Consider the following 65,118-nt stretch of genomic DNA (forward strand, 5'->3'; position numbering starts at 1 on the left):
ATGCATTTTGGTATATTATAAAATGTGTAATTTTAACGTTTCCCATCGTCTGCGGTCACGACATTAAAACAAAAAAATCATTTATTATTATTATCATTATTATTATTATTATTATTAAAACAACTCATTTATTTTGTAATTTTTAATTACGTTTTATTATTATTACCTGAAGATTATAATTACTTATGAATAAATTTAAACAATTTTTTTCTTTTTTTGTTAAAGAAAATTTTTGGCGGGAAAATTTAAAAAAAACTTTTCCTATCTCTCTCTTTCTTTCTCTCATTCGTTAGTTTTTGTTTTTTGTTGCACGCCTACGCACGCACCCGCATCGTTTTATTTTATTTTCCTTCTCTCTTTCTCTTTTTCTCTGTTTTTTTTTGAAGGGGGGGGGGCTGGGGGAAAGGAAAGGAAGGAGAAGGGGTTATAAAAAAAAAGTAAAAAACAAAGTCGGTAAATTATTTAGAGGTAATATTTTTTTACATTTATTTTTAGTCGTCGTGGTTTTAAAAAAAAAAAAAAAAAATTTTTTTTGTTTTTGTCGCGGGTAAAAAGAAAATTTTGCGGTTCCAAAGTAATCTACAACAACAACAAAGTTGATTACTTAGTTTAGGTTTTAACAAATATTGCCAACTGTATAAACTGTCTGGTTTTAAGTTAAATTTATTTTATATAAAAAAATATATATTTGTTTTAATTATTTATAAAGGTTACAAAAAAAGAGAGAGAAGGAGAGAGAGAGAGAGAGAGATAATAACGACGTGAAAAATTTATATATAAATGTTGCCGAGGTGTAAAATTTTTAAATAAATTTTTCCGTTTATTTACTCTATGATATTCTTTTAACTTTTCTAATTAAAATAAAACAAATGATATCATTGTTGTTCGAAACGTGTGAAAATTTAATATTTTATTATAAATCTAAAAAAAATTTTTTTTTTTTTTTTGAATAATAGATTTCAAAAAAAATAAGAGAAACTGGAAAAAAACTGGAGAAATTTTTTTTTTTATTATAAACTGGAGAAAAAAAAATTAAAATAAAATCGGACGAAATTTTTTTTTTTTTAATTTATTAAAAAGAAATTATTTTAAAAAAAAAAACCCGAACGTGTCTGTCACGTTTGAGAAGAGAGGAATGGAGAGATGGGGAGGGGGAGACAGGGAGAGAAAATAAAAGAAAAAAAAAAATTTTTCTTTTTTTTTTAATTTTTGAATTAGAGAGATGGTATAAATGTAAATTTTTAAAATCGAAAAAAAAAAAAAGAAAAAGTTTTTAAAAATGTTAAAAAGAGCGGAAGGAAATAAAAAAAAAAGGAAAAGGAAGAGGGGGAAGAAGGAAAAAAAGATAAAAAAAAATAAGAAGCAGAAGAAAAAAAAACGTCTGGTTGAAGTTAATTCGAATCGTTGATTTCAAAAAAACTTTTAAATAAAAAAATAAAAAAAAAAACCTGAAAACCTTTTTTTTCGGTGCGTATATAATAATAATAATAATAATAATAATAATAAAACTCGAAAGTTTTTTTTTTTTTTTTTTGTAATATTTTTCTCACTTATCAAATTAATTTTATTTCATACCCCCCATCGCCCCCACCGCCACACTTCCCCCTTCGAATTTTTTTTTCTTTTACAACAACTCGTATATCAAAAACATAATTTATGTTTTAAATAAAATAATAATAATAATAATAATAATAATAATAGTAATTTTAAGACTTTTTTTATTTTATTGTGAGGGGAAGGAAACAATAAAGGGGTGGGTGAGGGTGAAAAGGCGATGGGGAGAAGTTATAAAAATTTCTGCGGTATTTTAAAAAAAAAATTTCGAATTTTAAAACTGTGTGCACCACCGGAAGGATAATAAAAATAAAAAAAAGAAATTTTTTTTTTAAAGAAAGTAAAAAGGAAGGATAAGGATAATATTAAGGGATGAATTTTAAGGGATGAGATGGGAAAATGAAAGGGTAGAATGGAAGAAAAGTTTTTGAGAAAAAAGGAAACAAATAATGTGATGTGGATGTCAGATAATGATAAAATTTTAAATTTATTAGATTTAAATAAAAAAAATAAATAAATTTAAATAACCGGAAATGATTTTTTTTTTTTTTTTGTAAAAAATCTTCGAACTTGGAATCTGGAAGATGTTATAGAAAAGAAAAAAAAAGGAAAAAGAAAGAAGGAAAAGACTTGGAGAAAAAGTCAATGAAAGGAAGAAAAAAAAATAAAAGAAAGTGTAAGAAAAACGAACGGGGGAAGGAGGTGGAAAGGAGAGGGATGAGGGAAGGAAGGGGAGGGGAAAAGGGATACCTGGAGGGAGGGTTAAGGATTTATGAAATTTTTTTTTTTTTTTGTAAAAATTCATCATTTGTAGAAAAAAAAAAAAAATTGTTTAATCAGGAAAGGAAATCTTCCAAGTCTTTTAAATAATTGCGCTAACGAGAAATCGGCTAATAAATCAATGACAAAAGTTTTGTGTGTTAAAATTAAAATAAAAACGTGGAAGAAGAAGAAGAGAAAAAATAGATTTTCTCCAGGTTTTTTTTTCTTTTCTTTTTTATTCCAGCGGCGGATGAATATTTTTCTTTTTCTTCCAGTTTTTAATTTGAGTTGTCTCTTTTGTCATTTAAAAAAAAAAAAAAAAAGTTAAAATTAACAAAAATGAAAAATTGTTCCCATGTTTCCTTTTCTTTCTTCCTTTTTCCCTTTCCCCCCCCGCATCCTCCCCTTTAAAATTTATAATATTTTAAAATGTTTTTTTTTCGTTTCTCTCTTTATTCTTTTTTTTTCGAATGATAATAATATTTTGACGTGGAATAAGACAAAAAAAAAATTATTTAATAAGCACAAAATGAAATCTTACGTTCCGCAAATCTCATCGAATAATCGAGTCCATATTTTTTTTCCTTTTTTTCTTTTTTTCCTTCCTTTTTTTGTTCTCTAACCCACGTGTGCGTGTGCAAGTGCACGTGTATTTAAGCAAAATAACTTCCGGTTTTGATTTGTTTCAAAGTAATTCGTGAAAAAAAAATTAAAAAATATTTCAAATTTTTATTTTCCTTTTTTATTTCTTCCATTTTCCTCCTCTCTCTCTATATCTCTCTCTCTCCCACGTGTACGCGTATGTGTGCGTGTGCGTGTGCTTGTGCGTGGGTGCGCGTACGTATTTAAAAAAAATAACTTCCGGTTTTAATTTGTTTGAAAATAATTCGTGAAAAAAAAAAAAATTATTTCATATTATTTTTTATTATTTCCTACATTTTCCTCCATTTTTCCTTCCCCCTACTCTCTCTCTCTCTCTCTCTCTCTCTCTCTCTCTTTCTCTCTTTAACATTTTTTTTCTAGGAAGAAATAGTAATAATAATAATAATAAAACTATTAGAAATTAAATTTAACAACAAATTTGAACAAAGAGATTGAAAGTTTGAATTGAAAGCATTGAACAAAAGCATTTATTTACGTTAGACGTAAGTAAAATCAAAAGTTGATGATGAAAAGGATACGAAACGAATAAGAAAGGAGGGGGGAAGGGGAGGGAAAAATTCCTTTGCCACGACGATTCATTTTTATTTACATTTGTAAACAAATTTTATCAAAGGAAAAAAAAATTGCGGGAAAAAACGAGGATGGAAAGGAAAAGGAAAAATTATATTTTATTAAATTTCTTACAATTAAATTAATAAATAAATAAAATTACGTGGAAGGCGGCGCGGGGGCCGGGGAGTAAGAATAAATAAAAAAATAAATATTTATCGTTATCACGAGCGAAATTAACGACGTTTATTATCGTGACATAATAATAATAATAATGATTTTTTATCGATAATCTTTTAAACAAGAAAAAAAAAAATTTTTTTTTTTTTTCATTCCCTCCCTCTAAATAAAAGTTTTCTGTTCTTCATTACTCAATAAAAATTTATAAAGAAAGAAGAAAAAAAAAGTGGAAGAAGAAGAAGAAGAAAAAAAGAGAAGGGGAAGAAGAAAGAATGAAAAAAAAAAAAAAAGGTTATCTAGTGAATAAAAGGTTAAAAACCACTGATCTGTGCAATATAAAGTTGTAAAACTTTATTACGTATAACATCACAGACAAACTATAAAAGGTTTGGCTTTAGGGAATTCAAATCATTTTGTGCTGTAAAAAAAAAACTTTTTTTTTTTTTTTGATTTTAATTCTTTTTTTTTGCTGTTGTTGTTGTTGTTCCTGTTGTCGCATTTGTATGGAAAAAAATTTTTTCTCTTCCTTTCTACCTCTCTCTCTCTCTCTGTCTGTCTTGTCGTTAACTTAAATGAAATATTTATTTATGGAAAATTTTGTTGTAATTTTTTTTTTGAATTGATTGTTTTTTAATTTTGTACTATATGTCTTCGTTTCACTCTCTCTCTCTCTCTCTCTCTCTCTCTCTCTCTCTCTTATTCATGTTCTTTCCCTTGTTTATGAATCATTGCATGCTTATTCATTTTTTTCTCTTTTATTTTTTAATCGTACTGTCCATTTCTCTTTCTCTCTCTCACTCTTTTTCTGCTCTCATTCACTTTCTCTCTCTTGTTTATGAATCATTGTATGCCTATTCCTTTTTTCCCCTCTCTCTCTCTCTCTCTCTCTACTTTTCTTGCAGAATTTTATCGTTCTACCTCCTTCTTATCATTACCTCTCTCTCTTTTTTGCTTATTTATTATTCTATTTCTTTCTCCCTCTCTCTTTCTCTCTCTTTTGTTTATTTATTATTCTATTCTTTTCTCCTTCTCTCTCTCTCTCTCTGTCTTTCTCTTTCAAATTTTTTTTTTATTTTGCTATATCCGCACTTTTTTCCGTCTTGCTTTTTTCTTGCTTCTTCATCGTTTCCTCTCTCTCTCCCATCTTTTTTTCTTTTTTATCATTCTGTTTTTTTCTCTCTGTTCTCTTTTTCTATTTTTCTCATAATTTCATACTTTTTTCTCTCTCGCCCTTTCTTTTTCTTTCATTTATTTTTAATTATAGTATGTATTTGTTCAGTCAATTTTTTCCTCCTTCACTCTCTCTCTTTTTTTTTTATTTTATCATTCGGTCTTACTTTTTCTCTTTCTGCGTTTTTGTCTTTCTTTTTCTTCTTCTTTCTCTCTCTATTTCTTTGTTTTTCGTATTATTTTTTTCTTTTTTTTGTTTGTCTATAATTTTATCTCATATTCTCTCTTTTTTTTAACAATTTCTCTCTTTCTTTCTTTTGATTTTTCCACGTTTTTCCTTTTTATTATACATGTATTACAATAAGAAAAAAAAAAAAATTTTTTTTTGAGTCATAAAACGAAAACCGTCAAAGTTGAAAAAAAAAATATTCTATCTTGTTTTAATTTCAATGGATGAGAAAAAAAAGGAAAAAAAAATTTTTTTTTTTTTATTTTCCTTTGACATTTTCGACTTCCTTTTATTTACTTAAAATTTTTTTTCTTCCTTTTTTTCTCATTCCAATCGGTTTTTTTTTTCGTTCTGCTCTCGTTAATAGCGGGAAAATTATTTTAAATTAAAAAAAATTCAAACACGCAAATTTTTTTACGTTTGGTCGCCCCAAAAAATAAATCAATAAAAAAATGGTGAGGGAAGAGAGAGGGGGGAGGAGAGAGAACAAAAAAAAAACTAAAATTTGAACTTTCAGGTTTTCCGTTAAAAAAAAAAAAGATTTAACTTTTTGCCGATTTTTTATGAAAAAAATCCTCTTAACGTTTTTTTTAATTGCCCTCTGAACGTTTAAGGTTCGAACGCGTCGAAATAATTTTTTTTCCATTTAAAACCTAATAAAAATTCACGCGAACGTATTTTGTTGTAATTATCTACATATATACAACCCTCGCAAACTACCCTTTTTATTTTGATTCCGATTTAAAAAAAAAAAAAAACGTTTGAGTTGAAATTTTTTTAACGGTTTTTTTTTTTGGATGTTGGCAATTATTTTAATAAAGGAAAAAACGTTTATAACGTAATTGACAAAAAAATAAGAAGAATCAAAACGGATTTTTTTTTGTTTTCAGTTCCGCCAGACATATTAAATGGAGAAACGAGTCCGGATTTATCAGTTCAAGAAGGAGATAATTCAACGTTATTATGTCGAGCTACTGGACATCCTCCCCCACGTGTCACATGGAGAAGAGAAGATGGAGAACCTATTATTTTAAGAACGGGTCCGAGAAATTCAACCAAAGGTTTGTTTTTCTTTTTCTTTTCCTCTTTTTTATTATTATTAATTTTTTTTTACTGCGCGCACGCTTCCCCCACCCATACCTCCTTCTCCTTCCGGGACGACAAACCGACGCTATTTTGAAAAAAAAAAAAAGATTTTTTAAATTTAAGAAAAATTTTAAAAGGCAAATTAAACGCGCGTGTATGTGCGTAACGTTTAAAATATATTAAGGCGTAAACTCTCATCCTCTCTCTCTTTCTCGATAATGTTTATCTCTCTCTCTCTCTCTTGTGCTCCGTTATTTGTCGTTTTTCGGTTGTTTTATTCCGGTGTATTTTCACCTAAACAAAAGGTTACTATTTAGTAAGACTAATGTCATTCAAAACTCGTGCAATATCGAAACCCTTGTAACCGGTCGCAGGTGGTGCAAGGAAAAGCGAGAAAATCAATGATGTCAAACTTGAAAACAAATAAGCGAGTAGGAAGAGATGAATAGAGGAAAAGGGAGGGGGGAAGGAGGAAGGGAGAGGAAGAAGGAGGAGAAAATCTTCGAGGAAAATAAATGATTTTAATCATTTGACTAAAATAAAACTTTTCATCGAGCTCATTAAAATTTACGATCGCAGTAGTAGTAGTAGGTAGGTAGGTAGGTAAATTAGGTTTTATTAATAAATAAATAAATAAAAAATAATAATTTTTATTAATTAAAATATAAGAAAAGTATAAAATTTTATGTATATAATTAATTTTAATAAATACATAATATTTTTCCATAGAGTAATAATAAGATAAAGATGTAAAAGAAAATCAAAACGAGAAAATTTATTAAAAAAAAAAAAAAAAAAAAAAAGTTTTACGTTATTAATTACGTCATTGAACGATGACGTTTTTTTTTCATTTCAAAAAAAAAAAAAAATATTTCCCGCACGTGTAGTCATTAATTAAGATTTTCAAATTGAAAAATTTTGAAGAAGTTCAAAGGTCAATTTAAAAGAAAAACGGAAACGTAAATGAAAAATTATGAAATTTTCTTTTTTGAAACGTAAAGAACCGCCGCCATTTTTTCTGCCACCCCGCCGATTTATATTTTTGAGGTAAAAATTGAATTTTTTTTCTTTTTCCTCAATCTTCCCCCTCACCCTTCTTCCCCCCTTTATTTCCCCACCTTGTGTTTATCAGCGTGATAATATAAAATTTTTTAGTAAACTTTTTTTTTATTTTTTTGAGATTTGTTTTTATATATTTATATTTATACTTTCAAACCTTTTTTGGTTTTTTTTATATTCATCATTATCAGTAGAAAAAAAAGGTTTTAAAAAAGGATTCGATGAAATTAAAATTCAAAATTTTATTATTAAACTAATGTTAAGTTAAAAAGATTTAAAAACTTTTAAAAATTTGAATCCTTTTATAATTTTTCCACCTAATTAAAAACTCGGAGTAGAAAATTTTTACTTTTTATTTTTTTTTCGAATTCGTTTATTTCGCTTTTTTTAATTTTTTTCTCTCTCTTTCTTTTCCTATCTTTATCATTCTCATCTTCCTCTCTCTCTTTTTCTTTGCCTTCATCATTTGCATCTCTGCCTCTCTTTCTCTCTGTCTGTCTTTCCTTTCAACATCACAATTCGCACCTTCCTTTCTCTTTTTCTCTCTCCACCATCACCATTCGTACCTCTATCTCTTTTTCTCTCCTCACTATTACCATTTACACCTCTTCCTTGCTCTTTCTTCTCACCATTATTACTCGCATATTCCTTCCTTTCTCTTCCTTCTCACCAATTTGCATCTCTGTTTCTTTTTCTCTCCTTCCACTATCCATATTTCTCTATTTTTTTCTCCTCCCACTATCCACATTTCTCTCTTTTTCTCTCTTTCTTTCTTTCTTCTCCATCACCATCTATCTTTCTTTTTCTCTCTCATCGCAAATTCCCCGATTCAAATTCTCATCTTTCTCTAACCGTTTTTTTTTTTTTTTTTTTTATTAACATTAAAAAAAAAGTTAGAAAAAAAATTATTATTATTTTTATCATCATCATCATCATCCTCATCATCATTATCATCATTTTTTTTACCGTCTCGAAATGTCTACTAATTATTTTAGCACGTGAAAAAAATTTAAAAAAAAAAAAAAAAGAGAGAGAGAGATGTAAGATTCAATTTAAAATTAAACTAAGGATGATGTTATCATGGACTCTCTCATTTTTTATAATCTCACGAGAGACGATTGCCAATAGTGTGAAATCTCATCTCAAAGGAGTTGTAAAAATTTAAAAAAAAACGCGTTTTTTATCTCTCTTCATCTATCTTTCTCTCCCCCATCTCTCTCTCTCTCTTTCCTATCATCTCCTTCTCGCTTTCTCTCTTTTTTTCGTTCCTATTTTATTCTTTTTTACTTTTGTGTGAGAAAAAAATTTTTCTTTTTTTTCCGTTTTAAAAATTACCGTTTTTAGAAAAAAAAGAGATGATGAAAGAAGGAGAGAAAGAGAGAAAGAGAGAGAGAGAGAGAGAGAAAAGTAAGTAAGAAAAAAAATTTTCAGGTGAATGTTCTTTTAAATAAAAAAAAAAAATACATAATTCAAAAAAAAAAAGAAAAAAAAGAAATTTGGCTAAGAGATGTTTTATTTAATGTTTTATAACACGATATGTAAATTTCTAGAATAAATTTAAACCGATAATAATAATAATAATAATAATAATAATAATAATAATAATAATAATAATTGTTTAAAAACGACTGGAATTTTTTTTTAAATGTTACGAAAGGAAAGTAAATAAATTAACAACAAATAATCACGTGTGTGTGTTTGTTTCGATGTGGAAAAAAATTTTTTTTATCGTGTAAGCAGAATGTTAAAAAATTTTTTTTTTTTTTTTTTTTGATTAATTTGATTAAAATGGCTGCTGACAAGTTTAAGTTTAGAAAAAATTTTTATGCCTTAGAATGAATGAATGAATAAAAAAAAAAATGAAAAAAATGAAATTCAATGTTCTGGAAAAGGGTTTTCGGAAAAGAGGATATTAAAATCACTCGTGTGACTTTATATCAAAAAAATTCCCTCTCCCCCCAAAAAAAATGAAAAAAAATCCCCCCCCCCAAAAAAATGAAATAGGTTTTTAAATCAATTTTGTAAAAAAAAAAAAAAAAGAAGAAAGAGAATATTCCAGAAAGAAGAAAAAAAATATAAATTTCGGTTGGTAAAAAATTAACGCGCGAATTTTTTAAAAATATTTACAGTAGTAGTCACGTGTTATGACGTCAGAAAATTATAAAAATGGCGGACCGATACGTACATACGCGTTTGTGAAATTCGTTTATTTTATTTTAAATTAAATTATTTAGGTAATTAAAAATTTTTTAAATTTATCGCTGCGTTTTTTTTGTTTGTTGTTATCATTAAACGCCGCGTATCGTTAAAAAAAAAACCGTTAAAATTTTCCGGAAAAAAAAAAAAATTTTCTTCGCACTTTCCTTCTGAGTTTTTTAAACAACAACAATTTCAATAAAATTAAATTACCTATCCTTCTTTTTTCCTAAAAAAAAAAAAAAAAAAAGTCTTTTCAATAAAATTTGCACCTGAGGTTTGAGTAAAAAATTTATTATAACCCGGAAGGGTTTTCCTGTTAGAATTTTTCAGCAAAAGTTTGACGACCGCAAAAGCTTCACGTCCGGACCCCCAACGGTTGTTTCTGTTTTTTTTTTTAATATTAACTTATCGTATATTATTAAATATTTTCATAAAAACTTGATTCGATAAAATGAAAGAATTTAATTTTTTCTTTCTTATTCCACGTTTAATTTAATTTAATATATTGACAACGTGACCCGATAACGGATAAAATAAACAAACGAACAAACACATCATCGGGTAATTTCGGTTTTTTTATATTCGTCATCCGATAATTTATTTTTTAAAATAAATTTGTCTGTTTGTTTTTCCAGTTGATGTTTATAACGGTAACGCTTTACATTTTTGGAGAGTCGAAAGAAGACAAATGGGAGCTTATTTATGTATCGCATCCAATGATGTTCCTCCAGCTGTGAGCAAAAGAGTCATTTTCAACGTTAACTGTAAGTATTTCTCCCCTGCCCCTCCCCTCGTTGTTTGTTACCAACAAACAAACCCGAAGATTCTTAAAAAAAATAATTTTTTTTTATTAAATTTATACGTGAGGGAATTTAATACAAATTTTTTTTAAAATAAATAATTAATCGACTGACCCCCTCCCCCTCCCCCTCCCTATTTTTTTGCGCCGTTCACCTCCCCATATGACCCCCTTACCTCAAAAAAAAAACATTTTGAATGGGTTGATAACCTCATAATAAATTTTTTAAAGTTAAAAATATTACACCGAACTGAATGACCACTCCCCCCCCCGCCTCCATTTCAGTTCAGAATTTTTTTTGCGTCTGGACATCCTTATCAGTTATCATTTTAAAACTACGTAGAACAATTTAGGGGATGACGGGGTAAAAAAAAAATAAATAAATAAATTAAACAAATCGGTTTAATTAATTTATAGTTTAAAAACATATTTAATTTTCCGACCCCTGTAATTTAGGGTTGTTTTAGTGTTTTTTATTATGAAATACTATCATCAAAAGTAGAGAGAGCAAAAGGTTAAAGGGAAATTTTACAGACGTAGACACACACACACACACACATACACAGAGAGAGAGGAAACCGTTGAGATTTGTAACAGCTGATAAAGGAAAGCTTTTACTTTAAAAAAGTGAGAGAAAGAGCGAGAACATTAAATAAAATGGTAGGAGACAAACAGAAAGAGAGAGAAAGAAAGAAAGCGGGGGAGAATGGGGGTAAGGGGAGGAGGGGGTATGAAAATAATTTCAAATAATTTTATGGTTCTTTTAAAGAGGAAACCGGTCTCGGTATTAACCTTTTTAAAGTTTTAAAAGGTTTTAACATTTTACACTTACGTAGAAAATTTTTAAACAAATTTCCAAGAGAATTTATTTTTTTTTTTTTCGAAAAAAATTTAATTATAAATCAAAGACTATAATAAATTATTTTAAATTTAAACAAAAAAATAATAATAATAATAATTATAATATAATAATAATGATGATAATGACGATGAAAACCTTTTACCTTTTTTTGGATTTATTTTTTAATAAAGCTTTATTTATACCCTCCCCCCCAAAAAAAAAAATTTTCATTTATAAAGTTTTTTAAATTATAATATAAAACTATCGAAAAATCGAAAAATAATCGATTTATCGATTTTTTTTTCGAGAAGTAACGAAAGATTTTTTTTTTAATGTTTCGAAATCGAAAAAAACGCGGAAACGTGTATTATAAAAAAAAATTAAATTTTTTTATCGTCGCATCCTTTACTATTATCATCATCATCATTATTATTATTATCATTATCATCATCATCATTTTGTTTTTCCAGCTCGATAATTGGACCCACATTTTATTTTATTTTTTTTTGTTATCCAGGTACCCACGTTGTCGTATGAAAATGTTTATATATATAAATATCAAAAGAATTAAAAAACGAACAAAAAAAAAAAAAAAATTTTTTTTTTTTTTGTTTACACTCCGCCGATCCGCCGTACCGCCTTTTTTCTCCTGGAAAAAATTAATCGCCATTATTAATTTTATTTGCATTCTTTTTTTTTTTTTTAAACTGGGTATTTATATGATGTTTTAACCTTTTTACTAAATCAGAAACGGAGACAGGTAAATAAAGAAAATACACCGCCTTCTCTCATTCCCCGACGCTCCTCCCCCTTTCTTACTCCCTCCTCCTCCTCCTACTCCTCCTTGGAAATCATTTTCCTTGGAAATTTGCAACATGAACAGGAGCACGTTTCCAAAAAAAAATTAATTTATTTTAATTTTTTTTTTTTTTGTTTTTTTAATTACCTTTTTTTTTTTTAATCGATATCGTCTGCATTTATTCTCGTGCCACGACATGCAAACAATGTCTTTTTCATTATTATTATTATTTTTTTTATTTTAAAAATCGATTTTTCTCTCTCTCTCTCTCTCTCTTTCTAAAAAAAAATTTATTACATGTATATATATTTATTTAAACATAATTCCGGAGTCGATTTTGGAACTTAACTGGATTATTTGCAATTTCATTAATTGTTTTTTTTTCCTGATATTTAAACATTTTAAATAAGTTTTTTAACCCCCTCCCCCTTTGCCCCCCGCCTCCCTTCATCTCCCTCATCCAACTTCTTTCCAGTTTATTTCGATTACCTTTTTTTTTTTTTTTTTTTTTTTTTTAAATTAACACCTTTTTATTTTTTCAAGATTTTTATTATTTTATTTTATTTTTTTTTTAAAGTTCGATTTTAAATTTATTCTTAATTAACAAGAAAACAAAGAAAAAGATAAAGAAAATGAAAAAAGGAACTAATGATAATTAAAAATTCATTAATAAGAGAATGAGAGAGTGAAAGAAAGAGAGAAAGAGAGAGAAGTGAAATTTTCAAAAAAAAAAAAAAGTTAAAATCAATATATATTTTCTATAAAGTTTTTTCAGTTTTTTTCAATTTTTTTTTTTTTTTTGGAAATTTTTATTATTATTATTATTATTATTATTATTATTATTATTATTATTATTATTATTATTATTATTATTATTATTATTATTATTATTATTATTATTATTATTATTATTATTATTATTATTATTATTATTATTATTATTATTATTATTATTATTATTATTATTATTATTATTATTATTATTATTATTATTATTATTATTATTATTATTATTATTATTATTATTATTATTATTATTATTATTATTATTATTATTATTATTATTATTATTATTATTATTATTATTATTATTATTATTATTATTATTATTATTATTATTATTATTATTATTATTATTATTATTATTATTATTATTATTATTATTATTATTATTATTATTATTATTATTATTATTATTATTATTATTATTATTATTATTATTATTATTATTATTATTATTATTATTATTATTATTATTATTATTATTATTATTATTATTACTGGAATTGTTAAAAAAAATTATCGTGGAATTTTCTTTTTTTTTTTTTTTATTTCACCGAAGTTAAGTTTAAGAAAGAATATCATCAATTTTTTATTTTACAGTTGAATAACAAAATCAAAAACTAATCGAGCCTTTTTTTTCGTGTCTTTCCCCCCTCCCTCCGCCCCATTGTATCCCATCATTCGAACGGGAACAAAAAAGAAAAAAAAATTTTTTTTTTTCTTCCCGTTTTTTTTTTTTTGCTTTCGCGACAGATTTTGGAGAAATCCAAATAATAATAAAGTAAAAGTGCGTGAAAATAAAATAATTTTTTACGCGGAGTGACGTCATAATCAAAATGGCGGCGTCGACGACAACGATAGCGACGACGACGAAAAAAAAAAAATTTTTTGTTTTTAAATTTTTCGTAATTTCAAAATTTTTAATGAAAAAAACCCGTTTCGTTATTACAAACATACGTACGGGTATATTTTTCTTACGTTAAAAAAAACCCGTTTCGTTATTATAAACATACGTATTGGTATATTTTTCTTACGTTAAAAAAACCCGTTTCGTTATTATAAACATACGTACGGGTATATTTTTCTTACGTTAAAAAAAACCCGTTTCGTTATTATAAACATACGTATTGGTGTATTTTTCTTACGTTAAAAAAACCCGTTTCGTTATTATAAACATACGTACGGGTATATTTTTCTTAAGTTAAAAAAAACTCGTAAAAATTGTTTGGAAATGTCACATTTGAAAATATTTTTCAACTTTAACCTTTTTAATTGGCCATTTAACTATTAGGAAAAAAAAAAAATTTTTCATTCTGCTTTTCTTTTGACGATTTCGTTTTAAATTTAACGCAACAGCAGAAAAAAAAAGACGGTGATACGCCCTCCCCCGCCCAAAAAATCGGAGTTAAATATGAACTAAAAACGGATTTTTTTTTGCAAAAAAACGTTTATTTATTTATTTATTTTTTCACATAAATTTTTATTATTTTATTACTATTATTATTATTACTACTATTTTTACAACAAAACCTAAAAATTCATTAAAAAAAAAAAAGCAATAAAAATTTTCTTTAGGTGGCAAATAAAAAAAAAATTTTTTTTTTTTAACTGACTTTTTTATGTGAAACCATTTTTTTTTTAATAAACTATAAAAAGTAAAAAAAAAAAAAAAATTCAATGGGTTCCCTGGAGGAAAAAAAAAAAACAAAAATATCCAAAAGGCCGCTGGAAAAAAACGCGCGTAAAACGTGAAAAATTTAAACGTTTTAATTTTTCCACTTTTCCGTCCTTCCCATTTTTTACCTTTGATAAAAAAAAAAGTAGGTCCCCCCTTCCAAAAAAAAAAAAAATTAAAATTAACGTAAGGCCGTAATAATTAATTCATCATTTTACAACCGTCAAATTCCGCGTAATTTTATTTAATAATAATAATCTATTAAGGAAAAACGCGCGTTTCAATTATTTATCAATTACGTTTTAATTGTTCTTTTTTCTTTTCTTTTTTTCTTTTCCTTTTTTTTTTTTAATATTTAAATATTAGTAAGTTTCGAGTAATGGAAAATGAATAATTTAATGTAATACAAAAAAAAAGAAATGTAAAATCGTGTCATTAGATTATTTAAACTCGAAAATGATAATAATAATAATAAAATAAATTCACGTGAAATTAATAATTAAAACCGTAAACGAAAAAAAAAAAAAATTTTTTTTATTAATATTTTTATTATTATTATTATTTAAATAAATTTATTATTTATTAATAAACAAAAGAGAAAAAGGGCAATTCGGGTTAAGCCCTCTCGTCATATTTTCCCTCTCTCTCTCTCTCTCTCTGGCTTTATTTTATATATAACGATGTCTTTCTCTTTTTTCTCAAATCTCTTTTCGTCTTTTTATTAATATTTCTCTTTCTCTCTCTCTCTTTTACCTACCCCCCCCTCTTTCCGTCTGCTCTCAGTTATTACCAACCAAATTTAACCTATTTTCTACGTATGCATAATACAAAATTTTAATTTTTTAGCCCCCTCCCTCAATCCCCCAAATGTAACCCGTAATAATAATATAATTAATAATTTTCCGTCGCCATTGTATTTTCATTTCCAAAAAAAAAAAAAAAAATTAATATCATATTATTATAGTACATAGGAATTAAATTAAAAATGATTGGTAGGGGTAAAAAATGGGAGAAGCTAATGAGAGTGGGAGACAAATAAGAAAAGAATGCGTAAGAGTGGGAGAAAGAAAAAAATAAAAAGAAACCAATAAGGAGTGGGGCGGAAAAAAAGAAGCGTATTAAATTGGAGGGGAGAAAAAGGGGCGGAGCAAATATAAGTAGCGTAGGGGAAATGGTAAAATTAGGAGATTGAAACGAAATTGCGAGTGTATTATTAATAATTTTTTTATTCATTTATTAAATATGAAAAAATTTAAATTAATGATAATAATAATTATAATAATGGTTTTACATTTAACGATGTATTTAAAATTTCCGCCATGTTTTCAATTTCATTTTTGTTAAATAATTATATATTATATACGGTGACGGTTTTGAATCTTTAAGCCAAAAAAAGACTCTCACGAAATACCCGACCGGTAATTTATGAGAATTTATTAAAAAGCACGAGGGAGTAGTAAGTGTAAAACGCATTTTATTACTTAAGCTTACTTTGTTTATAGGAGTGACTTTTTTTTTTTTTTCTAGAAGAAAAAAGATTTTCTTTTCTTGTTACTCTCGCGGATGTTTTTTTTTTTAAAAAAAAATAAAAAAATTTTTTTTTTTTTATATTTTCAAATCACTCTTGTTTTTCCTTTGTAAGATTAAATGATATAAAAGGAGTGTTTTTTCAAAGGAAACACACAAACGGAATATAAAAACGAAAGGAAAATTTTTTTTTTTTTTTAATTCTTTTAACAGAAAAATTTATCGCTAAACTTTTTTTTTTTTTTTTTTTTAACAAACATCTTTTTTTTTCTTTTATGATAAATGGCAAAAACATTTTGAAAAAAAGGAAAAAAGGAAAAAAAAAAAAGAAAAAAAAAAATTTTTCTTCTTTGGTTTTTGTTCATAACCAGACGGTTATAGTAATAATTAAAACGAATTTTAATTTATTATTATTATTATTTTATAACTATTGTAATAATTAATGAATCTCTCATGTGAATTAAATTCAAAAATGTTATGAAAGTAAAAAAAAGAAAAAAAACATTTTGCGGTTTTGATAAATTGAAAGCGGTGACTATTTCCGGTTTTTTAAGTGAATGTATTTACAATTCGTTAAAAAAAATATGTGGAAAAAAATATTTTTTTCACACTTCCGCACTAATAATAATAATAATAATAATTTCCGAGAGTGAAAAACCGATTCACGGAGTTTTCACATCGAAACATATACTATGTCATCCTTTTCGAAATATTTACACTTTCTTTCTACGTTTCCGAAAAAAGGTTACGTAACCTTTTGCACCTTTTCGTGATTTTTTCGTTTTTTTTACTTATATCGTGATTTATTATCATCATTCTTTTCTTTTTTTTGTGTATGTTCCTTTCACGGTAAAATATATTTAAGATCGACTTTTGACGGTTACATCCTTAAACTTTTTACATTCACGTAAAAAAAAAAATTTTTTTTTTTTTTCATTAAAAAAAAAATAAAAAAAAACTTTTTTAATTGCGTGTCGGTTCAATTATAAAAAAAAAAAAAAATTCATTTCTCAACCTCCTACTTCTCGCTCCTCCTCCTTTTGTCCTCCTACTTTTGCTCCTCCCACCCCCCTCCAAAAAAAAAAAATTTTTTTATCCGAAAAAATTTTTTTAAAAATCCGAAATAAAAAAAAAAATTTTTTTTAAAGAATCAAATAATTAGTACTTCAATAAAACCAAGCCAACTTTTTTTTTTGGGGGAGGGCAGGAAGGAAAGGGAGAAAGTGGGGGAAAGAAGGGGAGGGGAAAGAGAAATGAAAAACGTGCGTAAATTTTTTTTTTTTTCCTTTTCATATTTTCAGTCGATTTCGAAAGAAATTTTTTTTCTTTCTTCTCATCTCTCCCTCCCTTCCTCCACGTTTTCTTTTTTTTAAAAACGTGTAATTAACGTTTATGAAAGGCGGTGGGAGGTCGTAAGTTGTGGTGATGGCGGCGGTGAGGTGAAAGGTCACGAAATAAATAAATAAAACGAGGAAAATTTTTTTTTTTTTTTTAAACCGGGATTATTTAATAATAAATTAATTAAATTAAATTTTTTTTTCTCTCTTCCCCCCCCACCCCGTTTTCGAATTTTAATTTAATTTTAATTTAATTTTTTTTTGTTACAGTTGCTCCCGTTATTAAAGTACCCAATCAATTATTGGGTGCTCCATTGGGTACAAACGTACAATTGGAATGTTACGTCGAAGCTTTTCCAAACACAATCAATTACTGGTTAAAAAATCAAGGAGAAATGCTTTTAGACGGGTAAGTTAAACATGATAAATATTAATGGCGGTCTTACCTACTACCTTTTTGATTATTTTCACAAATGGAGACGGTAGAGAGAGAGGGGGCGGGGGGCGGAGGGAAACAAAAACTACCCCCTTTAAATTTTTTTTTTTTGGTATATATATATATATATATATATTTTATTTTTTTTCCTTGAAAAGAATTTAATAGAAGAAAAAAAAAGTAAGAAAGAAAAAGTTTTTTTTTTGTTTTCTTAAGCCAAAACACAGAAAGCTCGAATTTTCTTTTTTTTTTTTACTTTTTCTTTCTTTTTTTTCTTTTTTTTTCTTAAGTGAAAATACGACTTGCTGTTATTAAAAAAATTAGAGTAAAAAACTTTTTCGGTCCCATTTATCAACCTGAAGCTTATCCAAATAAAAAAAAAAAAAGGAAAAAAGAAAAAAAGAAAAAGAAAAGTTGAGAGTAAACTTTTTATTTTACTTTTTTTTTTACTTTTTTTTTTTTGTTTGTGGAAAATTAGCAGAACCACAATTTAAAGTTTTTCTTTTTTTTTTAAAAACAATGTCTTAATTTTTATTTGGTTTTATTGAACGTCGGATTACATATAATAATAATAATAAATTTTTATTGTCACTTGTCTGATAATAACAATTCACGATTAAAAAAAAAAAAACTTTTAAAATGACGTCACATAAATAGAAAATTTTTTAAAAATTCGGGAAAGATCTGCAATATTTTTTATAAAACGAGAACGAGTTACGATTTTCTTTTTAAAAACAAAACTAAAACGACGACGACGATTACAACACCAGCAGCAAAAGAAAAAAAATCGCGTGTTTAAATAATATATATATATTTTTTTCAAATCGTGTAAACAATTTAAAACCGGGTTCCTTATTTATTTATTACTTTTTTTTCACGTTGCGAACCTTTTTTTTTCAAAAAAACAAAAAGGTCACCCCTGGCTTTTCTTGTATTTTCCCATCCCCCGCCTTTAACCCCGAATTAAAATAAAATAAAAATAATTTTAATAATAATAATAATAATAATAGTGTAGTAAATTAAACAATCAGATTATTTATTAAAACTAAACAACAAAAACAAAATGGCCGATAATTAAAATAATCGCGCGTTTATTTCCAAAAAAAAAATTACAAATGGATTTTTGAATTTCCACCATTTTCTCCAAAGTTGATTTTTTTTTTAATTATTAAATTAGTAAAATTTAACGGTTTTTTTTTCAAAAGAAAATTTAGAGGGTCCTTAAATTTTTATTTATTTATAATAAACAAATAATTTTTTTTTTGCAATAAGTTTTCGTTAAACAAATATAAAATGAAACCCAAGATTCAAGTTTGAATAATAATAAATAGTTGTATGGAATGTTCACGTGTGACGTCACAACGGATATCGCGATTTTTGTGACGTTCGAAGGCGTTTTATAGCGGAATTTTTCGATTGTGAAAAACGCGAAAAAACGTTTCGAAACGATTTAATTATGTTTTCACGTACGTCGTTAAGGATGAGGAAAATGAGGTGTTGGGTTGATATCGAAATGGAAGGAGAAAAAGGGGAGAAGTTTATGTCGTGATGATGGGTGGGGATAAAGAGGGAAAGAGAGAGAGAGCGAGGAGGGGAAACAAATAGAAAATTTGTAAGAAATTAATCAATCCATCCATCGTGTTATACACACACATTTTTTAAAGTGTATCAATAATAAGAAGTTCCCCCCCCCCGTTTTTCCGTTTTCCGTTTTTTTTTTTTTTTGTAAATTTAATTTCAACAGAATGAAAAATTGATTTTTATTTTATTTTTTTTTTAATGAAAAGAGAAGAAGAGAAGAAAGAAAGAAAGGAAAAAAAACGAGAATGAAATTCCGTACAAAGTGATTTAAAACTTTTTTTTTTTTCGAAAGATTTTCTTTTTTTTTTTTGCTTCTTTTTTCTATTTCCGTTTCTTTTTTGTCCTCATTTAAGTCAAATGAATTTTTTTTTTTTTTTTTTTATTTCGATGAAATAAAATGCAAAAGTTTCGTTTTTTTTTTTTTTGTTTAAATAAAAAGTTGTAGGAATTCTTTTTTTTTATAAAAAAAAAAAAATTTATTATTTAATTCATTCGTTTTTTTATTTGTTTGTTTGTTTGTTTTTTAATAAGTAAAAAGGAATGAAGAAACTATTATAATAAATAAATTTAAACAACATTTGTATTCTATTATTATTATTATTATTATTATTATTATTAAATTTTATTTATTTATTTTTTTGAATCGCGACAAATTTTTTTTTTTTTTTCGAACTTTTGGCGGTTTTTTTTTTTGTTAGTAATTTAAAATTTCGTTTGTTTCCTCTATGTTGATAATTTGTAATTATCTTTTTGTTTTGTGTTTGTCTTTTCCTTTTCATATGTTAAACAAACACATTATGTTTGTTCATTCGTGTAACCTTTATCGAACTGTCACCTTTCTTAGCAGCCTAGCAGGCCTAAACTCTTCTACCACGTCAAAATTCACGTGAGATGAAGAAATCGAATGGAAAAACTATTAACCGACGATTGCGTTTGTTTTTCCTTTTTTATTCGAATGTGTTTAACGTTCCTTATACGCATTATCATTATTATTATTATTATTACTACATAACACTCTGAACAAAATTTCATCATCGTAAAACAAGTTAGATGGTGATAATATAAAAAGTTTTGAGAAAATGTTTAAGGTTGTTGTCTTATTAAGGAAAAACACACACACACTGTATAGGTTAAAATAACTACCGGAAATGAATGTTTTTATATTTATATTTTCATAACAAAGGAAACTAATAATAATGATAATAATAAATGGAGGGTTATTTTCATTAACAGGTACGACACAAAGGACAAAAAGGAAAGAACTTTTCTTATATTTATTAAAAAAATACGTTTAAGTTAATAAATAGTTTAAAAGGGTAACAACATTTATAAATAAATTGTTTTAAATTCGAAAAACGGTTTTAATTGAAACACCCGGACTTCCGGTTTTTCGCTTGTTTTAAAGTATTCGAGTATTTTAAAAGTTACACACCAAAGGGTTATTATTAAAATTTTCAAGGGATGAAAAACTTTTTTTAGAAAAAAAAAAAAAAAGGGTTTGCTGAATTTAATGTACCGTTTGTGTTTGGGTTTGTTTTCCTTTTGTTGTGATTTTATTTCTTATTATTTAACACTTGTGATGGATTCTTCTTTCACGTCTCCCTTCCCCTCCCTCCCCCCGTTGTACTGATAATGACACGTTATATATCACACACACACACACACGCACACGCACACGCCAAAAACGCGAGAGAATTTTTAAAAAAAAATTTATTTCCTACGCGTTTGTTTAATTATTAACAAACTTTTAGAAAAAATTTGTTTGTTGAATGACGTCACAAATCAACCCCTGATAACGAATAAGAATTGATAAAAAATCAAAACATGTCTACCATTTTTGTATTAATTAATAAACATTCGAAAATCCGACCTTAAACCAAGCGAACCCGAATCATCTTCGACACATTTATTATTATTATTATTATTATTACTATTAATATTATTTGATTTTTATCAATTTTACGTGTGACTGATAACAATGTCGAACGTTCAATTTATAAAAAAATCAATAAATAAATTAACCGTTTGTCTTTAATTTTTTTTTTTTTTTAAATAAATCCAAATATTTTAAAAAAATTATTAATAAAAACAGAAAATTAATATTATTATTATTATTATTATTACTAAGGTTTATAATTTAAAATTATTACGCGGCGTAAAAAAAAAAAAGTTTTCGCATTAACTCGTATCATTTTTTTTTTAAATAAAATTTATTATATTGTTTTCGCGGCGATGACACACAAAACCAAAAACAACAAAAAAAAAATAATAATTTCGCTGGAGTCTCATCTATCATTTTATTATTATTATTATTATTATTATTATTATTATTATTATTATTATTATTATTATTATTATTATCATCATCTCCTTTTTTATTATCTTATCCAGGTGTGATATAATAATAATAATTTATCTCTTTTTATTTTATATTTATATTAATTAAAATTAATTTTCTTTTCTTTTCTTTTTTCGCTTTTTCGATTCAGTTTATTTCACGCCGTTTAAAAAAATTATCATTATTATTATTATTATTATTATTTTATTATTTTAAAACTCGAACGGATTCGATACGTTAATAATACATAAAAAAAAGACTTTTTTTTTTTTTAAATATATTTTCTTGTATTTACTACAAAATAAAAATACAACCCTTCAATTTTCTCTCTCTCTCGCGTTCACCCACGCACGCATAAACGCACACACGCACGCACAACAACAACAACAACAACAATCTCTTTCATTATTTTTATTTTGAAATGGAAAAAAGTCATCACATTAAACGAAAATAAAATTTACACTTTTCGTGTTTAATTACGTGTTTTATCTTGTTTCCACCGAGTTGAAAAACAGAAATTTAAATAAAGTCGGACACATAAATTTAAAACAAAGTCATTTCTGATGAATTCACAAAAAAGTAATAAAAAAAAAAAAAAAACTTTTTAGGTTTTTCCAAGACAACCAAGACGAGAAAAAACTTTTTTTTATTTCCTCTCGACATACAACAAACACACAAACAAACAAACAAACAACATATATAGAATGAATGAAGGAAGGATTTGTTTACCACGTTAATTTTTTCTGTTGTTGTTGGTAGTATTGGTGTGTGTGTTGGTGTCATCAATACATGTTTTTAAATAATGTTTACAAAACAAACAAACAATGTTTTGTTTGTTTTTAAACAATAAACAAATCGAAATTTTCTTATTCGTAATTGCCATGGAATCCGCAATTTGAAAAAAAAAAAAAAAAAAACTTAATAAAAAATTAAATTTTTTTTTTATACAACAAAGACCGCGCTGCCACGCCTGCCAACGTAAAGAAAAAAAAAGCAATAAAAATAATTTTCCCTCGAAAGGAAATTTTCTTTTGAAAAATTTCACACACTAAAAAAGAGTTTTCTTTTTTTTTTATAAAAATATTTTCACGAAGGATGAAATGATTTCACGCTTGCGATGATTAAAAAAAAATTTCCGCGCGCTTTTTATTATTATTATTAACGTCTATTCGTTATTATTATTATTATTAAATAAAAAAAAATTTCAACGACGCCATGTTTCTTTTTCTTTTTCGTGATAATGATATAAAGAAAAATCAGTTGTAAGTAAAAAAAAAAAAAAAAAAGATACATAAAATAATCATGGCGGCGGGAGGAATAGGGAAACGGAAGTAAGAAAATCTAACTTACGGTCACGAGGTCATTTCATATTAACGGTTGAAAAATTTTTCCCCTAACGTGCGCAGGTTTAATAATCCTTTTTTTTATTTCCTTCCTCTCTTCTGTTTATTTATTCTATTTCATAGAGTAATAACAGAAGAAAAAAAATTTTTTTTTTTTGTAAATTTAATAAAAATCAGGAGTGACACTCTTGGAAAAAAAAAAAGTTATAAGTTTTCGATAAAATCGAGAAATTCAGTCGAAAACCAAAACAAACATGTTTCAAACATGTTTTTATTTTTTTAAATAAAAGAAAAATTCATTTTGAAAAAAACGACAAACAGAAAAATTTTCGCTTTTCAAATATTACTTTATACACGAAAATAAAAAAATGTTTTCCGCTTATTCTTCTTCTTCCCCTTCTTCTCATCCTTCTTCCATTTCCCCCTTTTTTTTTAACTCTTTCCTTCCTTCCCCTTCCTTCCCCCCAAAGTATCTAAAAAACATTCTTTCCCCGTTTAAAAAGGAGTAAACAAAAAAAACGATGATTGTGACGACACAGACAGAAATTCTGATGACGATGATGACGTGTACACGTACTACGTTGATGAAAAAAAAAACTTTAAAAAAAATATTTTTCGCGCTCAATTTTTTTTTTTTTAAATTCGTAAAAAAAAAAAATGGCGGAAACGTTTTGCAAAAAAACAATTTTTTGTTCGTACGCCCGAATTCGTTTAACGGTTTTTTTTTTAAATTTACGTTCCGGAATATTTTTTTTTTCCGAAATATAAAAAACTTAATCGATTTTTTTTTTTTGGTAAGTTCGACTACGTAAATCGTTTGAGTGTTTTTTTAGGTAAAATTTTTAATCGATATTAAAGCGGTCACGTGGAATTCATTTAATCAACGTAAACAATTTTTCCAGCACGCATAACCCGAATAAACGGTCACGTTTTTATTTTGTTTTCTGGATTTTTTTTTTTTTTACTGCTCCAGGATGATTGTTTAGGTCAGTTATTTTATTATCTTCACCCCATTTTGTTATCGTCGAATTTTATTATTATTATTATTTCATTTTTAAAATACAATTCAACGATAATTTTTTGACGTGATCTTCATTACCCTTCGATGAGGAAAAAAAAAATTTTTTTTACCTCCTTTTATTTTCTATCCCATTTTTTCCGGTTTATTTTTCTTCCCTTTTTCTCCCTCCCTCCCCCGATTTTTTTTTTGTAAAATTTCTTTTAATTATAACGAATCGTGTGATTATACACAAAACATGCGATCCCTAACCGGATGATACGCCATTTAATTTTTTTAAGTTGGCAATCGTTAAAAAAAAGAAAAGAATTTATTTATTTTTTACCCTTGAACCAACAAATCTACCCTTAAATATTATTAATTACTTCCTAAATAAATAAATAATTTTTTTTTTCTTTTTTTTTTATAATTGTTCAATTTCAAGACAGGGGTTGAAAAAAAAGCTACAACAACAACAGCAAAAACTATGATAATAATAATAATAATAATAATTTTATTTGAGTTTACATCCCATTGTTTAAATGCAAACATTATTTATAATGGTTGTATTTATTTGTTTGTTTATATAATTCAATTACGGGGTTTTGTTATTATTATTATTATTATTATTATTTTGAAAAACAACAGGGAAAAAAAATTTACAATTATCATCATTATCATTATTTAAATGGGATTTTAAATATCCCCGTGAAAAAAAAAAAAAAATTAATAAGAATTCGAATTTTTTTTTTCGACGGAGAATAAAGTGGGGGGCGGAAGCGTTGTAATACAAACGAGAAATTTTAAATTTCCGGAAACGAACGAACGGACGAATACGCAAAAAAAAAAGAATTTCAAAATGAAAATTAGGAGGGGGGAGAGAAAAGGAAAAAAAAAGAAAGAAAGAAAGTTAATTAAAACCAGAGTCTAAATTAGAATCTTTTGAGAAGACATGAAAATAATAATTATTTTTTGGAGAAAACTTTTTTTTTATTCTCCCCCTACCACCACCACCACCAACTCCCCCCCGCAAAAGGTTTTTCTAAAAAAAAAAAAAATCAAATGAAAAGAACTTGGGAAGAAATGAAAAAAAAAATTTAAATTTCGTGGAGAAAAATTTATTTAACCGGATTTCATTTTTTCATTTATACTTTTTTCTCAACCGTGTTGTCCGCCATTTTGATGATGATGATGATGATGACAGAAAAACGAGATTTTTTTTTAGACTAAACGTTACATTTAAATAGGTAAATAACTTTTCTTTTTTTTTGTTTGTTTAAATTCTCGGCTCCAGCGCTAAAGTTCCAGAGAGGAGGGTCATTCCAGAAAGGAGAGAAATAAAAAAAGTAAAATTAAAAATGGTTAATGGGAAAAAAAGGTTTTTTTAGATTTTCTTATACGGTTTTCCGACAGGGGAGAGAGAGAGAGAGAGAGACAAAACTAGGAGGGGCAAAAAAAAGTAAAAAAGCGAAAGCGAAAAAGAAAAAAAAATTTTCGTATTAAATGTTCATTAAAGAGAAGAAATTCAACTCGGATTCCCTCAGGTCAAAGGTTAATTAGCATAACTCGGTAACAAATTCTTTTTTACCTCTCCCTCCTCCTTCTCCTTCTCCTTATTCTTCTTATTCTTCTTCTCTTTTTATTTGTTAAGATTAATTGTTGCCGAAAGTTATTTTATACCGGTATAAAATAAGTGAGTTGTCGTGCCTAATTATCCGTAGAAAACTTCATACCGACAGCATTCAAAAAAATTTTAAATTTTCTTTCCGGAATGGGGGGGTGGCGGAAATAGGGAGGAAGTGGGAGAGGGAAGGAAAAGAAGTTTAAAAATTTTACTAATAAATTAATATATATGTATATATATTACTAATAAATTTTTTATTAAATCAAATTTTTTTATCCTTATCACTTTACCATTATTATTATTATTATCACGGAAAAAAAAACATATAAATTCGATAAGTTAAACATAAAAGACTTTCAGTTAATAAATGGATATAATTATTATTATTATTATTATTATTATCATGACGTATGCGGGAAAATATACGTCATGAAGTGAAATTTAAATTTCTTGAGCTGGAATTACACTCTACGCAAAAAAAAAAAAAAGAAGAAAGAAAAATAATAATAATTTTTTTTAACGCGACGGTAATAGTTTTCGTGTTGTCGCGTTTAATAATAATAATAATAATAATAATAATAATAATAAATTTCGTTTTAGGCAAATAATGATAATGATAATAATGATATCAAAAGTTTATAAAGTTTAAATTATGATTTAGTTGCCTTAAAAAAATAAAAAAAAAATTATTTTCATTGATTAAATTAAAATTATTATCATTATCATTATTATCATTATTATTATTATTATTACTATTATTATTTTTTTTTTTTTTAAAAAAGTTTCGGCATTAAAAAAAAAATTTCTCGGAGCGTTTTGTCATTTTTTTTTTTTGGAAAATTTAAAAACTTTTACTTTTTACTTTCCCTCTCCCCCTTAAAAAAGAAAAAATAAAAAAAACAAACTTTTTGATATGTTTTTAATGTGGTGATGGTGGAGGGGAGAAGAAATGATAATAATGATAATGAAAAATCAAATTTTTGTTTTAATTCACGTTTGTTAACATTGAATAAATAAATGAATGAATCAATCAATCAATCAATTAAAATCATCGAAATCGTTCTCTTTGACGAATCGTTCGTATAGAAATTTTTTTTTTTTGTTTTCTCCTCTTCCCCTCCACCCTCCTTTAGAAAATATTGAAAAAATTCGTGGAGCGGTAAAAAAAAAAGAGGAAGGAGGTGGAGGAGGAGGGAATGAGTGGAAATGAGGAAGGAAAAAAAAAAAAAGGTAAAGTTTTTTTTTAACCGAAAATTAAACGGAGTAATCGATGCGAATTTTATTTTTTCTCTCCCCCCCTTTCTCTCTCTCTCTCTCTTCTTTCTCTCTCTCTCTCTCTTTGTACCAACCGAATAAAAAAAAAAAAAGTTAAACTTTTACTTAATTAACCGGCCGAATCATTTTACAACAAAAAAAAAGAATTTTTTTTTTTTTATTTAAGTTATGACGTTTTCCATCAGCCTCCCCTATCTCCTCCTTCTCCACTCTTCTCCACATTTTATTTATTCAAAAAAAAAAATTTTTTTTTTACAAAAATGGCAACGGACCCTCGTAAAAATCAAAAGTGTGTGTGTGCGTTCGTGCGCACCACGTGCCCCCTCTCTTCAAAAGTAAAAAAAAATTTGCCTGTCATTAAATTTTAATTAATAAATTAATTAAGATTTTTATTTACAAAACAATAATAATAATAACAGTAATAATGAAATCTTTCCACCGTAAATTTTTCTTTTTTTTCTCCTTTTTATTTTATTTATATTATTATTATTATTATTATTATTATTATTAACGAAATAAATAAATAACATTTAAAAAGAAAATTATTAACGTCGGATTAAGTTAATAAATTTATTATTAATCCTTTTAAAATGAATAAAAATAAATAAAAATTTATTTAAAACGAAACAAAAAAAAAACGTAGAAATCGTCGTGATTTTTATTATTATTATTATCGTCATCATCATCATCATCATTATTTTTTTTTTACCTGAAAATTTTTTTTTATTTATATATTCGTATTTTTATTTATTTAATTATTTAAAAATATTTTTCTTAACAAAATCGTTATTATTAATATTTTTTAAATAACAATAATGCTTATTTATTTATTAATTCTTATTAATCCTTTTTTTCCTTATCAATAAAAAAAATAAATAATAAATAAATAAAATTTTATTAAATTCGTTAAGTTGAATAACGGAAAAAGTAATAACTTTCTTTCTTCTTTTTTTTTTTTTTATTAATAATAAAATGTATGAATTGTTATTATTATTATTATCATTGTCGTCGTCGTTATTGATTTTTTTTTTTATATGATGATAAGATTATTTACCGATTCGTAGAGTAAATAAATTTATGTATTATGTAAGTCAATTTTATTAACTTATTTATTTATTAATTTTTTTTTTTTTTTTAAAATGCAAAAATTTTATTGGTTACACATTTTATTATTATTATTATTACTTACGAGTGATGACGTGATAATTAACTTTTTCTATTTTTATTTTTAAATAAATTAAATTTTAATAATAACAATAATAATAATGATATTAATAATATTTTATTTATTTACTAATAATTAGCAGTAACGGTAAGTTAATCATTAAAGAAAAAATAGACGTTAAATATTGTTATTGTTATTATTATTTCCGTTTAAATAAACGCGCGTTTTTTTTTCATCCGTTTTAAAAACGCGCGCGACGCGTATGATAAAAATTAACCATTTATAAAAAATGCGTAAAAAACGCACGCGCGTAAATTTTATTTAAATAAAAAAATTATAACAATAATAATTTTTCCGCGTCTTGACTTTTTTGAATTTTTTTTTTCTTTTTTTTTTGAATTTAATAACGTTGGCAATACTAAAAAAAAATCGAATAACAATAACCAACTTTGAAAAAAAAAAAAACTATAATAATAATAATAATTTATGTTCGTGCGTATAAATTTCAAAAAGAAAAAGAAAAAAAAAACAGAAATTACTTATTTACATTTTTTTGGAAAGAATCAAGGGGGTTGATGTGTATGTGGAAAAAGAGTAGAAAGTGGGGGGCGGAAGAAAAAATGAATAAAGGAGAGGAAAAGTGGTGTGAGGAGGAGGGAGAGGGGAGAGATAGGGTGTGTAAGTAAAAAAAAAAACGTTTAAAAACCTTCACCGTAATCTTTTATTTAAAAAAAAAAAAAAATTCTTCATTATACTTATTTTATTTTTTCAAATTAATAATAATAATAATTGCTATTAATTAATAATAATACTATTCGTGTTTTTTTCATTTTATGACGTCATTAATTTTTCTTATTTCATAAGTATATATATATATATATATATTTTTTTTTTTTTTTAACCGTCGTTATATTCCATCGAATATTTTTCCAAGACAAGATTTATGTAACAATAAATCTTAAAAAACAATTCAAACTTCATTTTTTATCATCATCATCATCATCATTATCATTATTATCATCATTATTATTATTATGACGTCGCGGTTAAAATAAGTACGATTTTTATTGACTATATATTTTGTCATTAAGCTTTTTAAGTATGTATACACGTTTATAAATTAAAAAAAAAAAAAAATTTTTTTTTTTTATTGTTTTTCCTTTTTTTTCGAAATGGGAAAATTCGAATTTCTTTTTAACGACTTTTTAAACCGTCGTAATAATATTTTTTATAAAAAAAAAAAATTTTTTTTTCCTTTTTTTTTTTCCAAAATGGCCGCCGTCAAATTTTTTAATTTAAAAAAAAAAAGAAACGAAAAAGTAAATAAACATTTCTCTTACTTAACTTAATTTTAGTATTTAAAATTTAATTATTTTAATAAAAAAAATTTTAAAATTTCAAATATTTAACAGACGATACAGTTTTAATGACGTCACACTTCATTTATACGTTTCGCGAGAAAGAAAAAGCGCGCGAAATTTAAATAATTATTTTTAAAAAAAATTTTCTTTTTTATTTTTATTACGAGAAAATTAAATTTTTTGGAGAACGAGTTAATAAAGCAAATGTGATTTTTTTTTATAAAAGGAACATTCTAGAATTATTACGTAAATTTTTATTTCTCTCATTATTATTATTATTATTATTCAAAAAAAAATTTTTTTCCCTTTGAAAAATTTCCATCTCCCACGCGTGGTGGTTTTATAATTAATCAAATGACGTCACGTTTTTACGTGGAAAAATAAATTAAATTAAATTATTTCTATTATTTTTAAATTTTTAATTGTTTGTTTTGTTTGTTTGTTTGTTTGTTTGCAGTCCGAAATATACGATTAAAGAAAATAGATCAAATTTTAAAATAGTCATGTGGTTATTAATACAAAATTTTGCAAGTTCCGACGTTGGCACATATAATTGCGTATCGACAAATTCATTGGGTAAAGCAGAAGGAACTTTACGATTATACGGTAAGAAAATTTTTTTTTTTTTTTAATTTATAATGGTTATCATTATTATATATACAACATCCGGTTTTTCGATTCAATTAATCATTTCCGGTTTTTTTTTTCCATTTAAATTCTAATAAAATTTATACGATTTGATGTAGTAATTTTCTTTAACTCGGACCCCCGAATATTATAAATTTTATTTTTATTACTTGTTTTTGTTTATTATTATTATTATTATTAAATCGTGACGTGGCTCTAGTAGTAGTAGTAGTAGTAGTGGTAGCAGTATATGAATTTTATCTTTTGACAATTTTAATTTCATTTTTCGGATGATTAATGAATTACTTTATTTTTTTTTTTAATAAATTTTCGGTGCTCCTTTAAGGAAAATTTAAAATTTTTTCTGGAACATTCTTTTCGTATAAATTCAATATGGCGGTTACGTTTTTGTTTTTATATTCTCCAGCATGGTATTCGTTAACGATACGTCATTTTTAAAAAATTTTTCCGTCGGCTTTTTCACTCCAGACATGAGATTTTTATCATATTGTCCACATCCGTAACGAATTTTCCAGTCGAAATTTTCTTTTCTCCATGTTGAACCCAACCACTCACCCACCCATCAAAATCAATAATCGTTAATTTTATTATTATCATTATTAAAAAATTATTTGCCACCCGAAATTATTGAAATCGTTAATAAATACTGGAATTTATTTTGATAAAATTCCAAAATTCTTTTTTTTTGTACGAAACGAAATAAAATGTTGCGATTAATAAAATTATTTATTAAAATTTTCCAAAATTGCATTCGTTGCACACTTTTGTCCAAAAAAACATTTCTCTCCAGTTTAGACAACAACAGGAAAAAAAAACATGGAGAGTAATAAATCGTTTTTTTCCAGACTCCGCAACAACAAATACGTGAACAATTCAAAACGCGATAGAAATAATTTTTAATAATAATAATAATAATTAAAATAGATATGATAAGAAGAAAAAACATGGGGGGAGGGACGAAGAGGGGGGGGTAATAAATACTAATTTCATTATATTTACATCAAACTATAAATAATAATAATAATGATGATGATGATGATTATAAAATATTCGTCTGGAATTTTTTTTTTTTTTGATTTTATATATTTTTAATTAAAAATTATTATTATTAATATCGAAATCGTTTTCTTTTGTAAATGGACGTTGAATAAAGGAAAAAAATTTTTTTTTTTTTGGAGAGGGAGTGGAGTGGAGGACCCGGAGGAGGGACGCAAAAAAAAAAAAGGGAAAGAAAATAAAAAATTGGAAGAATTTTTTTTTCACACACGCACGAATAAGAGTTAAATAATTTTTCTTTTTTTTACCGGGGCGGGAAGGGGAGAGTAGGGGAGAGACTTCGGTGCTGACAAGGTGGGGAGACGAGGGAGTTAATGGCAATCGAAAAAAACTTTTTTTTTTTTTTCTTTCTTTTCCTTTTTCCATTCATTCATTCGTTCATTCATTTTCTTTTTATTATTTAAATTCTTGAAACAGACTTTTCTGACTTAGTGAAAGAGCAATTGTCATTTTTCATTTTATTTTTCCTTCCGCCTCTTCTGAGTTTTTTTTTTTTTTTTTTTTTTTTTAAAAAAAAAACTTTTCTTTTTTTTTCTTTTTAAATTTTATTTCATACCTTTTCCTTCCTCTTTTCTTTTACCCCCTCCCACCCCTCGCTTTCCCCCACTCCCCGACATTCTTTTTTTTCTTTCGTTACATTAAAATTTTTTTTTTGAAATGTTTAATAAGAACCGTACCTACACACAAACACCCCCTCCCTCCCCCAACACGCACATGCACTCACCTACACATAAATCACGTAATTTTTAACCTTTGACCTTTTTTTCTTTTTTTGTAAAAGTTTTCTCATCGTCGAAAAGCTTTTTTTTTTTTTCTTATTCAAAACCTCTTAATTACCGTAAATATATTATTATTTTCAAAAAAAAAAAGTGGGAACCTTTTCTTCCTCCTTCTTCCTCCTCCCCCTCCCCTCAACAAACCCTTCCCCTTTTTTTTTTATATTAAATTAATTAAAAAGCGATTTTTTATTTATTTATTTAAAGTTTAATAAATTAAATAAAATAAAATTCAAATAAAAAAAAAATAAAAAAAATGTAATTAAGATAATAACTTAAAACTTGTTGTTGTTGTTGTTTGTTGTTAGTTTCTATTGAGTTACACGATGTGAATTTTAATAACTTTTAATAATTATAAGTGGTTGTTTGTTTGTTTGTTTTTTTTTTTTTTCGAGAAGAGGAGAGCGTGAGGGTGGCGAGGGGAAGGGGGATGGGGTGGGGTGGGTGTAAATCCAGAATTTTTTTTTCCGGCCTTAATTAATTAGTGATGAAAAAAAAAAATTTTTTTTTTTTTTTTCAAACCTAATTAAAGAGGATTATTTTACATTTTAAATGTTATCATAATAATAATAGAAATTTTTTAACGGATTACGCGCGTTTTTACGCAACGCTCTTCGATGGGTTAAATAATAATAATAATTATAATAAGGAGAATAATATAAAGGGAAATTTAATATTTTTTTTTTTTGACATCGATGATTTAATTTTTTTTTTTAAAGGAAGTTAGTTATATTTAAATCGTCTGCTTTCTGTTTTTTCACGAAGTGAATAGTAATAATAATAATAACAGGCGTATCTACTGCCACGACGGAAAACAATTTAAACATAAGTAGAAAATTAACTTTAATTAAAAAAATATTTTTTGTTTCGAAAAAGAAAATTTTTTTGTTTTGTTTCGTGCGATGCACATTTAAGAAGGGATACGAGTTTGTCGTTTGTCTTTTTACAAAAACAAAAAATTCTAACTATACGTCTTGATGTTATTATTATTATTATTATTTTTAAATTTTTTTTGCGAATTTCGTTTTTGTATTCTTTCTAGCGATGGAAAACAAAATTAAAAAAATTTTTTTTTCTTTTTTTTTTTCTCGACATTTTCTTTTTTTTGTTTTTTCCGAGAGAGAGGCTATTAAATTTCGGCATCAGAAATTTTCTTTTTTTTTTTTTTCGAAACGTTGTAAAAACTTTTTTTTTTAGAAAAAAAAAAATTTTCTAAATACGTTTCGAAAAAAAAAAAATTAAAATAGAGTTTAAAAGTTTAGAATAAAAAAAAATTCTGCAGCAGATTTTTTTACAACAACAACAGCAAAAGATTTTCTAAGGGGTTAATATTAAAAAAAAAAGTGGAGGGGAGAGAGGAGGGGAGTAGGGGAAAGGGGGTATGGTAGGGGAGAAAAAAAATAAAAAGAAAATTATGTTTATGTATAAATTAATTTTTTATTAACGGATTTTTATGAGAAAAAAAAATGGCGGTAAAAGTTTTTTTTAATTTTTTTTTTAAGCAGCCAAAAATAAAATGAAAAACAACAAACGTGCAATTTTTTTTTTTGAACGTTTCTAGTTAAAACAAATTTAAAAAAAATTAAGATGACTTAATAATAATAATAATAATAATAATAATAATAATAATAATAATACTTTGAAATCGTGCAATAAAGTAAAAAAATTTTTAAATATGGAAAAACTAGAATGAAAATATTTTTTAAAAGGAAACAAAGAAAAAAATTTTTTGTTTAAACAAACGACAAAAAAAAAAAATTGTTTCACAAAACGGAAATTTATAAAAGGACTAAAAAAAAAACAAACAAACAAACAAACAAACAAACATAGACGAGTAACAATCGTAAGCGTAATAATTTAAAAAAAAAAAAAGAAAAAAATTCCAATAAAAAATTTTGTTTTTTTTTTTTTCTATTTTTTTTCCTTTTTTTTTTTTTTCTTTTTTTTCCAGAAATAAAGCTGTACGGGGGAGAAATATCAAAAACCGGAAAGAGCAACAACAGAGTCACAATTATCGGTGGCAAGTACTTTTTTCTTAAAAATATATATTTACAACAAAAAAAATGAAAATAATTTTTATAAATGCACTCACTTTTTACAAAAATTTTTTTTTTTTGGGCTGCATAACATTTCGTTTGTTTAACCCCTTCTCCCCCTCCCTCCCACTCTCCCCCCTCGAAAAAAAAACGCCATTTTCTTTTTTAAAAAAATTCCTCAGCTTCGTATGCACCGAAAATTTTTTGTTTTTTTTTTTTCAAAAAATATCACGTGGATGAACAAAATTTTTAAAAAAATCGAAAATGTTTTTTAAAATAAAATCATCATCATCATCGTCATCATCATTGTTATTATTATTATCATTATGTACTTTTTAACACGGTTTTCCTTTTTTTTCGTGTTTTTTCAGGTTTGGCGGAAGCCGCACACGGAAGTACATCTAAGGAAAATTCTCATTCGAAATCAAACAAACAAACATTCATGAGTTTAACTCAATTATTTTTAATACACATAATCGGACTAACGATAAGATGACCAAACAACTAATCGATTAATAATCAATCAATATCTCGAACTTGTTTTTTATCTCTCTCTCTCTCTCTTTTTATTTAAATACGTGCTCGGAACTGTGATCGATATAACTTTCAGCCAAAAAACTATCAAATTTTTTTTTTACTATGACGTATAAAGTGAATAATATAAAATAATCGAAAGTGATATGCAATTTAAGTTAATTTAAATAAATTTATTATTATTATTATTATCATTATCATTATTATTATGTTAAAACAATTAAAAACTTTAAATAAAATTTTTATTTATTATTATTATCATTATTATTTAACTTTTTTGTTTTGTATAAATTTTTTGTTATTTAAAATTTTGTATAAATGAAATAATAATTTATCGTTTTTTTTCCTTTTTCTTCTTCTTCTTCTGCTTTTCCTGTTCTTTCACTTTTTCACTTTTGTTTCCCTTTACATTCTTTTCTTCTTCTCGAACATTCTAGAAAGATGACAAATCAAAAAGTCTTCCTTGTAAACAATTTCAAAAAGAAATGAATGTACTTCCGGTACGTCACGTTCAATTTTTTTTTTATTAAATGATTAATTCCGTATGCGATCAACTTCCGGTTACGCACATTTATTTCCTTCGCTTCTTTACTCTTCGGAGAGTAAACGTTCAAGTAACGTCTGCGACCTTTTGACCTTCGAGTTTAACGATTTTACCATTTTTTATTGTGTAAAAACTTTGCGGTTTGCATCCGTATTCCTTTTTCTTTTCGCACCATTTTTTCATGTCTTTGACGTCCCAAAGCGAGGGTCTCCCGGAGGAAACCTCTTTTCCCTGTGAATCAATAATCTTTTTCGAATTTTCCCCCGGAGAAAGGATTTCGGAAAATTTTTTCGTCCTTTTATCTCCGTCGTCGTTGTTAACACCTCGTTTCCTTTTTCTCTTCCTGTGTTTTTTCTTATTCTTACTGCTCTTTGAACCTTCTGCATTTTTTCCATCGTTCCTCGATTCCTCCCGATCATCTTCCAAATTTTCTTTTTTTTTCACGGCACCGATTTTCAAATGACCAAAATATTCTTGTTCGATTTTCGACAGATTATTCATCGGATGATTCGGAATTTGTTCTTCCAACGACTCCATTTTCTTTTTGCTTTTCGCATTTTCCATCGCAAACTTGTACAATTTTGATATTTGACTGTTGGGTTTCTCGCACAAACTGAGTTCAAGTTCGTGACGGGTCATAAATTCTTTTTCATCCCCACGCTTATCGATATCGGATAACATCCTCTTTTCGTTTTCTTCTTCCATTCGTTTTTTAACATCTTCGACGGATGTGAGTCCTCGATGGTAGTCCGGATTTAAATTATGTCCCGTTTGAAAATTTTGCGCCATATTTAATTGTTCTTTCAATGAAACATTCGTATTCAATTGTTTTTTAACCAAATCTTTGACCAAAACGTCTCCGGCAGATTCTAAATATTGGGGGGCCAATGATTCTTCTCTCACTGATTGTTTTTGGCTGTAGAAAGAACTTTTTCGATCTTGAACGTGAGCCATTTTCCCTGTTTTTTTTTTTTCCTCTTCAAAATTCTAGAACAAAATAATGATAACCAATAGTATGGGGAAAGTAAACTTTTTTTTTTTGACATTTTTCGCGCCAAATTTGATTTTTACATGTGAAAAAATAAAAAAAAAAAACAAAATTATTTATTTAAAATTATTTTTATTAAATAAAAAAAAACTTATTCTCCATTTTACAATTTACTAAAAACACGACACATTTTTTTCATATACGACTCGTTATGAATGAAACAAAGATAAAAAAAAATTTTTTTTATTTTTTCATGCCAATAGAATATGGATTTTGTATGATTTCTTTCATCGCAAATTGGTAAAGTTGTTTGTTAGCTTCTTTTAATTTACTTATTTCGTTTTTCAACGAAACAAATTCATCGTTGAAAGTCTTCAATTGATTGTCGGTTTGAGGTTCACTTTTTCTTTTATCACTCAATTCCAGTCTGTTGCTCAAAGGTTTTAGGTCTTGATGAACCCAAACGTTAGCTACAAGACTTTTATCACTTTGAGTGCTAGTTTTTTCAAATTTATTAATAACCAACTGGGGTTTAAATGAATCTGTGAATATATTACTCGAAGCAAAATGAAAAAATAAATTTGTTATTGGTCCTTTCATTTCGAATGATCTTATCAATTGTTTGCTCGGTATGTTCCACAAGAAAACTTTTTCATCCTCAGAACCAGATGCTAGGGTCACGCCATCTAATGACGATGATAAACAGGTAACTGTTTTCGTGTGTCCAATAAGAGTTTCTTCTAAATTTGTTTCATTTGAAGTATGACACTCTAATCCCCTCGGATATGGTTCAAGGTGGAAAACTTCTATTTTTCCATTGTAAGTCCCCACAAATAATTCAGTTTCTAATTCGTTTACAGTGACAGCTGTTAATACATATGAGAAAACGATTGAAAGTAATAATTCACCAGTTCCTAAACAATATATTTTACATGTTTGATCAGATGATACTGTAAAAAGTCTAGATTTTAAATTTCCAGACCCCACAAAAATATCTGTGATGGGTAAAGAATGATGAGAAAAAGTATAGACAGGAGATGCTTGAGACAAGTTTTGCTTAAATATATCACCAGATTGTTTGACGATAACATCTCCTAATTTCCACATACAAACTAACCCATCATCTCCTGCTGTTAAAAAATGAGATGAATCATCTGTGAAAACTATTTTGTTTACTTTTTGATAATGTTTGGAAAGGGTATTTAACAAAGCCCCACATGAAATTTGCCATATATATATTTTTTCATCGATTCCAGCAATGCAATAATAACCATCCAAAGAAACAGTAAGGCAAGATGGTTTCCCAGAAATAACCATTCTCAAATTGTGTGAACATTCTTGACTGTTCAGAGACCACACATTTAGGATGGGTTTATTAAGATCTGCAGAGATCAGATAATCATTTCCGATAACTGAAAGAGTTCTCTTGGCACCTCCACTTCCATTATATGTCATCAATGTAGTTCCAACATTAGGATTGAAGCAATTTGCTGTTTGCCTACCATTGCCATCGCTGACAAACAAAACTTCCATACAATCACTCATTTTGTAATAAAACCTGTAATAAATAAGTTTTCTTTTTTTTTTTTTTTTTTAAACTTCACATTTTATTTAACACAAAATAATTTTTTAACTCATTGTAAAATGAATATTGAAATAAAACACTTATGAAAGTTTATTATTATTGTTACACTTAAAAGTTAAATTTTTTTAAAAGTTATGTTATAATTTAAAAAATCAGCTTTTTTTTAATTTTAATGCTTACAATTACAGTTATTAAAAACGTGCTAATATAAATAAAAATTAATGCTTTAAAAAGATTTTACGGATGTTGTACGATTGGGATAGCAAATGTTGACTTTCAAAGATTTTAATTTCGAAAGAAGAAATTGTTGTAATTATTTATAAGATGACTTACCACTGAAAAAATGTTTTAAATTAAAAAAATGCGTTACAGTTTCTGGTACCCCATTTGATGGTTTTTACCACAAGACGAATCATACATAATATCAACATAAATACATATACATTTCTTGAGTCTAGTAAAGTGTTACTCTATGACATAAGTAAAAGGCTGTGATATAAAATAATTGGCAAGTTAACTGAATGTGTAAATGCTATATTATTTTATTTTTAATATCTTTGAAAGTTGGTATCCGAAAAAATAAAACTATAAAAACGAAACTACTGGTAGTTTAATCAAAGAAGAGATATTTGCTTTAGGTTTTTAAAAAATGGTGAGTGATTTAATTTAAAAAAACCGGTATTTTACATTTGGTTATTCAAAACCGTTTATTTCAAAATGGCGTTTACAATAGCTAAAATACAATACAACAATGTGAACGACAAGATTTTGAAAAAATAAATACAAATAAATGTTTAATTTTGTAATATTTATTACAAAAAGAGTTTAAGTTTGTAGTTTTATTAATAGTTTAGTTCATATTCGCCAAAAGTTTAAAGTTGTCTGCCATAAAAAATCTAAACGTTTGACTAACCAAAAAGAATTTTTTTTAAAAACAAAATAAGAATCAATCAAATTTTTTTTTCTAGTCACACACAATACTTTTAGTGCAACCTGGCGTCCGCCCTGAAACCAGGACGTATTCAGATTATGAGACTGTCAATGATTGTATGGAAGGAGTATGTAAAATTTACGAAGAGCATTTGAAACGACTAAACCCAAACACTCCCTCGATAACATATGATGTTAGTCAATTATTTGACTTTATCGATCAGTTGACAGATTTGTCTTGTCTAGTGTAAGTAAAATTAATAGTTAACAATTTCTTATGATTGTTTCTGTTTTTGACAAATCATGAAATTAATTCTCATTGTTTTTATCATTCATGTAAAAAATTTAAATTTCAGATATCAAAAAAGTACAAACACTTATGCGCCATACAATAAAGATTGGATAAAAGAAAAAATATATGTTTTATTAAGAAGGCAAGCAGAAATATTTAAAGGGACAAAAGATACAGTTTAAGGTAGAAACCTTATTTTCAATGTTCCAAATATGTAAAACTATGGTATTTGCAATATTATGAAAAATAGTATAAAGTACTACTTGACAGTAATGATTCTAAAACTTTTATTCAAAAAAAATGTAAATATGTTTACAATAAGTGTTTTAATTTAAAAAAAAAAAAAAACAAAAACAAACAATTTATATTGTGTCATAAATAATTTTATTTTAATTTAACAGAAGAAGAAAAAAGAGCAATTTTTTTTTTGTTTAATTTTTATACATTTATCAACATAATAATAATAATTTTTTTTTTTTGTTTTTTAAATTTTTAAGAAACAATTTAACAGATATTTATATATATATATATATATATATCGTATGTTTTTTTTTTTTTTTTATTAATTTTTTGCTTCGAAGCAAAAATGAAATAATATTATTATGATAATGTTAAGTTTTCATCACTTAACAAAAATGATTTCCTACTAGTCTTTTGGTCTAAGACATAAAATGAAATCAATTTATTCGACTGATGTAATTTCATCATGGGTATTTAAATTTTTCCAGGTGTCCCTCCCGGAATACCTACCCTTTTGTAGTAGAATAAATGATAAATCAACACCAAATATCTACAAATCTATTAAACTTCAATGGTTTTTCGATGGAGCGTTGTTTGAATTCGTTGAATTTTTGTAACGTTCTTGTTCGACGCGTATTGCTTTGGCCAGCCTCTCCATTCCTACTTCGATTTGCTCAGGTGTAGCTAAACTGAAACAGGCTCTTAAGTAAGACGAAGGTTTGTCCTTGTACACGCTGTACGCGTGACCCATGACCAACATGACACCGTGTTTAATACATTCGTTACCGACTAAATTAAAAGTATCTGGTAGTCCTTTAACTTTTATCCATAAAAACATACCCGCTGTCGGATTGTTCCATTCGGCTAAACCTAAAGCGTAGATTTTTTTAAGATAAATCGTTATGCGGTTAAAACTTTTAATTTTTTTTGTGCAACTATCCTACCTACCTGTTAAATGTTTTTCCGCTGCAGCAATCATCATTTCTTTTTTACGCTTGTAATATTTTCTAACGGATTCTAAGTGTTCGAAAAATCCATCGAATCCCCATTTTTCTAAAAAGCTGTCGATAATTACCTTAAAACAATAAATTTAAATGTTATTTATTTATTTTTCAATCGTGACGAATCTCATGAGGTGTTGAGGCTAACCTGAGATAAAGAACAAGCATGTAAAGCACCAGCTTGAACGTGAAGTTCTATTCTACTTATTAATTGTTTGGGACCCGTAACGAAACCCAAACGTATTCCAGGACTCATTATTTTGGAAAAGGAATCGAATCTGAGTACTCTTCCTTCCGTATCCAATGATAAAAAGCTCACCGGTCGTGTCTGGAACAATTGAATTAATTATTAAACTTTTAGCTCTCAAGACTAAAATATAATTTTTTTTTTTTCAAAAAATAGAATCTTACATCGTCAAAGTGTAAATAATAGTATGGATCATCTTCCAAAATAATAAGATTATATTTACAAGCTAATTTATATATTTCTTTTTTTCTTTCCGTGCTTAGTATAACTCCTGTAGGATTAGCTCCAGTTGGATTCACGTACAAAAGCTAAAACATACACGATATCGGTAAAAAAACAATAATAATAATATTTTTACATTAAAAAAAAAAAAAAATTTCATATTGCAGATACTCATACGACGACGTAAATCAATGAATATTAATAATAATAATAATAATAATAATAATAATAATGAAATATTACAGTACGGTTATCGAATATCATTGATATCGTTTTATAAAGCCAATGAACCATTCCTATCTTGAAAAAAAAAAGATAATTTTTCGCTAAAAATTTTTTATTCTAGAAAAATCATTGAAACGTCGTCGATCTTGACAATGACATCATCTAGTCAAAAAAAAAAAACTTTAATTTAAAAAAAATCACCTTCGGAATTCCTTTTTTCATAGTAAACGAATCACTTGAATTTTTTATTCTTTTTTCCAGTTCTTCTTTTAAAAGTTCCGGTATGATTCCATTACCGTCTTGTTCAACGGGTATGAGGTCCGAACAATATGGTTTCAACTGAAAGGAATAAATATTTATTTTAAAAAAACGTGGATGTAGATAAGTAATTTTTAAAGTTTTTTTTTTTTTCTATTATTATTATTTTATCTTACGATGCTGTCCGTTCCGGTATATAACGGATGTTGTACGATAAAGGGTTCTCCAGGTGATAATGACATTTCTATAGCTTTACAAAGTCCATCTTGACTTCCTGGAGTTATTAATACTTCCGAATTGTCCCAACACGGTGGACGATGATTTTTCAATTGAAGGGTACGAAGTTTTTCTAACAATGGAGGATATCTTTAAAAAAAAGTTAACGCACATTATTAAAATTTTTTTTTTTTTTTATGATCCATGAACTTATGATCGCGAGACTTTACACCTCGTTACATAATTTGGTTTTACGAAACGATATGTTTTTTTTGTTGTTGTTGTTGTTAACGTAATAATAATAATACTAAACAAACCCTTGAGTGGGAATATATTGTAGTGCATCGTATAATGATTTCTCTTTTAACGATATCGTCGAATCGTCACTCAATGTAATTTGAATTTCTTTAAATGGAAATGTCGTTACGTTAGGCAAACCTCCAGCTAGTGATACCATATCAGATGTTTTTTGAGAATATAATTTGTCTGGGGGAAAAAAATTAAGAATTTTATTAATTTTTATGGAAGTTATTATTATTATTATTATTATTATTATGATTAAATGTAAACTTACTTAACTCCCTGATGACGGACGGTTGTCTCAATTTCGAAAAATCATTTATGAAATGATCGTAATCAATGGATATCGGTTGTTCGATAACATTTTGTGCAGATTCTTCTGGTTTGTTTGGCGCCATTGTCGAATTATCTATCGAGAAAATTTTACTAATTCTTCTATTTAAATAAATAATTCTAGAAAAAAAAGAGAAATTTTATTTTATTTTAAAATCGCGACAACGAACGGGGTTAAAGACAAACGAACGAACAAACAAACAAACGTAAACAAAATTATTACGATTTATGACGATTTAATTTAAATAAAAAATTTTTCTTTCCCATTTTTCCGTTTTTAATTTAAAAAAAAAAAAAAAAAAAAAAAATTACACACAAAAATTTATTTCACTTAAAAATAATTTTTAACACTCGTTCCACGTCAGAAAAAACAATAATAATAATAATTTTTTTTTAAGAAGGAAGAACTAAATAAACGTAAACAATAAAATCCAAGGGCGTCACGTTTTTTTTTTTTTTTCACTTGTTTGTCTACGCGATCGGATTTTCGTGAATTTTTTTTTTTTTTTTAAACGTAAAACGAACAAACAAACAAACAAACAAACCGTTCAGATTTCTTTTAAAAAAAAATACAAACGTATCGTTACAATTTAATAGAGAGAAAGAGAGAGAAAGAAAAATCGCGTTAAAAACGTCGCGTTACTCTCAACAAACGATTCGTAACTTAAAAAAAAAAAAATATATAAAATCCATTCAGGTACACATTTAAAATTAATCGAAAAAGAAACCTTGAAGGCATAATTTAAAGACGAGTTAAAAGAATTTGCGGCGAACCTACAAAATTAAAAGTGCAAGTTTTTTTTTTTTTTATATCGTGACTTATTACGACAGTTGGTTAGTGATGGTAGTAGTAGTAGTAGTAGTGGTTGTTGTTGTTGTTGTTGTCGTGGTTGTTGTTGCGGTTGCGATAGTAGCCTCGAGAAATTTTTTTTTTTTATTACCAAAAAAAATCAAAAAAAAAAAAAAATTATAACGAATAATAAAAACCTTTTTTTTTTTTTTTGTTTTTCATTAAATTAAAATTTTGTAAATCAAGTAACAAACAAATCGTGTTTGGTTTACACATGCAAACAAACAAACTAAACGAAACAAATTCGCGTTGTCGTTGATTTTTTTTTTTTTTCTTTCTTATTTATTCACGTTTACAAATATTATTTTACCTTTTATTAAAGATCGTCTTTCGCCACGAATAAAAAAATTTGCGTAATTAATCGTTTGATTTATTATTATTATTATTATTATTATTACGACTACTCCGTTTGTTATTTATTACTTTTCACGTGCGTACGAAATGGAAAAATCAAGAAAAAAAAACGGTGACGATGACATGACGATGACGATTCGTATCGAAACAATTAGTGAAAGTTTATGTCATTTTTTTCTTGTGCCACGACAAAATTTTCAATATGTTTAACGCCGCAAAACGCCGCACGCGACGTTCATAAAAAAATTTTTTTTTTTTTTTATGAATTGCGGATTTTTACATTAACTGAAATTTTTATTTTGTTATCAGGGATTGACCTTGAAATTTGTTTTTTTTTCTTTCTCTAATCAGTTACGTCTTCGAATTACGTTGCAATCGATTCCTGCCGGAAAATTTTGTTTTTTCTTTTTCTCGATACGCGCGTGCGTAAAACACAAACCGAACGAACGCGTTAAAGAATTTTTTAAAGAGTTTTTATTTTTCCAATATGGCGAATAAAATATTGTCCCATTCTCTCCTTTTTTTTTTTTGTGTTTGTCTTCGTGAAATGCCGGAGGGCAAACAAACAAACAAACAAACAAACAAACAAACCTTTCAATTAGGTCGGTAATAAAATATAATCAATTAAAAAAAAAAAAAAAAAAACGCGAACTTGGTCGGATTTACGCACACCACGTTTCGACACATTTTCCAAACCTTCTGGCTACGTTTATGTTAAATGCTAATTTTTTTAAAATTCATTCTCCTTAACCTTATGCAAATTATCGAATTCGCAAATTATTTATTATCATTATTATTAGTATTATTATTATTATCACACTAATACGTAAGCACTCGATGACAGTCAAAAAAAAACAAAATTAATAAAACAAAACGCGGGAATTTCCAAAAAAATTTGAGAAACTTTCCTTTTTTTTTTTGTTTAAATTTTTTATTTTTGCGTGTTTGTGCGTGCGCGTATGCATGTGTAACGTTATTGAAAATTTTTTTTAATGTACAAAATGTTTAAATAATACAAGGTTAACAAATTCTTATTTAAAAAAAAAAAAAATGAAAGAATTAATCAGGGAGTGAAAGTTTTGTTTGTTGCCTTTTTTTTTTGCCATGGATAAAAAAATTGTTGTGATAAAAAATAACAACAACAACAACAACAACAAACGTAACGGGAATTTATTTAATGAAATTTAAAAAAAAAAAAGCAAAAAAAAAGTTAACGGTTGAAAAACGAAGGAAAACATGTATTTGCACTTTTCGTAATTTTATCCGGGAAAAAAAAAAAATTTATGAACGATTGCGAAATTTGCGTGCGTGCGTGCGTGTGCATGTGCGTCAGAAGTGTCAAAACGTAATTTTCATTAATTTAAATAATAATAATAATATGAAAGGTTTTTGTTAGAACAACAGCATACTCGGGGTTGACTTTGGAAAGGGATACGCGTGTCCAACAAACAACAAACGAGAACAACCGATCGTATACCGACAAAATAATCAATACGTTTAAACAAAATACAAACAAATACAAACTACAAATAAAAAACAAACGGAATCGAATGAATTTTTATCAAGTGACCTTTTCGAATTGCAAAAAAATAAAAATTATGCAAAAGAGATTGTTTATTAATTGAAATGATGTACGTGTCATTAGAAAAACGGAATTTTTTTTAAAAGCGATGAACGTGTCGTTCGCTCCACGAGTTTGAACTTCATTTTTTTATTTGATTTATTAATTTTTTTTTTTTTTCCTCAAAATCGCGTGATTTTCGATTACGCGAACGTTTTTTTTTTTTTTTTTAATTTATTTATTTTTTGCTTACGTTTAATTTTTTTTTTTTTTTTAAAACCTTCGACGATGGCGATAATAATAATAATTGACCCTCGTCGACGTAGGACAAGCTTCTTATTACGAACAAACGAACAAACAAAAAAAAAAATTGGTATATGTTTTTATATTAATATTTTTAAAAAATAATAATGGCGCGCGCGCAAAAAAAAAATGATTAGTTACTCGATAACGGTCAAAAAATTATTAAAATTTTTTTTTCCCCCCTAATTTTTTTTTTTTTTTTTATTGATCGATTATCGATCGATCGATTGTTTTTTTGACGTACGAATTAGCATAATCATTCAAGGGTAAAATAATTATTATTACGACCTTGATGTAAACCATCTAACGTAAAAAAAAAAAAATTTTTGTTTGTTTAACGATTTTTTTTTTTCGGTTCTAATACTTACCGTATGTTTAAATTTTAAATTTAAAAAAAAAATAACCGTTTTAAAAAATCGATATTAATAAGTATAAATCAATAAATCGATAAATCGATAGATCGATCGATCGATCGTTTTTCTACGTCACTCGCGATTTTAAATTCAATCATAAATTTTAAAAAAAATTTTTTAATTAAGGAAGGAAAAAGAATCGTTTGTTTGTTTGTTTGTTTGTTTGTTTGTTCTTTGCCAAAATGTCGATTTCCTTTTTAAATAATTAATAATAATAATAATGATGATGATGATGATTTTTATTACTAAAGTTTCGCGATATATAAATATTACATGTTTTTATCAATGTTATCACACTCGTGGTTACATAAATATGTAGTCGGACGTGAATAAATAACCGATTAAAAAAATAAATTTTTACGAGTAGTAATAATAATAATAATAATAATAATAATATGTTTATGTGTGCGTGTGTGCGTGTTCGTTTGTTTTAGGTACACACTCTTAAAAAACAACTCACCTCACCGGGCAAACTCTCCTCCACCTGGTTAAAACTAAACTGACCTGTTACTCTATACAAAGCAAGCGACAAGACTGAGTTAATGACGCAATTTCAAACTACTTTTTTTTTTTTTTTTGTTTATTTCGAACAACAAACTAAGACTAACAAACATTCCACGCGAGTAAGAATTTTTTTTTTTTTTTTTACTGGTGTGTGCGTTTGTACGCGAGTGTTTGTTTGTTTTTCTTCCGTAAATATTAATTTTTTTTTTTTTTCTAATAAATTCCTCCTACCTTCCTCACGCACTCACGCACTCGAACACACACAAACAATTAATTACTTATTAATTATATTAAAATTGTAATTGCGAGTTTGTTGTTGTTGTTGTTCCCCCCTCCCCCTCTTCTTGTCCTTTCGAGGGGCGTTTATAATTTACGTTTACGTGTTTATTTTTATTCTTATTAATTATTTACTTTTATAAATGATTGAAATGATTTTTTATCGGAAACAAGTTTTTATTATTATTATTATTATTATTATTATTATTATTATTATTATTATTATTATTATTATTATTATTATTAATATTATTATTATTATTATCGTTAAATTGTATTTAATGAATTTTGTTTGATTCGAGCGAAAGAAACAGCTTAAAAACTTATTAAATTTTTGTTGTTGTTTGTTATTCTTTGTCGTTGTTTGTTTGAATAAAAAATTCGATTTAATGTGTCAAAAATTATTATTATTATTAACGATTGGTTTAATGACCCTTTGATGAGAAAAAGAAAAAAAATGATTGTTGTTGTTGTTGTTGTTCCATTTACCGATTTGCAAAATTTTGTTGATATTATTATTATTATATAATTTTCTTTTTTTTTTAATTTTACTTCCTGCTGTTTTTGCTGTCGTCGTATTTCGAAAAGAAAAACAAACACAATTGTTACACACGTAATGAATGTTTTTAATTATGAAAAATGACGACAGCGACAAACAACAAACGCGACATTTTTACCATGAATAATTTTTTAATATCAAATCATTCGGGAAAATTTATTATTATTATTATTTATTAACTTTAAAATGGTGTCAAACGTAACGATGTTAATAAACGAATAAATTATAATGATAATAATAATAATTATTATTATTATTATTTAAATAGAAAAAAAAACAATAATAATAATAATAAAATTTGTTTGTATCACAACGTGACGAATTGGCACAAACGCGTTACAAATTATTTTTCAACAGCCTTGAAATCGTGGCAATCTCATTTAAATAGTCACGAGTTTTTTATTATTATTATTATTATTGTCATTTTTCGTCTGTCGTAACAAGTCATCAACAACGCATTTCTTTCGAAAATTGTAATAAATTTAAAACGCGCACAAACAAACACTCGTAAAAGAAATGAAAACGAAACGAAAGGAAAGATTAAGACGAAAATTTTTACGATACGTGCGACAGGACGGGATAGAAAAAAAAAACGTGACGACCACCACCACAGCTACCACATCCATCTTTCCCCCTCCCACCCCTCCCCCCAAAAAAACCGGAAAGGGTTAATTAATAATTTGATCCTTTCATCAAACACGAATAAATATAAATGTGTGTATTACCTTTTCATCATTTCCACATTCATGGTTGTATACAAAAAACAAACGACGATTAAATAAAAAAAACGAAATAATAATAATAATTATTAAATTAAAAATTAACGAACCGGAAAACGCGACATTTATTACACTATTATTATTATTATTAATATTAGTTTTTTTCACGATTCAAAAAGGGAAAACATCTCACTTGTCGGAAAATAAAATAAAACAATTAAAACAACGATTTCCGGTTAAAATCCATTATTTACAATATTGTCTAACCTAAATACGTTCGATTCGTTTTATTTATTATTATTATTATTATTCTCGTTAAGAAAACGGAAACGGTACTACGACAACGACAACGTCGACGACGACAGCAAACGATATGATAAAAATTGCGAGTAAAAAAAAAAAAAAAAATTTATTTATATATATATATATATATATATATATTTAATTTGCGAGAGCGTTACTTATTATCACGAATAAAACTCATGATAATCATGGCTTCCTTTTATTGTGATAACAAATTTTTTTTTTAATAAATTAATAATAATAATAATAAAAAAAAATCGTTTTGCGATCGATCCGTGATGATCGTTACGATAATAATAATAATAATAATGATAATAATGAAAACGTAATATTATGTAAAAGAGAGAGAGAGAGAGAAACGTGGCCTTAAAATCGATTATTTTCATTTTTTTCATTTTTGCTTAAACGCGAAATCTCAATAACTTTATTATTATTATCATTATCATTATCATTTTCATTATCATTATTATTATCATCATCATTATTATTATTATTATTATTATTATTAATCGCGAACATAAAATTTTTTTTTGGCAACGTGACGAACCAAAACAAACGCACGCGGGAATTTCTTCCGGTCGTTCGGAAAGGAAATAAATAAATAAATAAAAATAAATAAATACATAATAAACGTTTAATAAATTAAAACATACATAAAATATTTCAACTTACGCACACGCGCACACGCACACGCACGCAAGCACACTCACGCACTACATTTTGTTACGTTTTGATAGTTGAGTACGAAGGCGTTAAATTTCTATTGTTATACATAATATTTTATTAATAATTAACGACGATTTATTAATTTTAATTATTATTATTATTATTTCAATTATTTATTAATTAGTATTTTAATTGAGAGTTTGAAAAATAAATTTTTTATGTACATAATAAACCGAACAACAACACTTACATATTATTTAGTTATTTTTTTATTTTTTTACACTTAAATTAATAATTTTTATTTATTATTATTAGTAAGTCAACATCAAAAAAAAATAAATAAATAAATAAATTTCAGTTCGATCATCAGTAGTAATAATAATAATAATAAACAATGAAATAATAATAATAATATTTAAATACAAAAACATTGCGGGAAAAAGAGAGAAACAGGAATTATTCATTTAGAAAATGACGTCATCACAAACTAATTAATTTTTTTAATACCTGGAGAGTAAATTTACACGTACAAATTTTACTATAAACAATTACGTTCATTATTATTATTATTATTATTATTATTATTATTATTATTATTATTATTATTATTATTATTACCGTAAAGTAAAAAGAAATAAAAACAATAGGAAAAACTTTCGACAGCAATTTACATTTAAAAAAAAAAACTAAAACATGGACGAAGGACACTTACAAACACCCTAAAATTTATTATTATTATTATTAATATTATTATTATTATTAATATTATTATTATTATTTTATTTATGTAGCGTGTGGTTGCAGTTATGTAATTATTTATTAAAAAAGAGAGAGAGAGTGTGATACTACAAGAGAGTAGCCGTATATAAAAATGTCGTCAGAATTTTTTTTTTTTTTTTTTTTCATTAAATTGCGTCACTAAAAAACTTTTTACGCGCCGAAATTATTATTATTATTATCATTTTTAAAACGTATTTTCTATCTACACGCTAAACTTATGCTCGAGGACGTTCTGCGCCATTGAAAAAAGTTATTTTAAAAAAAAAAAAAAAACCCTGTACAAACGTAATCGATTCCTATCGTTTGATAGGAAACGATCGGTTATTTATTATTATTATCATTATCTTTTACTATTATTATTATTATTAAAACGGTTTTGTTTACCTTAAGGGATGAGACATTTTTTTTCCCCGGTGAAAAATTATAAGGGGGAAGATGGGGAGGGGAAACTATTTTGGTCCGCGAAGAAAACCAAAAAAACATATTAAGCTCGAAAGATAAACAGGTTCGTTAATGAAAAAAAAAAAAAAAACGGTGATGATAATAATAATAATAATAATAATAATAACATTTCAGTTGTAAGTTGTTATAGAATTTTCGTAATATTTTTATATGATAATAATCTGTTATCAGTGGGTGGCGGCGTTAACGATCGTTTATCATAATCGTCGAGATCGATGTCGTCGTCGTCGTCGTCGTAATCAATTACCCGACGAAAAAATTGGAAAATTGTTTTATGAAGGGGAGGTAGGGGGGAGTTTTCGTTTGTTGGAAAAACGTTTTATTATTACCTCGTGATAATAACAAACAAACAAACAGAGAAAATTTTTTTTTTTTTATTTTTCGTTTGGTAAAATGTTAAAGTTCAATGCTGTTCACAGATAAGTGTTACCGTAATAATAAATGGTAGAAAGAAAATTGAGGAAAATTTGGGGTAATTTTTCAATTGAAAAAAATTTAATTTGATTGTGGTTGTTGTCGTCGTCGTCGTCGTCAGAGATGATGATGATGATGATGAGCGTGAACTTAATTAATAATTGCAACAGAATACCTGACGATTACACATTCAATTGATTTAAATTTTCTTTTTCTTTTTGTCGTCGTACGAACGACGACAGCTACATCTATATCATAAAATTTTATAATTGTCTGTCGGGTAACTAGACTACTATATTTACGGTTTCGTCGTGAAAATATTGACGATGGGATTCGACGGATTTTCCGATTTTTTCCGATTCGATAGATTTTCACACGAATCCGACACGTTCGTTTCCGATACTTTTATAGAGGAGGTTTCAAAAGTATTTCGGAATTTTTTTTTTCCCTTTTGCCATCATCATCATCATCATCATCATCATTATCATCATCGCGTTCCGTTCGATTATTATCAGTCTTTTCATTTATTTGATGAGTACCGATTTTAATTTCTTCAATAAAATTTTTCTGCTTTTGAAACCATCGACTTCTTTTTTCTTTTGCTGACGGAAGGCTGAATTGCTTTTGAGTTTTTTGTTGCTGTTGTTGTTGTTGTTTAAAAGGCAAATCATTTTTTAGACCCTGTGTTAAAAGAAGAGAAGTCGCTATGCTATCAGACTTCTGAAAATTTGGAGAGGCAAAATTAATACCGGAACCGAAACCGGAACTGCTACCATCACCACCGCTACGTATTGTATTTTCCGGAAGTGGAAGAATGACGACTTTGGTCGCGTCTTTCTCATCACCATCTCTTCTCGATTCCGTTTTATTACTATTATTACTATTATTATTATTATTACATTGAAATTTGTTTTCTAATTTTTCTATAGATTTTTCTTTCGGCGAATTTAAAAAATTTTCTTTTTTTTCAACGGAGGAATTTGTGTTAAATTTTTTTTTTTTCGACGGAGATGACATTTGTCTTTTAGGAACGTAACCACTCCTTCCCTTTTCCGTCCAGGGTGGTAAAATTTTAGGTACCTTATTATTATTTTTAGGCTCAGAATAAGTTTTCATTAGTTTTTTACGACGATTTTTATTATCTCTCTCGTTTAAACTCGTGTATCTTTTCAAATTTATTTTTTGTTTTGTTCCTGCTGTTGCTGTCGCTGCTGCTGTCGTCGGTTGTTGACACGCGAGAGAAGATTCATCATCGTTTGCTGTGGTTTCGTTGTTGATACTCTCCGTTTTAGTTTTCAAATCGACGGTTATGGAAGCATCGTACGAATCGAAACTGGCAAATTTTAAATTTTTATTCTCGGTTTCATCAATTTTCTGTTGTTTTGATTCGCAAAATGAATAATCGTCATCAAAACCATCGTCGTCGTCGTCGTATTCGAATTCTGTGTCCGTCGATAAATCTTCTAAGTCTAAAAAAACAGAATCGCTACCGACGGAATCATCGACGGTTACTCCTCCCTGATTATCCAGCGGAAAATTTGAAAACGAAGACGCGTTTAAACTTTGACTCGCGATCGATGTCGATTGACTGTAACCTCCCAAGCTACTAATTGATGCCAAAGGAGCGAGTCCTAAACAAACAAACAAACAATCAAACGTTATACGGAATTTGACACATACGACTTAAAAAAAAAAGAAAAAATTACCGGAAGGAGTTAAAAATTTAAATAATAATTAAACGTTATATTTAAATATGACCCCCAAAATAATTTTCCGGTAAAAAAAAAAAAAATTGAAACGTTTCGTGTTACAGACTGTAACAGAAAAACAAGTTTTTATGTTAATCATAAAAAATTTCGGCGCAAAATTGTTTTCGTTTTATTTAAAAAACTAAATTTCGAGCGCCAAATAATAATTTTTTTTTGGGAAAAATTTACACTCGTTATTGACTTTGACATTTAATAAATATCGCGATAATGTTTTCCGCCCGCAAACAAACAAACAAACAAACATAACAACACTAAACATATTGTGTTTTGTTTTTGTTTGCGATTCGTGTTATCGTGCGTGATAAGTTTAGGCGTAATTGATAATTACAGAAACAGATACAAACTTATCGGATAAAAGATATTTTCGATTTAAAGCAGAAGAAAAATTTTGTTTTCTTTCGAATGGGGGAAAAATAATAATAATAATAATTACCAATGTCAAAACTGGCAACGGATAAAGTGTGTATGTGTTCGTTATTTCCAGGCACTTTTAAACCGCTCATTGTCGAATCGTCGTTTAAATTTTTTTCACTTCCAGTTGGTGACATTTCCGGCGTCGGTTGAATCACCTAAAAAAAAAAAAAAAAATTTTTTTTTTATCATCACGGTGTGAAAAATGATGGGAGTGGGAGTAGTACCTGAATATCGATGGGATAATAAAATTCCGAAGGTTCTTTTTTTTTTTTCTCTACAATTTTTTCCCTGCTGTGCCTGAGCAAATATGGAGGAGAATATGGGAGACCGATTTCGAAAGCGGAACATCTTCTCTCCAAATAAGCCGAATCCGCGCTCGAACACGTGACGGAACTAACTCTTCTACTCGAAAATATGTTTAAATAATTTTTACAATCCGTTAAATTAGGTAAACGATTGTAAAATTCATCGCCTTCGTCGAGTGACGCGGCAGCCATGTCGTCGTCATCGCCAACACCCCCGTTGATTTTACCGATTCTCGTACGTTGAACGTTCGGCGAATTGAATTGCAATACGGAACCTGTTAATGACACGTTATTATTATTATTATTTGATGACATCATTTTCGATTCAAAAGGTTTTATGTAATTGAATTTTTCACCAGGTAAACTTTTTCCTCTCTGTTGCCAAACGGAAACTCTCAGAGGTGGTGCCAAATGACTATAACCGCCACCGACGCTTGAAAATCTTGGCGAAAGTAATATTTGATTGGCATTTTCAAATGATTGCCTTCTTTTTTCCAATGACGTGTAAAATGACGTCGCTTCCAAAGCTGCTTGCAATGCTCTATCTTCTTCTTCTGCTGCTGCCGTCACGGCAGCATTTAATTGTTCTTCGCTCAAAGTTTTACTCGGTTTGCAATAATTTTTATAAAGAACCAAAAGAATCATCATGCTGAAAAATCCTTTAAAAAAAAAAAATTTGTGGAAAACTTTTTATTATTATTCTTTAATTAACTTTCTTTTTATTTTTTTTTCCTTTGACTCTTTTCCATTTAAAAGGAAAAAGTTTTAAGTCTTAATTCAATTAAAGTCATTCATTCAAATCAAAAAAAAAAAAAAAAGAAATTACGAAGTAAAAAAGTGTTTGCTATAAGAAGAAGTAGAAAAAAAGGTGAAAAGGTTAAAAAAAACCTTTTCAATTTAAATTTTTTTTTTTTTTTAACAAAGAATCGGAAATAATATCTCAACAGGTGAAAAAAAAAACAACAGCAGACGAAAATAAAATAAAAGAAAAAAAGAAAAAAGAAAATTTTTTTTCTTTTCTTTTTTCTTCTTTTATTTTTTTTACTTTTTTTTAACTTTAATAGAAAATCAATAAAAGAAAAAAGAAAAAGAAATTTTGAGTTCGAGAAGAATTATTTATCTAATTCTAATTCCACGTCTTTTTTTTTTTACACGACAAGAAACGACAGCAAAATCGCGACAGGACGTTATCATTTCAATAATTTTATTATTTAATTTATTAAAAAAAAAAATTTTTAAGTTTTACGTAATTACGGACTTATTAAAAATAAACACGTGTTATAATGCCACGTTTTTTTATCAGTTTCTTATCAGTGATAACAATAATAATAATAATAATAATAATAATAATAATAATAATAATAATAATAATAATAATAATAATAATAATAATAAATTAATTTTTTTTTTTTCATAAATATTAGTTACATCGCTGCTGTTGTTTTTTTTTTCGGAAGTTTTCCGCTTGTTGTCTTTTTCTCTCTATCTCACTCTCTCTCACTCTCACTCTCTCTCTCTCTCTCTCTTTTCTCTTATTGTCTCCTTCCACGTTTTTTTTTCCTTCCCAAGTAATAAAATATAGTAAATCGGATAAAGTTTTTGTAAAACTTGGAAAAAAAGAAAAAAAAATTCTTAAGGGAATGAAAAAATCCAATGAGAGAAAAAAAAAAAAAACTTTTTTCTTTCTTTTCCTCTTCCTCTTCTTCTTCTTTTATTATCATTATCATTATTATTATTATTAAAGAATTCTTGTAGTAAAATTACTCGAATGAAAAAGAGTAATAAATATATATATATATTTTTTTTTTAAATTTTTCTCTCTCTCTTTTTTTTTTCTAGCGCGAATTGATTGATTAGATTAAATTATTTGTTGTTGTTGTTTTTTTTCATATTTTATTTTATTTTTTATTACTCGATAAATAAAATAAAATAAATAAATAAATAATAAAAAAAAACGAATAGATGATGGTAATAATGATAATAATAATAATAACAACAACAACGATAATAATAATTATTACCATAATAAAAATCAATTAGAATGAATGATTATGTCGGGATATCGTGATAATTATTATGTTTAAGATCGGGGATAAATAACGTCGTAATCGGCCTTCCCGGATTTATTATTGCGTATTATTATTATTATTATTATCGATAAGAAAAAATTGAAAACAATCAATGACAAACGAATCGTGTGTATAAAATTTTTGGTTGTTTGTTGTTTTCAGTTTGCGTTATTTTTATTAAAGGCCGAAAGGAATTTTATTATCGTTGATAATGCGATGATAACAATTTGAATTTTTTGGCTCTCGCGGGTACGTGGGGGAGGGGAGGAGGAGGAAGTAGGAAAAAGGGGAGACGAATGAAAATTTACCTCCCAATGTGGCAGCGATACGAATTCCTGTCATGACGTCATAAGTTTTATAAAATTCAATTTTAATTCTTTCCCGTATTTCATCTTTGGGCGATGTCACCGTCGCACCGTGGTTTTCTTCTCCAATGAAAATCAATGTTGAATTTTTATGGTCCCTCGTTTCCATTTTTCCATTTGTTAACTGTGAAAATTTAAAAAAATATATCATTTATTATTATTATTATTAATATTTTTTGTTTTTCCATCCCCCCACTTGAAAAAATATTCGTTTTTTTGCGGTGTTATTTATTAATCTACATCAATCAATTCATTATCGGGTGTACGTATTGAGAGCGAGTTAAACGTCAAAAATAAAATCGATTCAAAGTGCGTGTGCGTATTTTACGCAGAATTTAAATGCGTTTGAAAAAAAAATGGCTTCCATTAAAATTATGTTGCACGTATTTAAATGAAAATTTTGCACCGATATGTTTAATTTAATTAAACGATTCTGCGTTGTAAGCATATTAATAATAATAATAATACTCTTTATTTCGTTTTACAGAAAAAAAAAAAAAAACCTCTTAAAAGTTTTAATTATACTTTTTGTCACGCTTTCTCGTTATGCAAATAGCATAGCACACAACAAAGAGAGAGAGAGAGAGAGAGAGAGAGAGAGAAGGAAAAAAAAAAAGTATTCGTCAACCACGTTTAAAATAAAAACGCTTTTAGGAATTTTTCTTGTTTTTTTTTTTTTTTAATTACTTAACGAGAAAAAAATTCAAAAAAAATTTAATTAAACAATCAGAGACCCTGTCTTTTTTGTTTTGTTTAGTAATGTTTGTTTGTTTGCTTTTAATTTTCATAAGCAAATACAAAATAAATAAATAACAAAAAAAAAAAAAAAATCGCTAAAGTTTAAAAGTTAAAAATTATAAAAAATGGACGGTTAGAATGTAAACATTGAAAAAAAACAAAAATTTATTATTATTATTATTATTTTTAACGGTCATTCCGTATTATATAGTATTTAAAGAAAACCGTAATAATAATAAGATGATGATGAAGATAATAATAATTAATTCGTCACCCAATTATTTACAATCTTGACGTTTATTAAGTGCCTGACGTAAAATTAACGCGTAAAACTCATTCAAAACGTTAACAATAATAATAATAATAATAATAATAATAATAATAATAATAATAATAATAATAATAATAATAATAATAAAGGGACAGAAAAAGTTAGACAATACTTGAAGATAGTAAACGCTTCAGGTATTGATAAGAGGAGCACCCATAATTGGCTATGGCGTGGACCAGTGGTGTGCTCAAGATCAGGCATTGCGGACCCATAATTACGAGAAGGTATTTCTCAAAGTCCGCCAAGGCGATATGTGTCGAATTTGTCAATCGCAGTCGGAAACAATCGATCATTTAATTTCCGGTTGTCCGATATTGGCAACATATGAATATTTAAAAAGGCACGACAAAATATGTAAATATTTACATTTGTCGTGAATATGGAATGGATGGATTACCCAAGGAGTGGTACAAGCCCGGTTACGATAGCGGGTCCATGCACAGTTTTGTATGATCAACAAATCCACACTGACAGAACTGTGCCAGCCAACAAACCGGATATCATCCTGAAGCATGATGCCGAAAAGGACAAAAACAGCCAAAAAAGCAGGCCAAAGGCTGAAATAACCAGGATGTGGGGAGTAAAGACAGAAACGATTCCGGTCATCGTGGGAGTATTGGGGGGAGCCATGCCACATTCAATAAAAAGAAGTTTAAAGAAGATTTTGAAGAATTTAAAAGGAGAAAAAACCATCCAGGAAATCGCACTATGTGGGACGCCTCACATTCTCCAGAAAATATTATAAATACCACCTACGAAATTCGGGAAGACATTGGGTAGAAACCTGAAATAAATGTTTAAAATTCCCGGAAAGTACACAAAATCTTGTCGTGATAATAATAATAATATTTCAAAGAGCTTTAACAAAATCGAAAGGGGAAAATAAAAATATTTTTCTTACACTCCTGGGAAAGAAAAAAACAAAAAAAGAAAATTTTTTTTTTGTTAGAAATGTTTTTTTACCTGAAACAAACAAACAAAAAAAATTTTTACTGCTCCTGCAGCAAATAAATAAATAAATAAAACATAAAATATTTTACTACAACATCGACCGGAAATAATTAACCTACAATAAACAGGAAAAAATGAAAATTTTCATCATCATCATCATCATCGTCATTATTATTTTATAAATTCTCATTCACGAAATCATTTTGGAAAAGAAGATTCACGTAACGGTTTATGTAATTTTTTTTTCCCAGGATCGAAAGCAAAATATAAAAAAAAAAAGAAAATTTTGCGATCGCCATTTTTTTTTTCCTGGCTGTTGTTTGTTGAGATTAAACGCAGGCGGTCGTTAAATTTTTTTTTTTTTGCTTTTGAAAAAATCGGATTTAAAAAAAAATGCGTGGAATTATTTGAATCTCTCAACGCGAAACGTATAAAAATAAAATTAAGGGCGATAATAAAAAAATTTTTTTTTTTTACTAAGATCTAAAACTGTTTTTGATCGATGAAAAACAAAATGAAAGAGAGAAGAAAGAGAGAAAGAGAGAAAGAAAAACGGAAACGAGTGGGAGGAATAAGGAGAGAGAGAGAGAGAGAGAGAGAGAGAGAGAAAGATGGTACTAAAATAGAAAAGGAAAATAAAGATGTTGTTGGAAAAATTTGACGTGTCAATCGATTTTAGTCAAAAAAAAAATAATAATAATAAGAAAAATTTTCCTTTTTGTAAGAAAAAAAAAGAAAATTCCTTTGTCGGTGTTTAAAAGGAAAAACAAAAAAAACAATATGGTTGATTTAAAAAAAATGATTTCGTTATTTAAAAAAAAAAATAAAAAAATTTCAGGAGTTGATTAATTCCTTTGATTAATACGAAAAATAAAAGGAAAATTTTTTTTTGTTTAAAACAAAGGAAAACTTTCTTTTACGACTATTGAATCACATTTAAAAATGATAATAATAATTATAATAATAATAATACTAATCACGACGATAATAATAAATTCATTAAAAAAAAAATTTTTCAAAATCTTTTAAATTTTTTAAAAAAGTTCGGAAAATTCAACAATCGACGTTTGTTGTTTGTTTGTTTGTTTACTAAGTAACGAAACAAATTAATCAAAATGAAAAAAGATCTAGAAAAATTTTTTTTCGGAAAATCTTTTATAAACGCTTCAATTTTCCAAAGAAATTCGGAGCCGACAGAATGAAAAAATATCTTTTATATAAATAGATTTTACGTAATGACGTCATCAAAATAAACATTTTTCTTTTAAGTCAACAGCAAAATGAAAATTTTCTTTGTGACGTCACAATGATAATAATATATATAAGTCTAATATTAGGACTGAGTTTAGTATATTAGTAAAATATTCTATTCAAATTGTTAAAATTTCTAAAAGTTTAGAAAGGAAAATTTCTTTTTTTTTTTTTTTTCCAAACTTGAACTTCCGGTCTATTAAATAATAATAATTATAATAATGAAAATTATCCGGAGAGAAGTTAATTATGAAAATTCCGGTCGAAAGAGGAAAGGATTTTTTAATTTCCATCGAGTTATTTTTGATCGTACCGGAAACCCGGTGCGACCGCCATTACCATCACGCGTAACGCCGCCATTTTTATTATTTTTTTTTTTAGTGGTGGAAAATAAAATTTTTACCGGAGAAAAAAAAGGTCTTTTGGGAGTAAAAAAGGTTGCTTTTTCGAAAAAGTATTAAAGCCTTTTCTTTTTTTCACGTTACGAACAAAAAGAAAGGAAAAAAAATTGCGGGTAGAAAATGAAAAATTCACGTCAGTGACGTAAACAAAAAAATTTTCCAAAAAAAATTTTTTCCTTTTTCTGATCTCACTTTAACGTCGTAAATTATGATGTCATTTATTTATTTATTAAAAAAATCGGATTTGAATCATTATTATTATTATAAAAGCAGAAGAAAATTTGTGAATTATGACGTAACAGGGCATGTGCGCCGCAAAAAAAAAAGAAAAATTTACTTGTTGCCGTTGTTGTCGAGGCAAAATGCCAAAAATTAAATTTTAAAATTTTTTTTAAAAAAATTTATCCGGTTTCGTTCATTCGTTTGAATAAACAAAACGGTTAAGCGTTTCCGTTTCCGGTTTTTTTCCTCCATAAAAATGAAATATTGATTTATACGCGGTATGTGCAACGACCACACGATGGATGAACGAACTACTACGCGTTTAATGCAATTAAAAAACCAAAAAAAAAATTGGGAGGATGAGCAGACGAGAAAATGGGGGAAGGGGGGTTTTACGTAACCCCCTTCTTCCCCCTTTCCTCTCTCCCTCATCGTAGTTTTTTTCAACGTTTAAATTATTAATAATATATGTGTGGGGGCGGGAGAGGAGGTTAAAATTTTCGGAGAGTAAAAACACCGATGGAAAATAATAAAAAAAATTTTTTTTTTTTTTGTTCGTCCCTCGTTAATAAAATTTTCATTTATTATTCACGGCCATTTTTCTTTTTTTTTACGTTCGCCATTTTTTTTTTTTTTTATTTCGGATTTCAAACGACAGAATTTTACGAGTAGGAAAAAAAAAGGAAAAGAAAGAAGGAAATTATTTACCTTTTTTAGAGTTTGTTTCCTTCCATTTTTCCTTTTCGAATCGAACAGAAGAGGAAAACGTACCGAAAACTTTAAAGAGGAAATTTTTTTTTTTCAACGACAGCAACAACAGCGAATTTATAAACTGTTAAACACTTTTTAGAAAAATACCGATCGTCATAATAATAATAATAATAATTATAGATTTAAGATGGTGACACGTCGCGACGTGTGACGATTTAAACGAAAGTGGAAGAAGAAGAAGAATGCTCCTAATTTGCTAACAAAAAAAAAAAAAAATAATTTTTCGAGAAAGGACCGAAAGAATCCGAAAGTTATTCCGAAAAGAGAGAAAGAAGGAAAGGGGGGAAAGAAGGGGGCCTGAATCTCCCCGAATAATTAAAAGTTTTATTTCTTTTATTGTAAAAGAAAGCATGGAAAGCGATTGATAAGAAATTATCAATTTAAATTCATTTCTTTTTTTCAAAAATTATTTCGCAAATGTGACAAAGTGAATTCTTCGTTTTTAAAAATAAAATTAATTGACGGATCGATAAATCGATCGATCGATCGATCCATCGATACAATCGATTTATTTACACCACGTTGAAAAAAATTTTTATTAATTAATTTTTTAGTTGGTTGAAAAAAAAATTTCCTTTTTTCATTAAAAAAAAAAAAACCTTTTTCTTATTTTTTATTAATTAAATTTATAAAAGGGCAAAAGGTTACACGAAGGGTTAACACAATGAAGGGTTACCAACATTATTTCACTTTTGATTTTCACGCGCGTTTTTTTTCTTCTTCTTTAAAAATAATGTACTAATTGATTTAATTTCTTTTTCTGTTATCAAATTACATTCAAAACAAAAATAAATTTTATTATCATTATTATTGCAAAAAAAATTTTCCAGTTAAATTCCATAATAATTTTTACGCGACATTTATTACGTCATTTATCACGTGACAAATTAAATCGTATTTTAAAGGGGAACAAAAAAAAAAATAAAAAAAATTTTCCAGTTTTTGTTTTTGTTTTTTTTTTTTTTTTTTTTGTCTAAACCATTTTGCATTCCTTTTTTTCGGGGGGGAGGAACGGGGGAGGGAATAGGAAGAAGAGGAAGAGAAAAGGTTTTCCACTTTTAAGAATTTTTAGTGTCGAAATTTAATTTCCGGTTCTTTTATTTTTTTTTTTTTCAAAAGAATTTTTAACAAAAAAAAAAGAATTGTGGCAGTAGTTAAATAGATGGGGAGAGGAAACGAATGTGGAAATGAAAACGGTTACGAGGTAGGGGGTGAGTAGTGGGTGTGGTGGCGAGGGGTCGGATGGGTTCGGATAACGATTGTAAATAAAAAATAATAATAATAATAATCATAAAAAACTCACCTGTAATAAAAATCATTTTATTTATTTATTTTTTTTTTTTTTATAAATTCATCATCGTGTATTCGTTTGTTTTATTCACCATCGCGTTTTTTCTCATTTTTGTTTGTTTATATCGTTTTATACATCTCTATAAAACAAAAAAAATAATCGTTTAGTCGTGCATATCATCATTATTATTATTATTTCACGTGTTTGTTCGTACGCACGCGTAATCATCATCACTTTAACTAATAAAAAAAAATCCGGTTATTAAAGCGTTAAATTTCTCGAAAAGTGTGAATAAATGAATTAAAAAAAAAAAGGAAATCGAACGTTTAAAAATTCGATTCGAACGTTCAACAAACAACAAACAGCAAACAGCAACAAACAATAACAGAAAGACCTAATTATAGAATCGACTTGAAATTTTTTTTTTTTTAACTCGTCGTTTCTGTTTTTGCGTTTTTTTTTATGTTACAAACCGATTAAAAAAATTTTTTTTCGGGGGGGTGGTAGGGGAAGGGAGGGGCAATAGTTGAAAAAATAATAGAAAATTCTAGAACGTAATAATAATAATAATAATGGAAAAAATTTAAATTATTCCAGCAACTCGTTTTATTTTCGAATAGCAGAGAACGAAAATTTTATTTTATTTTTCTTGCTCCCCAAATTTTTGCTCTCTTTATTTGCGGACCCCCCTCCCGTTTTTTTAAACATTTATTATTATAAACTTTTTTTTGTTAACTACACAATTATTAACATAAATAAATAAATAAACCGGAAGTTGTACGTAGGCGTGGAATATTAGAAAAAAACACAATCGCGACGATTTCGTTCGATATTTTCTTTCTTTCTCTCTCTCCCGAAAAAAAAAAAAAATTCGCACAACGACAGGAAAAAATTTTTTTTCTTTATTTAAACATTTTTAAAGGGATCTAACAACAACAGCAACAGCAAAAACAAAAAAAATTTCAAAAAATGTATACGTGCGGATCCGATAAATTTATTTTCATGACTGAAAGTTTTCTTTTTTTTTTTTTGAAAAAAAATCGACATTGCGACGCAAATGGCGCGCATTTAAATAGCCATGCCTTACGCCCAGACAACAAAATTTTTTCCTTCTTTTTCTTCTTCTTTTTCTTCTTCCTCTTCCAGGATTTTATTATTATTATTATCATCATCATCGAGTTTTCTTTTTTTTTTTTATTAAATAAATAAATAAATAAAAAATTTTCCTTATTTTTTTTTTTTTAAATTTGAATTTTTTTTTTTACGGTAACCTCGTTCGTATTCAAATTTTTTGTTCTGTTTGTTTTTGTTTTTTGTTTGTTCTTGTAATTTTATTTGAATGCATTATTCAAATTGATTTTTTTCGCGTCGTTATCAATTATCATTATACCACGTTTTTTAAAAATTATTATTATCATTATTAATTAATTAATTAATTATTTAAAAATTAAAAATTAATAAAGGTCGTTTTGATAAGGAATGTTGTACCTGACATTTGTCGTTTTCTTTTTTACCGATTTTATTATTACTTGTCCGGAAAATGCATAAAAATTTATTTTATTATAATGATGACGAGGATGAATATATAATTATAGCAGAAGAAAAAAAAAATTTATTAATGATGTAGAAAGAAGGGAGGGGGGTGAAAATGAGGGAAAAAATTTACATTGAAATAAATGATCGATGAAATGAAATGGATAATTTTAAACGATTCCTTTTTTTTTTCTTTCCAGGAATATATTAAAAATTTTAACGGATTCCAGCCGTTTAGTAATAATAATAACGATAATGATGATGATAGTAAATAAATTACGAAATAAATAAAAATTCAAATGAATTTAAATTGAAATTTTTTTCAAAATTTGTTGAAAAGTTACCGACAACGACATCTTTTATTTTTTTTAATTAACTAATTATTTCGCAACAACATCGTAAGATGATGCGTTTTTCATCAATAATAATAATAATAATAATAATAATAATATATAAATGACGTAAAAGCCTTTAGGAAAATTTTTTTTAATCATTAATCATGCGTTTAACGTTCGAAACGTTTCACTCGTCAAAAATAAAATGAAAACATGGCGAACGTGTCGTCGCCGTCGTTTACATCAATCACGGAAAAAATAAATAATAATAATAATAATAATCCCATTTCGTTTTAAACCCCTTTAAAAAATGACCGAGAGGGAGGGAAACTGAGGGTTACAGGGGAAAGTGTCGAGAAAAAGCGAAAAAAATTTTATTTAAAAACGTTTAAAATTTCCCGAAAATTAAAAAAAAATTTTCCGATCTAAAAAATTCATATGTAATTATATTTAAACGTTTGTACTTAATAATAATAATGATAATAATAGGACACGGCATAGTTTTTTTTTTTTGCACATCCGTTCGCAATTAAAAAAAAAAAAAAAAAACGCGGCGAAATATTGTAATGTAAACAATTTTTCATGCGGAAAAATTAATTATTGGTTGTTGTTGTTGTTGTTGGGATTTGTGTAATTATCGTCAAGGATGAAAATTTTTTTTTCTGTTACAATTCATACATTTTTTTTTGTTTTTTTTTTTTTGGGAGAGGGAGGGGAGGGGGGAGGGGAGAGGAGGAAATAAGAATACAAAATAAAGAATTTTCTACCGTGACGTAATTTTTGATGGGTGTCGTAGTAAAAAATGTCGGTGAATTTTTTTTATTTCTTCGAATTTCATTTTTGAAAAATTATTATTAATAATAATAATTAACGTCGAATCGATTCTACGTACGACTCCCCACCCTTTACTTTCCTGGGGGGGGGGGGTGATTTTCACACACGCGGTTTTTACGAATGACTAAAATGTGTTTGTGTGTTTGTCGATCGTGCGATTGACCATAATATGGAAAAAATTTTTTTACGACTGTAACCACTTACAAAAAAAATTCCCGAGGGTAAAAATAAAAGAAAAGAGAGAGAGGGGGGAGAGATAGGGAGAGAGAGAAACGTTCTTGAAACGTCTCGAATTCAAACTTATAATTTTTTTTTTTTTTAAAACGTGAAAAATTCTTCCTGGAATTTTTTAAAATTCCTTGGTAGGTGGTAACATCGACACGGCCGTCGATATATTTTTTTTTTATACGCGAGGGATGAACTCTTAATAAAAAAGAATTTTCTAGAAGGATTATAAGAAAATAACGCACACGTACGCACGCACACGCACACGCACCGTTAAAAATTTTTAATTAAAATAAATAAATAAATTCAATGACAACAAGATAATTTAATCGAATCGTTTTTTGAGTGATGATGATGACGATGATGATTATGGTAATGGCGGTGATGGTGGCGGTGGTAGTGGTAGTGGTAATCGTGGCATCAGAATTATCGCGTACTTAAATGTTTTTAAACGATTTTACCCTTTTGAGAATTACAAGGTTTTCTTTTTTTTCGATCGTTTCGCGAGTTTAAATCAATTTTCAATAGCCGGAAATTTTTTTTTTTTTTTTGTTACGCTCGAATTATTTCCACGAAAATATTTTTTTTCCACCGACATGATTTCTTTTTTAATAATCGATTTAAAAAAAACTATTTTACCGTAATAACGGTCAAAAAAAAAGAAAATACCATCGCAAAAACAACGGGGAGGTACCTTCTCGATACGACCGTTGGAAATTTCATTTAAATGGGTGATGACGTCAGAGTTTAAATGCCTACGTAAACAAATTGATTGACGATAATAATACGGGGGAAAGTGTTTAGGCGATAAGACGATCTTTTGAGGGTTTTTCGAATATTCCGGGGGGCCGGGGGGATAGGGAAACGTTCCTTGACGATCACACGCACGCACACGTACACGCACACACACAGGCAATTAATATGAATGAAGTAAAATATTTATAAACAAGTTAACGTAAAAGGTAAAACGGGATAAACAAAAATTTATTCACGATAAAAAATCTTTCCCTCGATTTAAAAAATAATTTTGTTGGTTTTTTTTTTTTTAATAAATCCCCCATAGCAGCCGACGATTGTTTACATAAAAAAAAACTCGTTTAACGAAAAAAAAAAATTAATTTAACGTTAACACAGTTGATTGGACGAAAGACATTGAAAAAAGAAGCTGCTGGAGCAAAAAAATTTTTCTTTTTTATATAATCACTACGACTTATGGTTATCACCTTGATAACAATGTTGTTTAGTATCATAAAACTGTTTTATTATTATTATTATTATTATTATTATTATTATTATTATTATTATTATTATTATTAATATTTTCTCATAACTAAATCATCATGGTAATCCGATCGTTTTAATTTAAATAAATTAAACAAATTTTTT

At 26.9% G+C, this 65,118-nt stretch overlaps 5 protein-coding genes across 5 annotated transcripts in view; 2 read left to right on the forward strand and 3 right to left on the reverse strand.

Annotated features, from left to right (window-relative positions):
• Nucleotides 1-17,625, forward strand: part of Phum_PHUM007330 (lachesin precursor, putative) — a gene marked incomplete at both ends in the record, with an annotated part of 27,565 nt that extends 9,940 nt beyond the window's left edge. Inside the window, 3 exons of the mRNA XM_002422655.1 lie at nucleotides 5,998-6,168; nucleotides 10,087-10,215; nucleotides 17,483-17,625. Of these exons, the coding sequence (XP_002422700.1) occupies nucleotides 5,998-6,168; nucleotides 10,087-10,215; nucleotides 17,483-17,625 (443 nt within the window). The remainder of the gene's footprint in view (nucleotides 1-5,997; nucleotides 6,169-10,086; nucleotides 10,216-17,482) is intronic.
• Nucleotides 17,626-36,157: 18,532 nt separating this feature from the next.
• Phum_PHUM007540 (WD-repeat protein, putative) lies at nucleotides 36,158-37,459 on the reverse strand (the record flags this gene model as incomplete). The annotated part of the gene is made up of 2 exons (XM_002422656.1): nucleotides 36,158-36,954; nucleotides 36,985-37,459. The coding sequence occupies 2 exons, from the start codon at nucleotides 37,457-37,459 to the stop codon at nucleotides 36,158-36,160; spliced, it is 1,272 nt and encodes a 423-aa protein (XP_002422701.1).
• Nucleotides 37,460-38,216: 757 nt separating this feature from the next.
• Nucleotides 38,217-38,903, forward strand: Phum_PHUM007550 (enhancer of rudimentary protein, putative; the record flags this gene model as incomplete). Its single annotated transcript, XM_002422657.1, has 3 exons — nucleotides 38,217-38,252; nucleotides 38,468-38,676; nucleotides 38,786-38,903. 3 exons carry the CDS (start codon nucleotides 38,217-38,219, stop codon nucleotides 38,901-38,903), a joined length of 363 nt encoding a protein of 120 aa, XP_002422702.1.
• A 626-nt stretch (nucleotides 38,904-39,529) lies between these two features.
• Phum_PHUM007560 (kynurenine/alpha-aminoadipate aminotransferase, putative) lies at nucleotides 39,530-41,828 on the reverse strand (the record flags this gene model as incomplete). Its single annotated transcript, XM_002422658.1, has 8 exons — nucleotides 39,530-39,831; nucleotides 39,910-40,036; nucleotides 40,111-40,290; nucleotides 40,374-40,517; nucleotides 40,858-40,995; nucleotides 41,091-41,280; nucleotides 41,448-41,616; nucleotides 41,705-41,828. The coding sequence occupies 8 exons, from the start codon at nucleotides 41,826-41,828 to the stop codon at nucleotides 39,530-39,532; spliced, it is 1,374 nt and encodes a 457-aa protein (XP_002422703.1).
• An 8,504-nt stretch (nucleotides 41,829-50,332) lies between these two features.
• Nucleotides 50,333-54,958, reverse strand: Phum_PHUM007570 (uncharacterized protein; the record flags this gene model as incomplete). The annotated part of the gene is made up of 4 exons (XM_002422659.1): nucleotides 50,333-51,558; nucleotides 52,142-52,227; nucleotides 52,303-53,074; nucleotides 54,793-54,958. 4 exons carry the CDS (start codon nucleotides 54,956-54,958, stop codon nucleotides 50,333-50,335), a joined length of 2,250 nt encoding a protein of 749 aa, XP_002422704.1.
• Nucleotides 54,959-65,118: the final 10,160 nt, after the last annotated feature.

This window comes from Pediculus humanus, genomic scaffold, assembly GCF_000006295.1.
Source record: "Pediculus humanus corporis 1103172107368 genomic scaffold, whole genome shotgun sequence".
In the NCBI taxonomy this organism is placed as follows: domain Eukaryota; kingdom Metazoa; phylum Arthropoda; class Insecta; order Psocodea; family Pediculidae; genus Pediculus; species Pediculus humanus.